This window comes from Lolium perenne, chromosome 1, assembly GCF_019359855.2.
Source record: "Lolium perenne isolate Kyuss_39 chromosome 1, Kyuss_2.0, whole genome shotgun sequence".
Taxonomy (NCBI): Eukaryota; Viridiplantae; Streptophyta; class Magnoliopsida; order Poales; family Poaceae; genus Lolium; species Lolium perenne.
In genome coordinates, this window is record NC_067244.2 from 4868661 (window position 1) to 4940151 (window position 71491).

General features: G+C 45.5%; 3 protein-coding genes and 1 long non-coding RNA gene across 5 annotated transcripts in view; 3 read left to right on the plus strand and 1 right to left on the minus strand.

Moving 5' to 3' along the window:
• Positions 1-17555: 17555 nt before the first annotated feature.
• Positions 17556-22492, plus strand: LOC139831146 (uncharacterized). The gene is made up of 5 exons (XM_071820508.1): positions 17556-17647; positions 21575-21808; positions 21898-22008; positions 22092-22263; positions 22355-22492. Exons 1-5 carry the CDS (start codon positions 17556-17558, stop codon positions 22490-22492), a joined length of 747 nt encoding a protein of 248 aa, XP_071676609.1.
• Positions 22493-34467: 11975 nt separating this feature from the next.
• Positions 34468-37534, plus strand: LOC127341683 (WAT1-related protein At1g44800). 2 transcript variants are annotated; one of them, XM_051367592.2, is made up of 5 exons: positions 34468-34915; positions 35240-35302; positions 35388-35742; positions 35825-36141; positions 37040-37534. In XM_051367592.2, the coding sequence occupies exons 1-5, from the start codon at positions 34716-34718 to the stop codon at positions 37218-37220; spliced, it is 1116 nt and encodes a 371-aa protein (XP_051223552.1). In that variant the 5' UTR covers positions 34468-34715; the 3' UTR covers positions 37221-37534. The 2 variants fall into 2 exon arrangements, with proteins under 2 accessions (XP_051223552.1, XP_051223564.1); XM_051367604.2 differs by lacking the exon at positions 35240-35302.
• A 4368-nt stretch (positions 37535-41902) lies between these two features.
• On the plus strand, positions 41903-46310 carry LOC139831147 (uncharacterized). The gene is made up of 5 exons (XM_071820509.1): positions 41903-43199; positions 44261-44319; positions 44439-45188; positions 45321-45444; positions 45865-46310. Exons 1-5 carry the CDS (start codon positions 41903-41905, stop codon positions 46308-46310), a joined length of 2676 nt encoding a protein of 891 aa, XP_071676610.1.
• A 25104-nt stretch (positions 46311-71414) lies between these two features.
• LOC127341689 (uncharacterized) overlaps positions 71415-71491 on the minus strand; it is a 4867-nt gene continuing 4790 nt past the window's right edge. Inside the window, exon 4 of the long non-coding RNA XR_007875755.1 lies at positions 71415-71491. This exon is cut by the window's right edge and continues 156 nt beyond it. This is a non-coding gene — a long non-coding RNA (uncharacterized lncRNA).

A 71491-nucleotide genomic window follows, 5' to 3' on the forward strand; every position in this document is an offset into this window, starting at 1 on the left:
TCCACCGAGGCCGCCGCCAACAGCGCCTTGTCCCCTTCCCTCGGCCGTCCCGCTGCCATTGCAGACGACACCCTGTCCCCTCCGCCTCCTACCCAATCTGCCACCATCAACCTCGGCTCCTACACCAGATAAAGCACGGAGCTCTGCCTGGCAGGGCTTCCATCTAGGTCTGACCGGCTGTAGCTGCAGCATCACCTTCCACACTCGAGTCTATCACCCAACTAAGCAGCAGATAGACGTATGGCTCTCCCCTCATCTGATTCCCCCTCACTTTTGTTTTTGCGGGAAGATTCCCCCTCACTTTGATGCGCCATCTCCATATTGTGCTTCTTTGTTTTTCTTGAGTAGTAGACATATGCAATCAATTTTCTTGAATTGGATTTTTTATGGAGTTACTTTTTCTGGATCGGCAGATGCACTTACACTTATATTGCGTAACAATTAGAATTGGGTCGGGAGATATTGAGCTAGACTCTAGGCTTTAGTAATCTAAATTATAGTTGTTTCATATTTTTGTGACTGGAGTTCAGATTCAGGCGAAAGCTGCTAGCGGCATCGGCGACACCATCGCCATCGGTCGCGTCATGTACTACGGGAACATCCCCTTCATGCCGGCTGTCAAAACATGGGTTCTGGCTGCCGTCAACCCTACCGCCTACACGGTCATCCCGTTTGGTGAGTTCCACATCTTCATCGGGTGGACCGGCCAGGAGGCCGGCTTCGACTCCAACAACAACCTCCCCGCCCCATCGGCGGAGATCAAGACGCAAGCCGGATCTGGTTCTACCCTTTCTGCAGAGGCGGCAGAGTTCCGGATCAGGCTATCAGCTAAGGCGGATGCCGAGAAGTTTGTCAAGACCTGTGTTGGTTGTCAGTTGTATTCGAGTCAACCGCATGTTCTAGCTACAGAGCTGAAGACAATGCCTATTACCTGGCCTTTTGCCATTTGGGGGCTTGGCATGGTTGGCCCTTTCGTGACAGCTTCGAGTGGATACACATGTCTACTCGTTGCGGTGGATAAATTCATCAAGTGGGTTGAAGCAAAACCCGACGGCGCTATAACTACAAAGTTCGTCAAGGATATAGTTGTCAGGTATGGTATTCCACATAGTATTATAACTGACAATGGCAGCAACTTGTTCCAAGGCAAGCTGAACAATACTGTGGAGAGATGGGTATCCACCTAGACCTAGCCTCTATATCTCACCCGCGGTCTAATGGACAGTGTAAGCGCACCAATGGCCTAATCCTACAAGGTATCAAGCTCCGTCTTGAGACGCCTTTGCAGTGAGCATCTAGGGCTTGGGCACAAGAACCGCCATCTGTACTCTGAAGCTTACGAACCGCTCCTAAGATATCAACCGGCTATACCCCTTTCTTCATGGTGTATGGAGCAGAAGCTATCCTGCCCAGTGATATTCTCCACAATGTCTTGCATACTACCGCCTATGACGAGGAAGATGCAGAGTTAGCCAGACAAGGTGTTGTTGACCTCCTTGAAGAAGAAAATTTGCTAGCCGCCCAAAGAAGGTGACCTAGTCCTTCACTTAAAGAAGAAGAAGAAGAAGAAGAAGAAGAAGAAGAAGAAGAAGCAACAGCAGAAGCTTTCCCCGCCTTGGGAAGGACCGTTTGTAGTCAGCAAAGTGCTGCATAATGGATCATACTACTTCGTCGATATTCGCGAGAAGGAAGAACAGGAAGTCAAGGAGAAGAAGGGCACGTTAGACGAAGAATCCTCATCCTCATACGATGAATTTTCCGAGTCAAATCATCCATGCAATATAGCACAGCTACATCCCTTTTATTTTAAGATTATTCCTGCAATATATGATCATATAATGAAATAAAGTTGTGTTTCGCTCATATTTTCTGAGATCATGCCGTCTTACACTTTCTTTCTGTTTGATCATATTCTATGCTATCAATGAATACATGAAAGTACACCTGCTCGTGTTTATTTCATATGATACGCCACCTTGAATAAAAACGCCGCCTAAGGGCATAAGCCTAAACTTTTTCCGGATTGGGTCACGTCTGGCTGTTTATGTGTAGGCTATTTAGTAGTATGCTTCGGTACTGTAAGGGTCAGCATTGTCTCTTGGTTCAAACGGTCTAGCGATAGTTCGCTCTATTGCCCGGCAAGTATGCTGCTCCATGGAGGTCGGCCATCTTACGAAAACTCTGAAACGCATAGACCAGATGTCAAAAGAAGGAAAATGCTTAAGTTTTTCTAAACAAAATCCTTAACTTGTTCGTGTACCACTAGCGGTAAAACTTACGCTAAGTTACTTAAGTATTACTACAGACCAAAAGTTCAAATAACGTAGCACAGAACATTATTTTTGTTGCAGGAACAGTTCATTCGGTCGCAACTGGCTTGGGTGAAGACGAAGTTTCATCTGCCTTGGACGTCGCTTGCTCTTCAGCTTCATCACCTTTTTCCGCCGCCTTCGACAAAGACGGACCAGCCAAGCGGTTCTTGGAGCCGGAGATGGAGCTGCCTTCGCTCTCTTCGTCTTCGTCCTTGGCATCATCATCGGCCTTGTTCTCTTCATCGGGAGCAGCAGCATTTGGAAGTGGCTTGAATTCGAAAACGCCCTTTAGGCCTGCAAATCCAGCCACTCGCGAGCCGAAAGATTCCACTTCTTGGAAGAGGGCATCTTGGTCAATCTCATTTCCGGCTAAGTCACGACGGGGAATTGCACCGGTCACAACCGACAAGTAGATGTTTGGATGATGCGCCTTCACCATTGTCAAGGCAGTAATTGTGTGGCCTCTGGCTGAGGACCTCTTCCAATGCCTTATGGCGGTGGGGGGCATTCTTGAGCTTCTCCAAGGTTTCCGCTGCTTCATTTCCACTAGCGCTACTCGGGAAAAGCATGTTATTGACAAATCGCATGGAATCCAAGAAGCCCCTAAACAATTCGGCTACTTGATGAATGCGCACAAGGTGGGAATCTGGGTCATTTTTGCTCGTATCATCTTGATGACCTGCGAGCTCTGGGAATGGAAAACGCAAAGCATCAGTACAAGCAACTGAGTAAAGGTAGAAAGGACAAGCCAAGACGGTAGATGGCTTACTGAGGATAAGATCATCCACTGTGTCATGCTCGTCAAAGGATGCCTTGATCACACCGCGCTGCTCGAAGATTTCATTGTCTTTGATTTCTAGGGTTGCGCGCAACTTTTTCATCTCTTTGACGTCTTGCTCCTTCTCCTTCAGTGCTGCTTCGCGGCAAACTTGGAATCCCTTTTCGTCTTCCGCACTTTGTTCCTTCAGAGAAATCTGGTATGCACCTTCCAATTCTCCAAGTTTCAGCTTTATGGCAGAATTCTTATCTTTGAGTTGCACAAAGTCTTGGGAGGCATCCATAATTTCCACTGCCCTTTCCTATTTCTCTGGGAAAGCAAAGAGTGATTTAATCTGGGTTAGTTGGCGAAGAGACAAACGCAAAAGCAATAAAAGCAGTAGACTAATGCATACCATTGTCTTTGTCATGCTCACCCTTCAGCAGTTTGTTGGCTTGGAGTTGCTAGTTGTAAGCTTGTTTCAGCTGCACAATCTCACCAGCCTGCGATTCCATTTTCTTGGCATCCTTCTGCAGAGGTGAAGTCATCAGAGTTAGTAAAGCTTCGGTGGCTAAGACAAGCCTCATGCCGCCTAAAATGGTAAGGCAACATAAGCCTCGTGGGCTACAACACTTTGATCAAAAAATTCCAAGCATCCAAGCCGGTCTTCGGTTTAGAAGAAAATTCTTTGTTCGGCTCTGCTGCCTTGGGCACTTCCTTCTGCTTGGCTACCACCTTGGCTTTCTCGGATTTAGCCTTTTCAACGGCATCATTAGCCGTAGCTTCAGCCGACTTCTCTTTGGTCAGTATTTCAACCTCACGGGACTTGGTAGTTTCAGTAGTCTTGGATGCTTCAGGAGCACTGGCAGTAGCTATGGTTTTGTCGGCTTCAGTGTACTTGATTACCCCTTCAGTAAATGGTACAGGGATTATCTCCGGCTGAGATTGTGGAGCAACATGGATGATCACATCCGCCTCTGAAACCAAATACTTTGCCATCTCTGAGCTTGGCCTGCAAAAGGTCGGGGTAGAAGGTGCAGGGGCAGGAGAAGATTTGCTAGTCAGAAATGAACTAAGATTCGTCTGTTCACCCTGCACAAATGAAAGAAGTAATCAGTAAGCTAGATGTCTATTGTAAACAACTCAAACCTGGAAGAGATAAGGTCTTACTTGTCAGATGTGGATGGCTTTTTCACTCCCACCTTTTTTCTCTTCTGTGATTTAAGGTTCGAAGTCTTCTTCGAATCAAGAACAGCTGCTGATGCGGACGAAGTTGTATCCGCCTTGGTCATCTTCGATCTGCCAAGGTCATTCCGAAAAGCTTTCGTTTCTTAGGACCCTCAGCCCGCTGCACCACTACCTCCTCGTCTCCAGAGCCGGCTTCATCCAAGTCAGGTACACCATTGTACGCTTTTAGGTCAGCCTCTGTGAGCTCTTCAATCTGCAAGCCGGAAAGTGATTCGAGTGAGCAAAATATAGGCAAGTAATGAGTGGTAAAAGCTGAAGAACAAGTTATTTCCGGCTTACCTTGGGACACTGGCCCATCTCATACATGTCCTTGGTGATACCAGGAAGATCCCTTGTTTCAGGGTCCTAGTTCTTCACCAAGTTCTTCATACTCAAATGGAAAGTTGCTTCTTGCAGGTCAACTTCCGAAACCCAGAGTTTGTCCTTGTCCCACGTATACTCATGCATTAGATTATCGCGATGTTGCAGAGGCTGGATCCGTCTTCGCGTCAAGCAAGCCACCAAGTCGAAACAAGTGAGGCCTTCATCCACCAGTTTTCCGATCTGCCGCGTAAGACGGTCCAAATCCTCAAGCAGTGGGTTAGCCGGCTTCCTTTTCCAGATATTTTTTCGATCTGTAGCCAAACCATCGTGAAGGCGGGCAACTTTAAGGCTGTGCCCCCAACAGAAAAATCCTTTCCATACAAGAATGCCCTTGTCCAGCCTTTGACTCAGTCATTGGTGGAAATCACAGGGTACTTCGAGGATATGAGGAGCCGGATCATGATACTGATACTACCACAGTCAGCCAGAGCCCCTTTTGCTTCCATAGTTTGTTTCTTGACTTGGAAATAGTAGTTGAATAGATCAAACCTTGGTCTAATACCAAGGAAACCCTCACAGAGTGCTGTGAATTCGGCAATGGCTAGTATGCTATTAGGCGGCAAGTGATGCGGCTGCAGCTTGTAGTAAGACAGTACCTCGAGGAAGAAATCCGAAGGTAGACACGAGAGGCCCTGGTCAATGTGGGAGGTGAGTAGTACCATCTCCCCCACCTCCGGCACCGGTCGTGGTTGCTTCGGCACCACCCGCCATTGAAATACCTCGCGCGGAGGTAACAAACCTTCTTCTTGCATCCCCTGCAATGTCTTCTCCAAGATGGATGTAACAATCCGGAAAAACCCTAAATTAGATTTTTCACCGCTGCCTGTTTTTCCGTGTCATTCCGAAGTCATCAGCATCATGCATACATCATAATCATGGCTTTGACAAGATAAAGATATTATCAAATAAAATATTTTGTTGTTTTCCCTCTCTCATATGGTTTATTTATTAAACCTCCTTTGTCTATTCTTCTACCAAACCCCAAAAATCCAAATCTACTAAACAAAATAAAATTATTTGCAAATGTTTTCTTTCTCAAAACAAAGTTTGGTTTTGGTTTGATTTGAAAAAGGGTTTCAAAACAGAATTCAAATAAAAAGGGGTTTTGTTTTTGTTTTAGAAAATAGAGAGAAGAGAAGGCCGACCTTTTCTTCCCCTAGCAAAATCTTTTCTTTGGCCTCATTATTTTCATCACCGAAGTGGCCCACTTACATGTTCGTGAGAAGATGCTCTTGTCGTCTTCTTCTCCCCAGCCACGCAAGGCGCGTTCCCTCCTCCCTCGACGTCATCCTCGACCACCACCACCATGCTTTCCCCCTCTTTCTTTTTGCTAGCCCCTATCCCTTTCCGTCGCCGCCACTTCCCACTTCCTTCCCCTTCACCATCTTCCTCTTCACGCCAAGAAAAGCAGAGAAGAACCAGGGAACCTAGCCGCCTCGCCACGGCCCACTCCGCCGCCGCCAAGCAGGCCCAGCGCCGCCGCCAGCCTTCCTCGTCCTCGACCCGACCTCGCCGGCATCGACCTCTTCATCCACCGCGCCGTCATTCTCCTCTCGCCGCCTTCCCCGACCCCGCGAGCAACCTCCTCTGGCTGCCGCCACCCCACATTGCCTTCCTCCCGTGTTCGCGCGCGTCTGCGTTGAGCACCGCCGCCGTAGAGAGCTCCGCACAAACCCTCCGTGCTCATCCTCCATCATCCGCCGGGGCCTCCCCAATTCACCGCCACGATCTCAGCCTCCGTGCAGGCGACCTCGCCTCCGTCCCCGTCGGCCGAGCGCCCGGCCTCTTCGTCTCAAGCTCCTCCGCCAACAAGCGCTCGACGCTGCACGCCTCTGCCGCCTTCTCGCGTCCCCGCGCGTGCACACCGCCGACGTCTTTAGCCGCCGGCCTACGCTGCCCCCTCTCCGCGTGTGCCGCCGCCTGCGTGCGTGAGCGCCGTATGCCACCGGTGACCGGTGCCTCCACCCTGTCGCCGCGACGCCCTCCAACGCGCAGGCTCCGCCACCACGCCGTCGCTTCTGGCCCGCTCGTCTGCCTCCTAGCGTGCGACCACTCTACTCCGACCCGCCCTTCGCTGCAGTTCCGTTCGACAGAAGATTCAGTGAAGCTTCACCACGTGGCCCGCTGGCCCACTCGTCAGTGGCGCGGGCTCGCTTCCATCCCGATGAGAAAAACTCGGCCCAGATCTGGATATGAAATTTTGCAATCTGGCCCCTCACATTTTGTCTCCTAAACCTACGGCCCCAGTCCCTGACCCTTTTCAAGAAAACCCCTTCAAGTTTTGAAAACTAACCCGCAGTCCTTCTCCCTGGCTGAATTTTCATTCGGGTCCTTTTTCCAATTAAAATAATTTCTGTTATTCTATTTTAAATAATAAAAATCAATCTGTTAATAACTTTTAATCGGTAATTCAAAATAAAAAGTGTTATATATGAAAGTTGTTCAGAAAAATGCAAGGAATTCAAATATGCCATCCATACCCATGTTTGTGTCTCGCATCATGTCGTGCCTATGTAGTTGTGCATATCACCTAATACCGAACCCCGGAGTATTTTGGACACCGACTAGGATTTTCCCCGCTCCGATTAAAATTGAAGTAGCTCACCCTTGCCATGCTACTGCCATGCTAATCAACATTTAATCTTGCCGGTAGAAAAGCAACTTCAACCCTAATTGTGTGTCTGGATTCCTATTCCGTTTAAATTGGATAAGTTGCATCGCATCATCGTTTCCATGCCATGCATATCATCTCGAGTATGCTGGTTCTTCTTCTGTAGTAGTAAGACTTGCATCCGTTGTGTGTTCTAGCACTTGCTTCTTCCCGGATAGGACCACGAAGTGGTGTTGTGAGATACGACAAGTTTTCCGCCAGTTCTTCTGCAGCTTTTCACAGGCGAGCCCTCTCTCTTCACCTATTTTACATTTTGCTCTCGCTCTTATTGCTACCCTTATATTACGATTCTTTATTGAGTCACGTATCCCATTACACTTGTTACCCCAATGAGCCTATATGTATCCCTTCCTCACCTATTGCAGTTGTTTTTGTTTGGCAAGCCTTGCGAGTCGTAGCGCATGCTAGGTTGCTGTTGTTATCTTGATATCTGTTCAGGATATGTTGGGAGGTTGACACATGTTTCATCTATGGATAATGTTAGTGAAGTTAATCATGATAATTTGATGCAACTAAAATTTGATGTGGGATAATACTTAATGCAGTGGCATCGGCGGGCCCCTTTGCGCAAGCATCGGATCTTGGTCTTGCTTGTGTCACCTAGGACCCGAGTTCTTGTTATCAGTTCTGAGCTAGGAGCTCTGCCATACGTGGGGATTATTAATGACCCCCTCACCCATTACCTTTTCTCAAGTCTGTTGAAAAGGGGGACACAACTTTGGTTTTATTTGGCTATGCCATGTATGCCATGTTTACTTACTGTTGCCTTCGGGTGCTTTACTTCCTGTTGCCTTCGGGTGTTTACATTTCTGTACTGTATCTTGCGGGACGTTTAGCGAAAGCAGGTGGTTTGCCTAGCCTAGCCACCGGTGCAAACCCTGAGTCCGCTTCGGAGTACGGCCGAACTTCTTTATGGGTAGCTTAGTGTGGTGCCCCCCTAGATTTTCTTGCAGAACTAGGAACGGTCTTGTTGTGAGATTTCATTGTCGCTCGGTGTGGTTAATAACGTGTATGCGTATATTTTTCAGCCCCCCTGCAGGGTAAATCTTTTCGAAAAGCCGTGTCCGTGGTTATGGACGACTTGGAATGTATGTGTTACCACCAGAATTTGACCGAGTCAGAGGTGGGCCGCGATCAAGATGGATTTGAAGAATATACATGGAAGAAATACGTGAATCGGCCTGTTATGCAAAGTTTGGGCTAGTTGGCCCGTGTATCTGTAATATAGTAGGATACGTGTCGGTTAGTTAGAGTTTGTCTCGTGCACGGTGGGGATTATTCCCACGTTAGAAAGTCCCCTGGACTATAAATATGTATCTAGGGTTTATGAAATAAACAACAACCATCGTTCAACACAAATCAATCTAGGCGCATCGCCAACTCCTTCGTCTCGAGGGTTTCTTCCGGGTAAGCATCATGCTGCCTCTTGCGATCTAGGCAGTACAAGTTTATTCGTTACCATGCGTTGCTCGTACTGAAGCCTTTTTGATGGCGAGCAACGTAATTATCTTAGATGTGTTAGGGTTAGCATTGTTCTTCGTATCATATGCTGTCGTAGTGCAACCCTTGTACATCTAGCCGCCCTTACACCTATCTTAGGTGTAGGGGCGGCACCCCGCTTGATCATTATTTAGTAGATCCGATCCGTTACGGTTGCTCCTTGTTCTTCAAGGATTAGTTTAATATCTGCAATAGTTAGGCCTTACAAAGGGTTGGAGGATCCAGCGACGCGTAGGGTGTAGTTTGCTAGCCCTAGACAGGATGTTCCGGGGATCAACCTCGTGTTGGTTTTTAGGCCTTGTCTAGGACCGGCTTACGATCACCGTACGTGACCGCGAGGCCCAATCGTGAGTAGGATGATCCGATTATGCGGTGAAAACCCTAAATCGTCGTAGATCGCTTTAGCTTTATCTTGATCAAGCAGGACCACCATATATTCGTACACCTCGTACGAATCATGGGTGCATCGGCTCCTTGAGCCGATTCACAGGATAACCTGAGAGCCGATCGAGGCTCGTATTTAATGTTTACGTGTATGCCATGCAGGAAACTAAGCGAGGCATCTCCATCACCTTCCTGACCAGGTATAGGTCAGGTGGCACGCCCTTGCACTAGCATCGGACGTGCGTGCCGGAGGCTTTGCGGGCCGTCGCTCGGAGGGACCAGGGCCAGCCGTAGCCCTAAGTTGTTCCCGACTCTACTGTGTTGCCCGTCGCTGCTCGCCAGTGGGTTTCTGACCGCAACACATTCTGGCACGCCTGGTGGGACTATCTTCGATATCAACCACATCGCCATCTACATCTGAGATGGCGGACGGCACCCCAGTCACGTACGAGGATCTGACCGACGAGCTCAAGAAGAAGTATGACGAGGTCAAAGCGATCCTCGAGGCCGACCTCATCGGCTCTTTTCACAGAACCCGTTCACATGGCATCAGGTGGAAGGGGTTCTCGCCTGATGGTGCGCTTGATGGAATAGACCTGTCTGCCCTGTCAGAAGAGCGCACCAGGTCCCTGCGTCAGGAGATTAACTACATGGTGGCTCACTCGCTGCACCGCCACTCTGAGAACCTGGTGAACACTTTGGAGCGTGTCGCTCTTCGGGTAATCCAGGAGATCATGAGGCACCAGTACTCTCCGTCAGGACCAGCTCTCGGGACACATCAAGGAGAGATGCCACTCCAGTCCCGTCCACCGCTGCCATTTGCGTTGGCAGCACCAGAAGTGCCGAATTCACCGGCATTCGTCGTCTACAAGATCGGTGGTGACCCTAGTGACTGCCAGTTCTTGCATGAGGCGCCTAAGGAGATCCCTCACGGGTACATGTGCACATACGTGCCAGACTGCGGTAACTGGGCGCTCACAAACCAGGCCGCGACAGCAGGGACTTCTGGGAAAGCAGGAGGAACGTCAGCGACAGATCTTGAGAAGCAGACGTGGCTAGCTAAATATGCCACCCCGACGAACCTCCAGAGCTCAGCTCCTGCAGTTGGCTCAGAGCTGGAAAAGCAAGCATGGCTGGCTAAGTACGCCACCCCGGCGAATCTTCAGAGTTCGACTCCTGCAGCCAGCACCGTGGATCAGATTAGTATGATCCTGAGGGACCAGTTCGGCATGGTGCCGAAAAGGAGGACAATCGGCTATTCCAAGCCGTACCCCGATGAATACGAGTTGGTCCCGCTACCACCCAAGTATCGGCTCCCTGACTTCTCCAAGTTCAGTGGATCAGATGGTTCCAGCTCCATCGAGCATGTGAGCCGATATTTGGCACAGCTAGGAACGGCCTCAGCGTCGGATCCACTACGCGTGAGGTTCTTCGCACAGTCCCTCACGGGATCGGCTTTCGGGTGGTACACTTCGTTGCCACCGGACTCGATCCGGACTTGGAAGCAGTTGGAAGAACAGTTCCACATGCAGTTTCACTCAGAAGCTTCCGAGGCCGGCATTGCCGATCTAGCTCAAATACGTCAGAAGCGTGGAGAAACCGTGGCAGAATACATCCAGCGCTTCAGAAATCTGAGGAACCGATGTTATTCGGCTCGTGTGACTGAAAAAGAAGCAGTCGAGTTGGCAGTGGTGGGCCTCGCCTCACAAATCAAGGATATGGCCTCCCAAGCAGACTACCCTTCACTGGCGCACATGGTTCAGAAACTGTCAGCATATGAACAACGCCACCCGGACTTGTACCAGGACAAATTCAAGCGTGCGGTAGTCCTGGTTGAGGCGGATGAAGACGAAGGCTCTGCGGGAGATCAAGAGGTAGCAGTGGCTGAATGGACTCGGGGGGCAACCCCCGTGTCCTGCAAATGGGTTAAGCCACCAGGTCCGCCCAGAGGGTTTGATTTTGACGTGACCAAAACTGAGCAAATCTTCGACCTCTTACTCAAGGAGAAGCAGTTGAAGATACCCGAAGGCCTCAAATTCCCCACGGTACAGGAGCTGAACGGAAAGCCATACTGCAAATGGCATAACTCGCTCTCCCATGCCACCAACGACTGCAGGGTGTGGCGTCAGCAGATCCAAATGGCGATAGAACAAGGACGTCTGATTTTTCACCAGTACGCCATGAAGGTCGACACCCACCCCTTCCCCGCCGTTAACATGGTGGAGTACACTTACCCTGAAGGTTGCCAGCCAGGATCCTCGTTCAGCGTCAACATGGTAGGACCTGGGCACCACTCTGGCAAGGATGGAGACGAGGGCAGCTGCTCTCGTAGCAAGGACACAGAGGAAGCCGCTCCACGCGATCGGCTCCGTCACGATGGCAAGCGCTACGTCACAGAGGGAGAAGTAAAGAACATAAGATATCAGCGACCTCTCTCTGATCACCTCCTCAATAAGTATGTCAGTCAATATAGCCAACACCGACGATCCAGCGATGATGATGATAGAGACCGTCTGGCTAGGGACGCCAGGAGACATCGTCGGCATGATCGCGATGAGGAGGAGTACGAGCGCCGTGCCAAAGAAAAATCAAGGGAGCAAGACGACGAAGATAGGCACTGGGACTGTCCCTTCTTCAGACACTGCTGGGATTCAGGAATGAGCCGATTGCCTACAATCGGCAATTGCCCAGAATGTAACCAGAAGAAGAAGGAGGCAGCTAACATGTCCGTGTTCCAACGCTTAGGACCGCTCCCGCCTCGAAGCAAACGCGCTGAGTCCCCTCGGATGGAAGATCTTGAGGATTTGGAAGACGAGGGAGAAGAAGAAGAAGACAGGTACCACCGGCCAAGGTGGTGCCCTGATGGACTCAGCCGTTCCCAAAAGCGTAGGGTTCAGCGATTGCGCGGCTTGGAGGAAGCCGAAAATTTATACCTGCACACGCTAAGGAAGGCGCGGCCTGATCTGGCCGCGAAAACTCAGCGAACCCTGGACGAAGAGGGTCGACCATGGAAAATGGAGTGGCGCCCCAAGCAAAAGAAAGCCGATGATGAGACATCGGCTGGCACAAACATGGTGCTCGTCCTTCCGACGGAGTTTAGTGCTTCAGGATTACACGAGGCACCCAATTTTGACGACTGCGAGCACATCAACGTGACGAAGGGCAGGGTTAGGCTGGTCTTATCCACTGGCCTGACCGTGTAGCAAGAGCAATCCGATGAGCAAACGTGGCGAGGCCGATCCTTGGGATCGGTCCCAAAGATATATGAAGGAAAATTACAAAACCTTCATTGAACGCTTCGATCAATATGGAGGCCGATTCCAGCAATCGGCCAAAATTATCTTCACCACATGTTCTGCTTGTGTTCAACATTGATCTACTGGGCAGCGGTTTTACGTCGGCTGATGAGTTAGGAAAAATCAACATTGGTCCTACCAGAGCCGACGTGCAAATACAGTGCCTTGGCTAAACTACGGAGCCGATATCTGCAGTTACCTGTCAGATTCGGCTCGGGGGGCACCTAATCAGATGAACATGTGCAGATGAACATGTGTGCAGTGAAACATTGGGGGCCGATAGAAAAAATCGGCCAGTAAAAAAATCAATAAATATACTCATAGTGGGTATACAGCCGATGCACAGACATCGACTTTAGAATAGAAAGCCGATGCATGGCCATCGACTCAAGAGGTACAGCTGATATAAGCAGAAGCCCGATGGAGCAGTTGTTGAGTTACAGGGAGAGGCTCTACTGGATGAATTCCTTCTCAAGACCTCCAACTCCTTCTGCAAGTCTTCAAGTTCAGCAGTGCCAGTGTAAGCATGCAGATCAGGTTAAGGGTGAGTCCAACAAAGGGAGCATACCTATCCTAGGAGCATGAGCACAGCCGATAACGCATCAAGCGGCTATGGCGTTTTTTATCTGGCGTGGATTAAGGTGGCGGCTTGGTCGATGTCACTTTCAGAGGTTGTTACGTCCAGAGTCTTGGAGGGCATCAGAAATTCAAAACATCCTCACCGGAAGTTGCATCAGTCTACCAAAGATGAGGAGCCGAGCTGATCAGCAAGGCGCAAAGGATTGAACTAGGAGGAGTCGGAAAGCCATTATGTTTGAGGTTTCTTAGTTCAAGGAACGGATTTGCTGATCTTTCCGAACCCTTTCAGTGCGTCGGTTCTTTGGGCGTAGGCTTCCCTGCCACGTTTTGATGGGAGCTGAAGAGGCTCGGGGTGCAGCTCGCCCTGAAAAATCTTTGCTCTAGAGAGCCGATTTTGTTGGAATCGGCTGGTTCTGCATTATAACTTGGAAGCCGATGGTGACACATTTGGCTGATTCATTACTGTTCTCGCCTTGGATGAGGCTTGGGGGGCAACTCGCCCGAAAGGTTCTTGGCTCTGGAGAGCCAATTTGGTTGGAATCGGCTGACCCTGCATCATAACCTTCTCTAAAAGCGGTGAGTTGTTCCAGAAGAAGACTGCTAAAGCTACGGAGAGGAGCCGAAAAGGGGAGCCGTCGTCTTTTATAGGGTTTAGACCGTCCTGTTGCTGCAAGAAAAGGAAAGAGACTGGATTCTCAAAATAGCCGATGAACAGTCATCGGCTATAGGATTGCGAAATATTATGGTCAGGTATCAAATCACAGTCTGAATTTGAGAAGTGCTTGACTAACGGTCTAATCGATATCTAAGTCCGGCTTCATGGGCGTCTAAGGGGAGAAAATCCGATACGTTGCTATCGTTCTTGGTGTGGCAAGAGGAAGGATTGAAATTGGATTAATTGAAAGATAAATTGGAAGAACAATTCTCATTAATTCAAAGGAGCGGCTTTACAAGAAAGAGCCGATGGCTCTCAAAAGGGGGATCTGGTGCCTAGTGCACTGCTACTACTAGTCCTACTCTACTAGTCGTCGCTGTCCTCATCGTCGCCGTTGTCGATGCCGTCGGCGCTGCTCCCAGGAAGTTCCTCGTCGCTGCTGCCCCAGCCCTCGGCCGGAGCTTCTTCTTCCTCGTCATCATCATCATCATCCTCGCTGTCCGCCCAAGAGCGGAAGCGCTTTGTCGGCGGGTATCCGATGGAGGAGGAGGATTCATCCTCCTCCTCGTCCTCCTCGTCATCATCATCGTCTTCGCTGTCCGCCCAAGCGCGGAATCGCTTTGCCGGCGGATGCTTAGCGGGGGAGGAGGAATCATCCTCCTCCTTTTCCTTTTTTTCCTCTACTTCTTCTTCTTCCTCCTTCCCGTCGGAGGAGGTGGGTTTCACCCAGGGATGGAGGTCATCCTCGCTTTCACTTATCAGCTCCCCTTCGATGAGGAACTTGAGGTCGTCTTCCCCGTCGGTCAGAGGCAGGTCGCCATCTGACCCGACGAATGCTTCGGGTGGACCGTCTGGCACATGGTCGAAGTTCCACTCCGGCTCGCTTGAGGAGAAAGACTGGAGGGAGAGGCCGGAGGAGACGGAGGAAGAGGAAGACATTGCTACAGGGAAAGAGGGTTTTTTTGGTGCCGATAGCTAGAACAGAGGAAGGGGATGAAGAGGGCTAATCAATCGGCACGGTTAAATAATGAGGAGCCTAGTGGAGATTTAATGCCATTGCAGTTTCCGAGGAAGTGATGCTAAAGCTATCAAATTTTGCAGAGGAGTTGAGAAGACAAGGCATCATGATGAAGGATACTGCGACGGTTCTGCTCTGCCACGACATGACCCGACGAAGGAAAAGCAGAGTGATTTTGGAATTATCAATTCCAAAACCAGGGGGGCATGTGTTATCACCAGAATTTGACCGAGTCAGAGGTGGGCCGCGATCAAGATGGATTTGAAGAATATACATGGAAGAAATACGTGAATCGGCCTGTTATGCAAAGTTTGGGCTAGTTGGCCCGTGTATCTGTAATATAGTAGGATACGTGTCGGTTAGTTAGAGTTTGTCTCGTGCACGGTGGGGATTATTCCCACGTTAGAAAGTCCCCTGGACTATAAATATGTATCTAGGGTTTATGAAATAAACAACAACCATCGTTCAACACAAATCAATCTAGGCGCATCGCCAACTCCTTCGTCTCGAGGGTTTCTTCCGGGTAAGCATCATGCTACCTAGATCGCATCTTGCGATCTAGGCAATACAAGTTTATTCGTTACCATGCGTTGCTCGTACTGAAGCCTTTTTGATGGCGAGCAACGTAATTATCTTAGATGTGTTAGGGTTAGCATTGTTCTTCATATCATATGCTGTCGTAGTGCAACCCTTGTACATCTAGCCGCCCTTACACCTATCTTAGGTGTAGGGGCGGCACCCCGCTTGATCATTATTTAGTAGATCCGATCCGTTACGGTTGCTCCTTGTTCTTCAAGGATTAGTTTAATATCTGCAATAGTTAGGCCTTACAAAGGGTTGGAGGATCCAGCGACGCGTAGGGTGTAATTTGCTAGCCCTAGACAGGATGTTCCGGGGATCAACCTCGTGTTGGTTTTTAGGCCTTGTCTAGGACCGGCTTACGATCACCGTACGTGACCGCGAGGCCCAATCGTGAGTAGGATGATCCGATTATGCGGTGAAAACCCTAAATCGTCGTAGATCGCTTTAGCTTTATCTTGATCAAGCAGGACCACCATATATTCGTACACCTCGTACGAATCATGGGTGGATCGGCTCCTTGAGCCGATTCATAGGATAACCTGAGAGCCGATCGAGGCTCGTATTTAATGTTTACGTGTATGCCATGCAGGAAACTAAGCGAGGCATCTCCATCACCTTCCTGACCAGGTATAGGTCAGGTGGCACGCCCTTGCACCAGCATCGGACGTGCGTGCCGGAGGCTTTGCGGGCCGTCGCTCGGAGGGACCAGGGCCAGCCGCAGCCCTAAGTTGTTCCCGGCTCTACTGTGTTGCCCGTCGCTGCTCGCCAGTGGGTTTCTGACCGCAACAGTATGACTCGATCATAGAACAATTTGCACCTTATACTTGTTGCTAAATAACTTGCTAATAATCTTGCATAGTAAGTTAGCATTACTACAACTAATATCTAATAAAACTTGTCAACCGTGTGAGTGCCTATATATTGCTTCTTCGCTTTGATTGAAGGGGATATGTGTATTTAGCTGGGTTATGTTTATGTAGTATCTAGTTGGTTCCTTATGCGCTTTCTTACCTCCTCTGAGTAGACGGATGTTGTAGCGTGTCTCTATAGTGCAAGTCTTTGCTGCCGCTTACCCCACCATATAGCCCCGGCAATATATAGCCCAGCGAGCACAGCCTAGTTCTAGTCTCACTAAGTACGTGCCGGTGTTTGTTCCTTGGTACTTACGCTCTGCTTTCTTTCTCTTTTGTCTTCTCCCCACTTTTGTCGCCAATCGTTGGCCCGATTCTTTTGGACAGGTTTGAGATGGCAACGTTAGCAAGGTTACCCTTCCGGCTTGGCCTGGGCAGGGTTATGGACGCCACTGGTTATCTTCAGGACTCTTAGTCCAATTTGTACTCTTGTCCATACTCAGATATATTCGACTTTCTGTATGATTCGGATTTCTGTATTGTATTTGTATTCTTGACTCGTTGGAGTCGCTGTTGTAATATATATGTTCTTTTGTGGGTTCCATCGTGAACTTGGTGTAATGATTACTACGATGTGTTAATTCCTCTTGCATCACGTGTGTGATTCATCGTGCACGTCGTGTAGGAGGACGTCTCAGAATCGATATCGTGCGGATTTTGGTGGGATCGCTGGAATCCACAGGGTACCGATTTTGGGGCGTCACAATGGAGCTCAGCGCCTAGATTCCCTTCAGCTCCTAGATCTTTTGATCAGAGGAAAGGGCAGGCGGAGGTTGAAGATGAAGTGAGGAGAGGGAGAGGCAAATGGCGAGATGAGAATAAGAAGTTACGGCAGTCACTTTATATAGAGGTGCTTCGAGATTCGTGCAACCGAAGATGGAAACCGTGGGATTTCTGCCACTTCGCAATGATTTTATCCGGATTTCCTGTTGTTTGTTGTTTTTACCCACGCACGCGTCGTGTAGAGCAACAGTCAGAAAAGCCATCATTGCGCCGGCTTGCTCTTTGCGCAGTCCTATGACTAGGTGGACCAAGGTTTTTGAAAGGTCACGTCCATCACTGACACAACAGCGCATTGTTGCGAAACACGATAGAAAGTTTCGTCAATGAATTCTACGCACCTTTCTCGGCTAACATCTGGGACACCGAAGCGTTGAATATTTCTAGCTAACGTTAACCCAGATTTGTTTTTGTTTATTTGTTTCAGGAACGCTTCGAGATGTCGTGGCCGCCTAAACGAATTCACATAAGGCGGACACACCTCAAGTGCATCGCCAAGATGGCCAAGAATTTCAGAGTGTTCCGGGAGCTAATGTTGGGGATATACTTTATGGGTATAGCCATGATATGGCCTTATACTGGTGGACCAGGGTAGCCCACATGTGGTATGGCCATAAGACGTACCGGGATGCCAATCAACCAAGATCTAAGATGGAGGCCCAGCCGGCTTGGAGTTATACAAGACGGCGTCCGGCTAAGGCCCAACCTGTTTGGAGTTATACAAGATGGCGTGGGTATTGTATGTTTAAGATAGGTGTGTGTGTGTGTGTGCATGTGTGTGCGCGCGTGTGTGTATGCGTGTGTGCGCGTGTATGTGTGTGTGTGGGTGTGTGGGTGTGGGTGTGCGTGTGCATGCGTGCGCGTGCATGTGGGCGTGTGGGCGTGCGTGGGTGCGTGTGTGCATATGTGTGTGTGAAATGTTTTAGGCCGGTTTCTGGTGGCCTTGAGCTGGCATAAACTATATACAAGCCCGGACGTGGATCGACAACGTCGACATGCACGCACCTACGTCCACATTCTCCCCCGATCGAATGCTAAAACTCATGGTGTACGACCAGCCACGCGCAACATCTTATATCTTATATCTTTTATATATACTAGCTAAGTACCCGTGCATTGCTACGGATTAAGAAACAGTAAAACTGAACCACCTAGGATCCTCCACAGTAATTTGAGCATGTCAGCCGTCGGATAGCGCTTCTGAACGGGTAGGATCATTTCATCATCCTGCGGATTTACTTACGCCTGGTTCGCTGCTTCAGTTTCCCGTAATAGCCGGCCAACGTAACTGGGCCTCTTCTCTGAAGATTGATTTGGGCGATCAGACATTAATCGGGCTCACAGTCCACCGAATGGGCCGACCAGAGGTGTGTACGGGGGGCCCTTCCACTTCTTCTATTCTCTCTCTCATTGCAGTGTACGGCTCAGCCCGGACACGCATACTACTGTGGTTTTCTGGACGTGCACACGAGCCTCAATATTCTCACCTTGTCTCCATACGACTTTTTTTTTTACAATCAATACCACATATATTCATAATAACAAATAGTACATGGTAGAGATACACGAGCTGTCTCCAGCGATTACAAAATAAAGTCTAAAAGATACTAGCAAATCTTCGAGGTCTTCAAACTCTTTCTTTTTCCAAGACATAATCTTGTATTTTTCTGAAGGCAGCCAAAGATAGATAACAAACCATAGATCTGTAAATACCAACGAAGGTTCTCCCATAATTTTAATTTGAGCCGCAATGCTAAGGCTGCGTGCATGTGCGCAACCATTAAAGTAGTCAATCAACATCGGCAAGAATACCAACACCAGTATGTCAGGGAATAAAAACCGATCTGCCTTGTCGATGTTGATGGAGAGCCGAGAGTACGAATCACCATTGTCGAGGACGTTGTAACCGGGACAAAAACTGCGAGGATAGTCCTCCTCGCGGCAACAATAAGAAAAGATCCAAGATCGATCTGGCGAAGCAAGATCTGAACACCCATACCTAGATAATTGTAATCTTTCAACACCACCATTGACGTCGGGAAGGAGATCTCGTCGTCGAACGAAAGGCCGAAGATCACTTATTGCAGACGATGCCATTCAACAGCTGTAATTACATTCGTGATGATAATAAATCCCGATGGTTTCCCTTCTATGATTATTAAATTAATAAAGGTGATTGTGCTCTGTCTAGCGCCTGTGCTGCCTCATGTTTTCTCCATATATATATTTTTTTTTGCCCACATCCTTCGTCTTGCGGATACACCTGGCTGTCTTCTTCACCCGTCAAAACACAGACCTAGCCGTGGTTGTAGCTCGTGCCTGGTGAGTCCCTTTGCAGCTCCCGGACCAACTCCTTTCAGCACTGGTTTTTTTTAATATTGACTCGCTAATATTTCGTAGGTCCCCTTCACTAGTGGAAAACAGGGCTTCCGTGGGAGCCTTTTGTCGCGGGCGCGCCTGCACCCGCGACAAATGGCCTGGCCACGTCGCCCCGAAACCATGTGGAGCGCGCGGAGGCTTTTGTCGCGGCCTTTTGTCGCGGGCCGTATTACGACCCGCGACAAAAGGGGTAGGAGCGACGTGGCCACCCCTTTTGTCGCGGGTCGTAATACGGCCCGCGACAAAATGTCCCCGCCCTATATATAGAAGCAGCCAGCCACCCCCCCACCTCATTTTTTCCTTGGTGGTGAAGGTGGAGGTGTATGCTAGCTCATTTTTTCTACATGTGCACAAGAGGTGTTTGATGGAATGCTTGTGAGAGGGATGCCACTTGGTTTATTTGATAAGATTTCTCCTCTTTTTGATCCAAAAAGGTTAGCAACTATTTTCTCGACTATATATATATGCATAGTCCGTACAATACTAATTTTAGCAAGGTGATTGCATCTGATACATATATAATTGTACTTATGATGCAGATGAGTCATCCATGGATGTACGGTAACCGATGTGCTCCCACTTTCGAGAGGGCGTGAATTCTTTCCTGCTTGTGGCCGAGGCCAACAAGTCGAAGCAAGGTTTTATGTGCTGTCCATGTCTAAAATGTAAGAACGAGAAGGATTACTCTTGCTCAAGAGATATTAAGAGCCACCTGCTTCGGTTTGGGTTCATGTCCAGTTATAATGTTTGGACCAAGCACGGAGAAGAAGGGGTTATGATGGAAGACGGCGATGAGGAAGAAGATAATGATGAGAAGTATTATCGATCTATGTTCTCTGAATGCTTTGATACCGCAATGGACGACAATGAAGAAGAAGGAGGTGAAGAACAGGCATCGATGATCCTGTTGATGATGATCTTCGTCGGGCCATTTACGATGCAAGAAGAGGCGTGACACGGATAAGGAGAGGTTGCAGTTCGACAAGATGTTAGAGGACCACCACAAATTGTTGTACCCAGGTTGTGAAGATGGGCATAGAAAGCTGGGTAGCATATTGGAATTGCTGAAATGGAAGGCAGAGGTCGGTGTGACTGACTCGGGATTTGAGAAATTGATGATAATATTAAAGAAGCTGTTTCCAAGAAATAATGAATTGCCCGTCAGTACATATGAAGCAAAGAAGCTTGTCTGCCCTCTAGGATTAGATGTGCAGAAGATACATGCATGCATTAATGACTGTATCCTCTACCGCGGTGAGAAGTACGAGAATTTGAATAAATGCCCGATATGTGGTGCATTGCGGTATAAGATCAGAAAAGATGACCCTGGTGATGTTGAGGGCGAGCCACCCAGGAAGAGGGTTCCTGCGAAGGTGATGTGGTATGCTCCAATAATACCACGGTTGAAACGTTTGTTCAGAAACAAAGAGCATGCCAAGTTGTTGCGATGGCACATGGAAGAACGTAAGAAAGACGCGATGTTGAGGCACCCCGCTGATGGTCGGCAGTGGAGAAACATCGGGAGAGAGTTCCCGGATTTTGCAGGTGAGGCAAGGAACTTATACTTTGGTCTAAGTACAGATGGCATGAATCCTTTTGGGGAGCAGAGCTGCAGTCACAGCACCTGGCCCGTGACTCTATGTATCTACAACCTTCCTCCTTGGTTGTGCATGAAGCGGAAGTTCATTATGATGCCAGTGCTTATCCAAGGCCCAAAGCAACCGGGCAACGACATTGATGTGTACCTAAGGCCATTAGTCAATATGGAAGAAGCTGCAACTCTAGCGGCTCAATGTGGAGTTACCGTGGAGGAATTGTTTGGTGCCGCAGATGCTGCACTACCCACTGCTGATATAGCTCCTAAATTTGTCTACGGGGCCGACTTGGTCAGCAGAGAGCAGCTGCATAAACTGCCAACACATATGCGGAATTTGCATCAGTGGTACCTTGATGCATGCAAGGAGAAAAAAATGTACATCGTGGCGAGTATACCATGGGAATATTACTACCGAAACGAGGAGATCCATATTGAGATGAATGAACTCTGGCAGTTATTCAATCTAGAAGCCCTCAACAAATCTCTCATGAGTTGCTATTGCTTGTAAGTTGTTAACTACATATAAGTTCATTTTCATTCAGTTCATGTTCGTTTTCATTGCATATATATACTCATTATATCTTATGGGTTCTCTTTTGCAGACTGAAGATCAGTGAGTGCAAAAGTAATAATATTATCAATGTTGGGTTTGTTGACCCAGATAAAATACATGTTGAAACGGTGAAGCATAAACGCGAAGAAACGGGGGGAAACCTACTAAGGTTTTTGGGGCAGCAATATTTCTGTGATTCAATATTGTTTCCTTACAACTACGAGTGAGAGTCTTAATGATCTTTTATGCACATTCAATTTTTCTTACTCGATGTTAAGTGTAATTCCTGACGTATATGCATAACATGTGCAGCTTCCACTGGATTCTACTAGACATTCAACCTGATAAGGGAATAGTTGAAGTAAGAGACCCACTGAGTAGAGGCCTGGACGGGTTCCAGGACTTGCAGAAGTTGCTCCAAGTGTAATTTCCTTCATCGCCGCGCTTTATCTTTCGTGAGATATCAATTAATTATCCACTCATTCAATCATTCTTTTGCCTGGCAGGGCTTGGCAAGCTTTGAAGAATGTTCATAAGGACATTACCTTTACAAAGAAGCTAACATTTACTCCTGTAGCGTGCCCCCAGCAGCCACAAGGGACGAATCTATGTGGATACTACGTTTGCGAGTCCATTCGCATGTTAACCACTGAGAAGCAGAACAGAAATAAATTCGACGTAAGCAATAACATTCACAACTTTATTTATTATCATCAATATTTCGTTATCAAGACTGATATAGTCATACTCATCTCATTTTCGTATATAGGTCGACTTCATGCGGGACAGACTCCAACCAAAGGAACACGCACTAGGAATCGCGGAGGAAGTGGCGGGACTTTTGGTTAGAGAAGTAATAAACAACAAAGGCTTGTTTAGTCCAGATAGTTGTTCTACCTCCAAATAGACGGTCGTTAGTACCGTTTGTCGATCGTGAGCTCCATGTATATATGTAGGGAACCTACGAATATGTGTAAGGGGAATCGACTTCTGCTTCCAATATTTGTTTGATCGATCTATATATATATATATAATGAATGAATGTGTACAACTTCTAGTAGCGTACAAATATATGCAACTTTCATTTTCGAACGAAAAAAATGAAATAACAGGCGGTCGGTGGCGGGGGGGGAGGGGTGCTGCACCCCTCAAACCCTAAAGCAGAAGCGTTGTGCGCGCGCCACGTAGAAGGCCTTTTATCGCGGGTGGTAATACCGCCCGCGACAAAAGGGCCTGTGCCCTGCGCGCCCCGCGGCTGCCACGTGGTGGACCTTATGTCGCGGGTCGTAAGTGACCCGGGATAAAAGGCCACCCTTTTATCGCGCCTTGCTTGTCGCGGCTGGCCGCCCGCGACAAAAGGCCCTAACCACCCGGATCAAAAGGCCTGTTTTCCACTAGTGCTTGGAGAGAAAAGACTAGCAGAAATTGATTCCTGCAATAAGTTTGCAATCACAACCACCGATTTTTTATTTCTTTGTTCAGATCTCTTCTTTGTTCGTGATTACAATTTCTCAAGAGTTAAATCTTGTAGTTTATCATGTGAACTTCTTTCCACACAGATTGGAAAAAGTAAAAAATCTGATCAACCCGTTCACGGCTCTGCCATAATTTCCATCTTTGATTGTTCCAAAGAAGAAATGAAAAACTGTCGTCACATCTGTGCATTTTCTATAAAGTATATAAGAACACACATTTCTTGTTTCCAAAAAATTATTATTCTTGTGTAGAAGGATTCAGATTTTTTGTTGAATCCGATTTGCCACAAATGATGCGGCAAAAATAACTACCAAAACATGGTGATGGATTATTATGTTATATAAGTCAAATACGAAAAGGAGAAGATTATACTTGCCATCATCCACCATCCCTCTTACCTTTTCCCGAATTGAGTAGCTGATCGCCATTGATTTCATTGAAACTGATAAACACCGACTTGTGTGCCAAAGCAGGTGTAGGAAACAGTTCGCCAGAACGAAAAACAAAACTGAGACAATCATCACCGGCTGACCACAAAACCCAAGAGCTAGAGCTACATGCTATTATAACAATAGGGAACTTCAAGACACTACATCAACCATGCTTCTTCTTGTTGAATTGGAGTGGCATCATAGTTGTGGCCACTCGTGATAGGGCATTTGGGATGGTGGTATGTGGCAAGGATGGCAGTGGTGGCGGACGGACGCTTGGCAGATGCAGGTATGATTTGCCCCCTCTATCCCTCGATGGATACTCAATCGAATGCTATATATTGATCTCTTAAATGCACAAGATGGCGGGCTGGCAGCAATGAGGTCGTGCTGACTTCTGTAATTGGCATGCGATCAAGCTGTTTGACTAAAGCTCGAGTATGCACATGAATAAATAGGGTAAATTTCTGCTCCAATCAATTATGTTGACTTCAAGTTTGATTCTTCCCACAGTAGTAAATAGAAACTCACAAAGCGTAGATCAGTTTTTTTTCAAGTAAATGTATAACTTTGCCCCAGTTATATTGTAGTACCTGTTTAATCTTGCTAGATTGAGACAAGTTGCTGTCATTGCATACATATCAAGGATGTGCAGCAAACAAGTCAATCGGAAGATAGATTTGTCCATGCGGTGGTGCCAGGGTTCTCAGCTGCATGTTTACTGGAACCAAGTCAATATGAAGATGATACATACCACGGTTCACTACTTATCTCTTGATTGTACAAAACATCACCAACTGTAGCCCCTTACTCTATCAAACATGTACTATTGTAGTCTATCTGGTTTTATTTTTTAGATGATGAAGTTAATTGGACATTATTTATGATCAAGTAGCTTCCTTCTCCTGTCTTTACAGATAAGGTTTGTTTTCAAGCAGCCCGAGGTATTTTATGACAGTACATCCAACAGATGCAGGCACAAGAGCTTTCACTGATCTTTAGGTCTTAACTGTTTGCCATAATTACTATAGTTTCCTCTCGAATGTACCTGCAGTGTGATTAACGGATTCAGGAATCAGAAAAAACCTTAAGCAATTAATCATCACTTGAAACTTCCCACATTGTTGTAGAGAGTTACTACTGAGCTAAGAATGGAGAGACAAAGTAACTAAGGAAGTATAGTTTTCCAGTGAGACGTATATCAGACAAAGTATGTGTGGGGTGGATTTTATTTATTTCTTTGTGCCTTTCTAGAAAAACCAACCAGTACAAAAGTTACAGAATTTGCACAAGAAATCATAATTAGGCATGGACGCATGGTAAAGACACTGCGCTTATTTTGACATCTACCAATGTATAATTTGCTATATGAGGTGATGTTGAAGTGGAAGAACAAGTTGATAAAATGAAGAAAATCTTCCCCTTTCACACACAAGTTGACAAAAAACAGAGTTTTTAACAATTTTAATAATGTTGATCTTTTCAAGTCATTTTTACCACAAAATAAATCTCCATATGTCAGTAATAAGATGCATTGTAGTTTTGGACTTCATGAGTTTTATTTGCACTTTTGCTTTGTGCTGATAGCGAGTCTCTTAAACAAATATATGCTCCATCTATGTCAAGGCAATGTAATTAATTTTTTTAAATTATATAGTATGTTTGTTCTGCTCCACTTTTTCATGTATTTCATTCACATTTTTCTCATAAAAGGCGGGCGAGGCAAAGCGCGCCTTAATGGTCAAGTTAATAGTAAAACTTGATAAGATATAAATTTTGTCCAAATGAATTAATTGTGTTTGACAAAAGAAAATACTACAAATAGTCATGCATAGAAATTTACTTGCTACACACAATAATTCCCCCAAAATATCGACTACTGACATGTGCGCACACATGTTATTCCCAAATCTCTCCGGTATTCCCAAATCTCTCTAGTAATCCCTAAATAAATCACTGCATGCGCCAGAAGAGGCTGCCGTGGCCCTAGTACAACGCCAGGCAAAGCGGAGCTTATGCTCCTAGATCACCTAATGGTTGGCCACTGGTGCAACGGCTGCTGCTAGACCTCCCTCTGCTCCCTCTCTCTCCCCCCAGCCCTCTGGCTGACCAACCACCGCCACCCTACCTCCCTCCGACGCACCACCACCCAACCTCCATCCAACGCGCGCCACCCTACCTACTGTCGACATGCTGCAACCCCTCCTCCCGCCGATGCGCCACCATCACCATATCATTTTTTCGAAAGTTTGCCTATGGAATTTCTTGGAATGAAAATACGGTATGTTTTGTTTTGGTAGGACATTGATTCAGAATATTTTACTCAGCATCTGGATCAAAAATCTAGACACAGCGATGAACTTTACCATGTAGTTATCTTTGAATGCTAGCTTCTACTAACAAATATTTGGAGGAGATCGAAGCTGCATTGTTTCGTGCAAAATCAGCTGAACATATCTATGTTCTTTGTTTCATGACGGTTAACACATGATCCAAACAATTTTCCATGTTATATTAATTCATAAATAATTGTTTTACAACGAATTTGAACTAACGAAAAGTCTATTTGACAACCGGCTATAGCTACAGCCGGTTCGTCTCGCATCACTCGCTTTTTGCCTCCCTTGCTCGGATCCAGCCGCCGCACGCGCTCGCCACTGCTAGCCGGCCACCACCGCTGCATGGTCCCTCTGGCGGTAGCCAGCCGCCGCAGTCGTGTGTTTTCGTGGCCCTTAGCGGGCGCTGATACGTCTCAAACGTATCTATAATTTCTTATGTTCCATGCTAGTTTTATGACAATACTCACATGTTTTATATACACTTTATATCATTTTTATGCATTTTTCGGCACTAACCTATTAACAAGATGCCGAAGCGCCAGTTCCTGTTTTCTGCTGTTTTTGGTTTCAGAAATCCTACACAGGAAATATTCTCGGAATTGGACGAAACAAAAGCCCACGGTCTTATTTTCCACGGAGGGTTCCAGAACATCGAAGAAGAGTCGGAGACGGCCAGCAGGGGGGCCACCCCATAGGGCGGCACGGCCCCACCTCCTGGCGCGCCGAGGTGTGGGGAGCCCACCCCTGGCTCCCCCGACTCTGCCTCTTCGCCTATATAATCCTTCCGTCGCGAAAACCCTAGTACCGAGAGCCACGATACGAGAAAAGTTACGGAGACGCCGTCGCCGTCAATCCCATCTCGGGGGATTCTGAAGATCGCCTCCGGCACCCTGCCGGAGAGGGAAATCATCACCGGAGGGCTCTACATCACCATGCCCGCCTCCGGACTGATGCGTGAGTAGTTCATCCTTGGAATATGGGTCCATAGCAGTAGCTAGATGGTTGTCTTCTCCTCTTGTGCTATCATGTTTAGATCTTGTGAGCTACCTATCATGATCAAGATCATCTATTTGTAATGCTACATGTTGTGTTTGTTGGGATCCGATGAATATGGAATACTATGTCAAGTTGATTATCGATCTATCATATATGTGTTGTTTATGATCTTGCATGCTCTCCGTTGCTAGTAGAGGCTCTGGCCAAGTTGATACTTGTAACTCCAAGAGAGAGTATTTATGCTAGATAGTGGGTTGATGCCTCCATTGAATCTGGGACAGTGACAGAAAGTTCTAAGGTTGTGGATGTGCTGTTGCCACTAGGGATAAAACATCAATGCTTTGTCTCAGGATATTTGTATTGTTTACATTACGCACAGTACTTAATGCAATTGTCTGTTGTTTGCAACTCAATACTGGAAGGGGTGCGGATGCTAACCCGAAGGTGGACTTTTTAGGCATAGATGCATGCTGGATAGCGGTCTATGTTCTTTGTGGTAATGCCCTAAGTAAATCTCATAGTAATCATCATGATATGTATGTGCATTGTTATGCCCTCTATATTTGTTAATTGCCCAACTGTAATTTGTTCACCCAACATGTTATTTGTCTTATTGGAGAGACACCACTAGTGAACTATGGATCCCGGTCCATTCTTTTACATCTGAAATACAACCTACTGCAATCATTGTTCTCTGTTGTTCTTTGCAAGCAAACATCATTCTCCACACCATACGTTTAATCCTTTGTTTACAGCAAGCCGGTGAGATTGACAACCTCACTGTTAAGTTGGGGCAAATTATCTTGATTGTGTTGTGCAGGTTCCAAGTTGGCGCCGGAATCCCTGGTGTTGCGCCGCACTACACTCCTTCACCAACAACCTTCACGTGGCCTTCATCTCCTACTGGTTCGATAAACCTTGGTTTCTTACTGAGGGAAAACTTGCTGCTGTACGCATCACACCTTCCTCTTGGGATTCCCAACGGACGAGTGCTTTACCGTCACAGGGAAGCTACTTTCTGGCGCCGTTGCAATCTCTGTCGCACGTCAGCAGCTATATTTTCTGGCGCCGTTGCCGGGGAGATCAAGACACGCTGCAAGGGGAGTCTCTCACACCCAATCTCTTTACTTTGTTTATTGTCTTGCTTTATTTTATTTTCTGTCTTGTTTGCTTTTGTTTATATCAAAAACACACAAAAAATTAGTTACTTGCATTTACTTTATTTATTAGTTTACCTTAGCTTATTTCATCATGCTTCTCCCTAAGTTCACTTTGAAAGATATATCAGTAGGGCGTGGGTCTATGATACGTCTCCGACGTATCGATAATTTCTTATGTTCCATACCACATTATTGATGTTATCTACATGTTTTATGCACACTTTATGTCATATTCGTGCATTTTCTGGAACTAACCTATTAACAAGATGCCGAAGTGCCAGTTGCTGTTTTCTGCTGTTTTTGGTTTCAGAAATCCTAGTAAGGAAATATTCTCGGAATTGGACGAAATTAAAGCCCAGGGGCCTATTTTTCCACGAAGCTTCCAGAAGTCCGAAGGAGAGACGAAGAGGGGCGACGAGGGGGCCACACCCTAGGGCGGCGCGGCCCCCCCGCTTGGCCGCGCGGCCCTGTGGTGTGGGGCCCCCGTGCCGCCTCTTGACCTGCCCTTCCACCTACAAATAGCCTCCGTGACGAAACCCCCAGTACCGAGAGCCATGATACGGAAAACCTTCCAGAGACGCCGCCAACGCCGATCCCATCTCGGGGGATCCAGGAGATCGCCTCCGGCACCCTGCCGGAGAGGGGAATCATCTCCCGGAGGACTCTACGCCGCCATGGTCGCCTCCGGTGTGATGTGTGAGTAGTCTACCCCTGGACTATGGGTCCATAGCAGTAGCTAGATGGTTGTCTTCTCCCCATTGTGCTATCATTGTCGGATCTTGTGAGCTGCCTAACATGATCAAGATCATCTATCTGTAATTCTATATGTTGCGTTTGTTGGGATCCGATGAATAGAGAATACTTGTTATGTTGATTATCAAAGTTATATCTATGTGTTGTTTATGATCTTGCATGCTCTCCGTTATTAGTAGATGCTCTGGCCAAGTTGATACTAGTAACTCCAAGAGGGAGTATTTATGCTCGATAGTGGGTTCATGTCTCCGTGAATCTGGAGGGGTGACAAGAACCTCTAAGGTTATGGATGTGCTGTTGCCACTAGGGATAAAACATTAGTGCTACGTTCAAGGATGTAGTCACTAGTTACATTACGCGCAATACTTAATGCAATTGTCTGTTGTTAGCAACTTAATACTGGAGGGGGTTCGGATGATAACCTGAAGGTGGACTTTTTAGGCATAGATGCAGTTGGATGACAGTCTATGTACTTTGTCGTAATGCCCAATTAAATCTCACTATACTCATCATGATATGTATGTGCATTGTTATGCTCTCTTTATTTGTCAATTGCCCAACTGTAATTTGTTCACCCAACATGCTATTCGTCTTATGGGAGAGACACCTCTAGTGAACTGTGGACCCCGGTCCAATTCTCTTTACTGAAATACAATCTACTGCAATACTGTTCTACTGTTTTCTGCAAACAATCATCTTCCACACAATACGGTTAATCCTTTGTTACAGCAAGCCGGTGAGATTGACAACCTCACTGTTTCGTTGGGGCAAAGTACTTTGGTTGTGTTGTGCAGGGTCCACGTTGGCGCCGGAATCCCTGGTGTTGCGCCGCACTACATCTCGCCGCCATCAACCTTCAACGTGCTTCTTGACTCCTACTGGTCCGATTAAACCTTGGTTTCTTACTGAGGGAAACTTGCCGCTGTGCGCATCACACCTTCCTCTTGGGGTTCCCAACGGACGTGCCAACCACACGCATCAAGCAAATTTCTGGCGCCGTTGCCGGGGAGATCAAGACACGCTGCAAGGGGAGTCTCCACTTCTCAATCTCTTTACTTTGTTTTTGTCTTGCTTAGTTTTATTTACTACTTTGTTTGCTGCACTAAATCAAAATACAAAAAAATTAGTTGCTAGTTTTACTTTATTTGCTATCTTGTTTGCTATATCAAAAACACAAAAAAAATTAGTTACTTGCATTTACTTTATCTAGTTTGCTTTATTTACTACTACTAAAATGAGTAATCCTGAAGTTGAAGTTCGTACGTTTAAGCAACGAGGGGGAGAATGTTTGAGAGATGCTTGGTATAGAATTAGTGATGCCCATAATAGATGCACTAAGAAACACTCCACCATTATTTTACTCAGGAATTTTTATGTTGGTATCTCTAGCTGGAATAGATATGTTCTTGATAGTCTCGCAAAAGGTGACTTCTTAAGTACCCCTGCATTAGAAGCTAGTTGCATTATTGAGAGTTTATTTGGAATACCCCCTGTTGATAAAGTTAAAACTGAAATCTCTCTTGAAGATGTTATGAAAAAATTGGAAACCATAGAGAAAATTTTTCCAAGTATTGAAGCTAAATTGGAAATATTACTTGATAAAACTGATGAACTTGATAAATCCTTAGGAGGAATTGATGAAAGAATTAGTGTCCTAGGAACTAATGCTGTCCATGATGATCAAATCAATAGGATTGACGAACTTGAAAAAGCTATGGGAACCTTGGGTTCAACATTTTCTTCTCTTAAATATAAGGAGAAAGCTTATGTGGGTAAGGAGCAAAAGTTTATGTATGTCTCTAAAGTGCCTAGACCAAAGAAGTATTATTATAGGCCTAAAATTGACAAAGCCCTTAGTACCACTATGGATGGGGGAGCTCATGATAACGATGCATCACCCTTCGATAATACTTGATACACACTTTCTGCGCCTAGCTGAAAGGCGTTAAAGAAAAGCGCTTATGGGAGACAACCCATGTTTTTACCTACAGTACTTTGTTTTTATTTTGTGTCTTGGAAGTTGTTTACTACTGTAGCAACCTCTCCTTATCTTAGTTTTGTGTTTTGTTGTGCCAAGTTAAGCCGTTGATAGAAAAGTAAGTACTAGATTTTGATTACTGCACAGTTCCAGATTTCTTTGCTGTCACGAATCTGGGTCCACCTCCCTGTAGGTAGCTCAGAAAATTAAGCCAATTTACGTGCATGATCCTCAGATATGTACGCAACTTTCATTCAATTTGAGCATTTTCATTTGAGCAAGTCTGCTGCCATTTTAAAATTCGTCAATACGAACTGTTCTGTTTTGACAGATTCTGCCTTTTATTTCGCGTTGCCTCTTTTGCTATGTTGGATGAATTTCTTTGATCCACTAATGTCCAGTAGCATTATGCAATGTCCAGAAGTGTTAAGAATGATTGTGTCACCTCTGAATATGTCAATTTATATTATGCACTAACCCTCTAATGAGTTGTTTCGAGTTTGGTGTGGAGGAAGTTTTCAAGGATCAAGAGAGGAGTATGATGCAACATGATCAAGGAGAGTGAAAGCTCTAAGCTTGGGGATGCCCCGGTGGTTCACCCCTCCATATATCAAGAAGACTCAAGCGTCTAAGCTTGGGGATGCCCAAGGCATCCCCTTCTTCATCGACAACATTATCAGGTTCCTCCCCTGAAACTATATTTTTATTCCATCACATCTTATGTGCTTTTTCTTGGAGCGTCGGTTTGTTTTTGTTTTTTGTTTGAATAAAATGGATCCTAGCATTCACTTTATGGGAGAGAGACACGCTCCGCTGTAGCATATGGACAAGTATGTCCTTGGTTTCTACTCATAGTATTCATGGCGAAGTTTCTCCTTCGTTAAATTGTTATATGGTTGGAATTGGAAAATGATACATGTAGTAATTGCTATAAATGTCTTGGGTAATGTGATACTTGGCAATTGTTGTGCTCATGTTTAAGCTCTTGCATCATATGCTTTGCACCCATTAATGAAGAAATACATAGAGCATGCTAAAATTTGGTTTGCATATTTGGTTTCTCTAAGGTCTAGATAATTTCTAGTATTGAGTTTGAACAACAAGGAAGACGGTGTAGAGTCTTATAATGTTTTCAATATGTCTTTTATGTGAGTTTTGCTGCACCGGTTCATCCTCGTGTTTGTTTCAAATAAGCCTTGCTAGCCTAAACCTTGTATCGAGAGGGAATACTTCTCATGCATCCAAAATACTTGAGCCAACCACTATGCCATTTGTGTCCACCATACCTACCTACTACATGGTATTTTCCGCCATTCCAAAGTAAATTGCTTGAGTGCTACCTTTAAAATTCCATCATTCACCTTTGCAATATATAGCTCATGGGACAAATAGCTTAAAAACTATTGTGGTATTGAATATGTAATTATGCACTTTATCTCTTATTAAGTTGCTTGTTGTGCGATAACCATGTTTACTGGGGACGCCATCAACTTTTCATTGTTGAATTTCATGTGAGTTGCTATGCATGTTCGTCTTGTCTGAAGTAAGGGCGGTCTACACTGAGTTGAATGGTTTGAGCATGCATATTGTGAGAGAAGAACATTGGGCCGCTAACTAAAGCCATGATCCATGGTGGAAGTTTCAGTTTTGGACAAACATCCTCAAATCTCTAATGAGAAAAGAATTAATTGTTGTTGAATGCTTAAAGCATTAAAAGAGGAGTCCATTATCTGTTGTCTATGTTGTCCCGGTATGGATGTCTAAGTTGAGAATAATCAAAAGCGAGAAATCCAAATGCGAGCTTTCTCCTTAGACCTTTGTACAGGCGGCATAGAGGTACCCCTTTGTGAAACTTGGTTAAAGCATATGTATTGCGGTGATAATCCAGGTAGTCCAAGCTAATTAGGACAAGGTGCGGGCACTATTGGTACACTATGCATGAGGCTTGCAACTTATAAGATATAATTTACATGATGCATATGCTTTATTACTACCGTTGACAAAATTGTTTCATGTTTTCAAAATCAAAGCTCTAGCACAAATATAGCAATCGATGCTTTTCCTCTATGGAGGACCATTCTTTTACTTTCAATGTTGAGTCAGTTCACCTATTTCTCTCCACCTCAAGAAGCAAAAACTTGTGTGAACTGTGCATTGATTTCTACATATATACTTGCTTATTGCACTTATTATATTACTCTATGTTGACAATATCCATGAGATATACATGTTACAAGTTGAAAGCAACCGCTGAAACTTAATCTTCTTTTGTGTTGCTTCAATGCCTTTACTTTGAATTATTGCTTTATGAGTTAACTCTTATGCAAGACTTATTGATGCTTGTCTTGAAGTGCTATTCATGAAAAGTCTTTGCTTTATGATTCACTTGTTTACTCATGTCATATACATTGTTTTGATCGCTGCATTCACTACATATGCTTTACAAATAGTATGATCAAGATTATGATGGCATGTCACTCCAGAAATTATCTGTGTTATCGTTTTACCTGCTCGGGATGAGCAGAACTAAGCTTGGGGATGCTGATACGTCTCCGACGTATCGATAATTTATTGTTTATTTATTTATTCAATATTATTTTTACATCTTTACTTTTGTTTATTAAAATAATCATGTGGAATTCAAACAATAAAGAAGTGTGATATCGTGACCAACATGTTAATAGGATTGATATGATACTACTAGCAATAACATGCGCGCGAAGTACTTGGAAGTGAGATGGGAAGGAACTCGGAAGTTAAGTGTGCTAGTGCTGGAGTAGTGGGAGGATGGGTGACCGAGCGGGAAGTTTGACCACGAGTAAGTAATTTGACTAGAGATGAGTGTAGTTAGAGATTAAACTTGTCAAATAACTAAAATATTAGAAATTCAGAAAAAATAGATAAAAAGAGGGAGTGGAAAATAATTCGAAAAAATAGATAAAAAGAGGGAGCGAAAAAATAGATAAAAAAATTTGATATAAAAAAATGGCACCGGTACCCTTTAGTACCGGTTCGTAAGAAACCGGTACCAAAGGGGAGGAGGCTTTAGTCCCGAATCTTTAGTACCGGTTACAAAATCGGTACTAAAGGCACTCTGAAACCGGTACTAAAGAGGGGTTTTTCTACTAGATCCACCATGAAATATATTTTCATATTGTATTTATATATTTGGTATCGTGGATGTTGATATTATTTACCCATAAGCTTGGTCAAACTTCCTATCCTAGTATAAAACTAATCGTATAAGATAAAACATTGGCAGGAGACAATGTAGCTTCGACTGAATAGTAGTGGCACATATTTCCATCATAAATTTTGCTTTATTATATACAGACGACCCGACATGGTCGATCCATATGCATACAACGGGGTCCAGAACATATGTATCATACATAACAATACTACTGCTTAAAAATAACAAACTGATCAGATAAAGAGTGTATAATAAATACGCTCGTCCGCTAGCTCACTTCAGCGCCGCAGACTGGAGTTTTGGAGAAGCAACCCAAGCTAGAGCGTGTGACCTTGGCCGCGCCACAGCCTCACATGTTGGGATTCTCACATGGATCGATCACATCAAATCAGACGCACACAAGGTCGCAAAACTTTTGCAAAAGTCACGTGTCATGCCCGTCTATTTTTTCTCTATATTTCTGTCAAATCCCACGGTTACAACTTGTACAAATCACACGTATATGTGTGTATATATAGGACCAAAGCCTACTAGCTGGCCGACCCAAACTCAAACCGATCCAAACTCAGCTAAACCTACTCGTACAAAGACTCAACTAGTACCCTAGTACTACTCGGACCAGCTAGCACTGACTACATGGCATGCAAAGCCAAGCCGACTAGGAAACTTGCCTAATTAACCTGACTAGACTTAAACGCTAACTCTTTTATTAGAGGCTAGATTATTGCTAACACGGCCGGTGCGTGTGAGCAGTGTGCCTCGATCATCTCTGTCCGTCCGTGTGTGTTGAGTACGTGCTGCCTCATGGGCGTGGGGAAGAAGGTGCTGGACGACGTGAAGCCGTACATGATGATGGTGCTGCTGCAGATTGGGTACGCCGGCATGTACATCGTCTCCGTCGCCTCGCTCAAACAGGGCATGAGCCACTTGGTGCTCGTCACCTACCGCAACATCGTCGCAACCGCCGTCATGACGCCCTTCGCCCTCATCTTCGAGAGGTTCAGGTACCTAGCTAGCTGCGCTAGCTGTTTTCTCTCCGGCGATTCATAGATACAAAGTGTTCGAGTACTGCTTTGCATGATATGACACTTGTTTTTATTTTCTTATTACTCGAGTAGTAAGTACGTACACCCGGCCGGTAAGTAGTGGCTATATATTGACTTCTAATTCCTTCTTTATTACTCCCTCCATTTCATAATTCTTTATTACTCCCTCCATTTCTAAGTACTAGTAAGTAGCTAGGTACACCCGGTAAGAATTATGGAACGAAGGGAGTGCTAGTAGTTAGTCGAAACTAATTAATTTCAATTTTGCTATATTAATTGTAGGGGACTGAGACCGAAGATGACAATGCCCATCTTCGTCAAGGTCTGCAGCCTCACGTTACTCGAGTACGTGAACAAAGTTTAGAGCTAGATGTCCACTTATTCGAGGACGGAGGGAGTAAGTACTAGTACTAACATGGACGACCTGCAGGCCTGTGATTGACCAGAACCTGTACTACCTCGGCAACAAGTTCACCTCCGCGAGCTTCTCCTCTGCGCTGGTCAACATCCTAACCACCGTCACCTTCATCATGGCCATCATCCTCCGGATGGAGAAGCTCCGATTCCGGAGCCTCCACAGCCAGGCCAAGGTCGCCGGCACCATCTGCACCGTCACCGGCACGGTGCTGATGATCATGTACCACGGCCCCGTGGTGCAGTTCCCGTGGGCTCACCACGCCGACCCGTCCGCGGCCGCTGCCGCCCAGAGCAGCGCCACCTGGCTCACCGGCACGGTCATGATCATCGCGTGTTGCGTCGCTTGGGCCGGCTTCTTCGTCCTCCAGGTAAAGTTGACGGACGGACCCTTGAATTAGTTAGTCTCCGGCCCTGCCGAGCGATGAACCGACGTGACCATGACATGCGCAGTCAAACACGCTGAATAGCTACCCGGCGCCGCTGACGCTGACGTCGATAATCTGCGCGATGGGTGCCGTGGTAAACGCCGCAGTTACGCTGGTGGCGGAGCGCCGGAACATGGGCGCCTGCTGGGTCATCGGCCTCGATACCCGCCTCTTCACCGTCGTCTACTCCGGCATCGTGTGCTCCGGCGTGGCGTTCTACTTGCAGGGGCTGGTGACCAAGACGCGCGGCCCGGTGTTCGTGACGGCGTTCCAGCCACTCTGTATGCTCATCACCGCCATCATGGGCTCCATTCTCCTCAAAGAAGAGACCACGCTAGGAAGGTACGTATCAAAACCAAATTAATAATTTACTTGCTCGTCCCCTTGATTAAGCTCCACCATGTTTTAACGAGTAGTTTTTTTTAGGGTTAATTGGTTCTATACCACTCCCCAATTCACAAGTTGTGTTTATGCCATTACGAAAACTGAAGTTGTGTCTATGCCACTCTCAATTCTCAATACCCCTTTCTATGCCATTTTCAGCAATACAACATCATATAATGTCTATGTATCTAGTATTTGTACCCTATACTATAGTTTGTACATACTCTCACAGATAATCTGGACCGTACTTTGCACCTATGTTTAATGGATCATATGTGCCCAGAAATGGCTCATATTAGAATACTAGACTCATATTAGTGTTCTTGACATTCTATAAAATTTTCAGATTTTTCGAAGAAGTTTGAATTTTTGGACAAAATTTTACCAATTTCTAGATAGAACAGAAAATGTCAGTTTTTTGATGCAAATCTACATATAAATGGCTCAAATTAAAACAGTATACTCGTTTCAGTGTTTTTGATTTCCTGTAATTTTTAGATTTTTCTGAGAAGTTCTAATTTTGGCAGAAATTGAAAATTTTGGATTTTTTTGTGCCCGAAACACCCAAAACACGCTCCAAATCTGAACACAGGATTATTTTGGTCGATACGAAAGTATAAACTGAAATATGACTATTTACTGAACCGTTTTCATGTTGTATTGTTGAAAATGGCATAGAAGGGGGTATTGAGAATTGAGAGTGGCATAAACATAACTTCAGTTTTTGTAATGGCATAAACACAACTTGTGAATTGAGGAGTGGCATAGAACTAATTAACCCTTTTTTTTAAGCACACAACTATCTGATTATATTAATTAATAACCAATTTAATTACTCCAGTTTCTGTGGTCACAGTGTGATTGGCGCAGCGATCATAGTGCTCGGCCTCTACTCCCTCATCTGGGGCAAGAGCAACGACATCCTCGACAGCAAGACGGCCGCCGAGAATCTGGCCCTGCCGCTCACTTCGGTCGTCGCCAACGGCAACAGCAGTAACGGCGGCGCCAATGGTGGCAGGCATGTCGCCGATCGATGACGTGGAGACACCGGAGCTGGTGAAGGCTGTGATCTGCTACTAGCTAGCTGTGGCCATCCGTTGTATATGGCGCGCATGCATTTCGTCGATCTCGTGTATGATCAAGCTAGAGTAACTTGTAATGCAGAAAAGAAGTTGCATGTGTCCTACGTTGGTCTAGTTTCTTATTTCACATTTTGACTTTGAGATCTATGTAACTGGGTAATAGACCAGCCTATGTCGTGCGTGCATGTAGTGCTGCTTCCCTCTGCTATTGTAGAGAGGGAATTAATTTAGTACTACTTTTGATTGAACTGATCGTGATCGCTTATTTCTGGTCCACGTACTGCGATTAATAGCTTTAATTTATGTGCAATAATATATCCCAATTTCTATTTCCTGGCTGACCACTATTTGGCAATCGGCGCTCTCACTCGTCGCGACCGCTCGATCGAAGTCATGTGGCCCCCGATGGAAATAGTGCGGATCCCTATCTCCCAACGGACGAGGTAACCACAAATTTCCCACCTCCACTTTCTTTTGCCTGTTGGCCGTTGCTAACCACTTTCCGCTCGTCTCCACCAGAGGCCGCCGCCAACAGCGCCTTGTCCCCTTCCCTCGGCCGTCCCGCTGCCATTGCAGACGACACCCTGTCCCCTCCGCCTCCTACCCAATCTGCCACCATCAACCTCGGCTCCTACACCAGATAAAGCACGGAGCTCTGCCTGGCAGGGCTTCCATCCAGGTCTGACCGGCTGTAGCTGCAGCATCACCTTCCACACTCGAGTCTATCACCCAACTAAGCAGCAGATAGACGTATGGCTCTCCCCTCCTCTGATTCCCCCTCACTTTTTTTTTGCGGGAAGATTCCCCCTCACTTTGATGCGCCATCTCCATATTGTGCTTCTTTGTTTTTCTTGAGTAGTAGATATATGCAATCAATTTTCTTGAATTGTATTTTTTATGGAGTTACTTTTTCTGGATCTGCAGATGCACTTACACTTATATTGCATAACAATTAGAATTGGGACGGGAGATATATATTGAGCTAGACTCTAGGCTTTAGTAATCTAAATTATAGTTGTTTCATATTTTTGTGACTGGAGTTCAGATTCGGGCGAAAGCTGCTAGCGGCATCGGCGACACCATCACCATCGGTCGCGTCATGTACTACGGGAACATCCCCTTCATGCCGGCTATCAAAACATGGGTTCCGGCTGCCGTCAACCCTACCGCCTACACGGTCATCCCGTTCGGTGAGTTCCACATCTTCATCGGGTGGACCGGCCAGGAGGCCGGCTTCGACTCCAACAACAACCTCCCTGCCCCATCGGCGGAGATCAAGATGCAAGCCGGATCTGGTTCTACCCTTTCTGCGGAGGCGGCAGAGTTCTAGATCAGGCTATCAGCTAAGGCGGATGCCGAGAAGTTTGTCAAGACCTGTGTCGGTTGTCAGATGTATTCGAGTCAACCGCATGTTCTAGCTACAGAGCTGAAGACAATGCCTATTACCTAGCCTTTTGCCATTTGGGGGCTTGGCATGGTTGGCCCTTTCGTGACAGCTTCGAGTGGATACACACGTCTACTCGTTGCGGTGGATAAATTCATCAAGTGGGTTGAAGCAAAACCCGACGGCGCTATAACTACAAAGTTCGTCAAGGATATAGTTGTCAGGTATGGTATTCCACATAGTATTATAACTGACAATGGCAACAACTTGTTCCAAGGCAAGCTGAAGAATACTGTGGAGAGATGGGTATCCACCTAGACCTAGCCTCTATATCTCACCCGCGGTCTAATGGACAGTGTGAGCGCACCAATGGCCTAATCCTACAAGGTATGAAGCTCCGTCTTGAGACGCCTTTGCAGTGAGCATCTAGGGTTTGGGCACAAGAACTGCCATCTGTACTCTGAAGCTTACGAACCGCTCCTAAGATATCAACCGGCTATACCCCTTTCTTCATGGTGTATGGAGCAGAAGCTATCCTGCCCAGTGATATTCTCCACAATGTCTTGCATATTACCGCCTATGACGAGGAAGATGCAGAGTTAGCCAGACAAGGTGTTGTTGACCTCCTTGAAGAAGAAAATTTGCTAGCCGCCCAAAGAAGGTGACCTAGTCCTTCACTTAAAGAAGAAGAAGAAGAAGAAGAAGAATAAGAAGAAGAAGCAACAGCAGAAGCTTTCCCCGCCTTGGGAAGGACCGTTTGTAGTCAGCAAAGTTCTGCATAATGGATCATACTACTTCATCGATATTCGCGAGAAGGAAGAACAGGAAGTCAAGGAGAAGAAGGGCACGTTAGACGAAGAATCCTCATCCTCATACGATGAATTTTCCGAGTCAAATCATCCATGCAATATAGCACAGCTACATCCCTTTTATTTTAAGATTATTCCTGCAATATATGATCATATAATGAAATAAAGTTGTGTTTCGCTCATATTTTCTGAGATCATGCCGTCTTACACTTTCTTTCTGTTTGATCATATTCTATGCTATCAATGAATACATGAAAGTACACCTGCTCGTGTTTATTTCATATGATACGCCACCTTGAATAAAAACGCCGCCTAAGGGCATAAGCCTAAACTTTTTCCGGATTGGGTCACGTCTGGCTGTTTATGTGTAGGCTATTTAGTAGTATGCTTCGGTACTGTAAGGGTCAGCATTGTCTCTTGGTTCAAACGGTCTAGCGATAGTTCGCTCTATTGCCCGGCAAGTATGCTGCTCCATGGAGGTCGGCCATCTTACGAAAACTCTGAAACGCATAGACCAGATGTCAAAAGAAGGAAAATGCTTAAGTTTTTCTAAACAAAATCCCTAACTTGTTCGTGTACCACTAGCGGTAAAACTTACGCTAAGTTACTTAAGTATTACTACAGACCAAAAGTTCAAATAACGTAGCACAGAACATTATTTTTGTTGCAGGAACAGTTCATTCGGTCGCAACTGGCTTGGGTGAAGACGAAGTTTCATCTGCCTTGGACGTCGCTTGCTCTTCAGCTTCATCACCTTTTTCCGCCGCCTTCGACAAAGACGGACCAGCCGAGCGGTTCTTGGAGCCGGAGATGGAGCTGCCTTCGCTCTCTTCGTCTTCGTCCTTGGCATCATCATCGGCCTTGTTCTCTTCATCGGGAGCAGCAGCATTTGGAAGTGGCTTGAATTCGAAAACGCCCTTTAGGCCTACAAATCCAGCCACTCGCGAGCCGAAAGATTCCACTTCTTGGAAGAGGGCATCTTGGTCAATCTCATTTCCGGCTAAGTCACGACGGGGAATTGCACCGGTCATAACCGACAAGTAGATGTTTGGATGATGCGCCTTCACCATTGTCAAGGCAGTAATTGTGTGGCCTCTGGCTGAGGACCTCTTCCAATGCCTTATGGCGGTGGGGGGCATTCTTGAGCTTCTTCAAGGTTTCCGCTGCTTCATTTCCACTAGCGCTACTCGGGAAAAGCATGTTATTGACAAATCGCATGGAATCCAAGAAGCCCCTAAACAATTCGGCTACTTGATGAATGCGCACAAGGTGGGAATCTGGGTCATTTTTGCTCGTATCATCTTGATGACCTGCGAGCTCTGGGAATGGAAAACGCAAAGCATCAGTACAAGCAACTGAGTAAAGGTAGAAAGGACAAGCCAAGACGGTAGATGGCTTACTGAGGATAAGATCATCCACTGTGTCATGCTCGTCAAAGGATGCCTTGATCACACCGCGCTGCTCGAAGATTTCATTGTCTTTGATTTCTAGGGTTGCGCGCAACTTTTTCATCTCTTTGACGTCTTGCTCCTTCTCCTTCAGTGCTGCTTCGCGGCAAACTTGGAATCCCTTTTCGTCTTCCGCACTTTGTTCCTTCAGAGAAATCTGGTATGCACCTTCCAATTCTCCAAGTTTCAGCTTTATGGCAGAATTCTTATCTTTGAGTTGCACAAAGTCTTGGGAGGCATCCATAATTTCCACTGCCCTTTCCTATTTCTCTGGGAAAGCAAAGAGGGATTTAATCTGGGTTAGTTGGCGAAGAGACAAACGCAAAAGCAATAAAAGCAGTAGACTAATGCATACCATTGTCTTTGTCATGCTCACCCTTCAGCAGTTTGTTGGCTTGGAGTTGCTAGTTGTAAGCTTGTTTCAGCTGCACAATCTCACCAGCCTGCGATTCCATTTTCTTGGCATCCTTCTGCAGAGGTGAAGTCATCAGAGTTAGTAAAGCTTCGGTGGCTAAGACAAGCCTCATGCCGCCTAAAATGGTAAGGCAACATAAGCCTCGTGGGCTACAACACTTTGATCAAAAAATTCCAAGCATCCAAGCCGGTCTTCGGTTTAGAAGAAAATTCTTTGTTCGGCTCTGCTGCCTTGGGCACTTCCTTCTGCTTGGCTACCACCTTGGCTTTCTCGGATTTAGCCTTTTCAAAGGCATCATTAGCCGTAGCTTCAGCCGACTTCTCTTTGGTCAGTATTTCAACCTCACGGGACTTGGTAGTTGTTAATGTAGTATGTCTTATGTATATTGTACGTATTCTATACGTATATTACCTGTAATCCCTTGAGTATATAAAGGAAGAGGAGGCCGGCACAATTGTGTACGAGCCGTCATTGTGTTTCTCTAAACCCTAGTTATATTAACATGGTATCAGAGCTTGTTGTCTAGGATCCGATCTACCACCATCGCCGCCGTCCCAACCTAGTCTTTGCTCCCAATCACCATGTCGTCGTCTGCTGGATCCTCTGCTATGGTCGCCTCCTCTTCATCTTCCATGTCTGGCTCGATTATGGCTGGACCCTTCGTCTCAACGGCACCTGCGTTCACCGCCGTGCCCAATCTGGCACAGATCGTTACCACAAAACTGAACCGTGAGAACTATGTTCTGTGGAAGACACAGATCGTTCCGATTCTTCGCGGTGCCCTACTCATGGGATTTCTGGATGGCACCACACCATGCCCGGAGAAGCTGATCATGGAAACCATCGAAGGCGCTGCTGTACAAAAGCCCAACCCGGAGTATCTCCGGTGGGTGCAGATTGACCAGTCCCTGTTGTCTGGCCTGTTGTCAACGCTCACTCCTGACGTGCTCAGCTCGGTGACCATGCTCGACACGTCCCGTGGAGTTTGGACCACGCTGGAGAGGCTCTTCTCCGCTGCAACAACCTCCAAGGTGATTCAGATTCGTATGCAGCTGACTCGTTTGTCCAAGGAAGAATCATCTGCTGCAGCCTACTTCCAAAAGGTGAAGAACCTTACAGACAGTATGTCAGCAATCGGCAAACCACTTGGCGATGAGGAGATCATTGCCTACCTGCTGTCCGGACTTGGTGAGGAGTACGACTCACTTGTCGACTCCATCGCAGCGCGCACTATACCTCCGTCGCTCAGTGAGGTCTACGAGCTCCTAGTCAGCAAGGATACGCGTGTGCAGATGCGCAATAGTTCAGCTCATCTCAACTTGGAACCCTCTGCCAATTTCTCATCTCGAGGTGGTCGTGGCGGTGGCCGCGGAAATCGAGGCGGAAGAGGTGGTCGAGGTGGTGGTAACCACGGCTACAACAACTCAGGCGGAAACCATGGCTATAACAATAATAACTCCGGCGGAGGAGGTGGTCGTGGTGGTGGTAATGGATATAATGGTGGCAATGGTGGACACCGTGGTGGCGGTGGCAACGGCGCCCATGGAGGCGGCGGTAATCGCGGTCACAATAACAACAATGGTGGCGGTAGGCAGAATTACAACAACTATAATAACCACGGTGGTGGTAGGCAGAACTCGGTTTGCCAAATCTGTGATCGCCCGGGCCACACTGCCCTTCGGTGCTATGATCGTTTTGATCATTCATATCAAGCTGAGGATCCGAGAGTGGCCAACTACATCAACAACAGCCATGGCTACAATGTCGACAATCAATGGTATCCTGACTCCGGGGCGACTGATCACATTACCAATGATCTGGACAGGTTAAGCTTCAGGGAGAGGTACCCTGGAAGGGAGCAAATTCAGACTGCAAACGGTACGTGTATGCCCATTCTTCATATTGGAAATTCTCAATTGGCTACTCCTCATAGAAATCTGTATCTGTCTAATATTCTTCATGCACCTCAAGCATCTAAACACCTTCTTTCTGTACATCGTTTTACTCGTGATAACAATGTCTTCTTTGAGTTTCACCCATATTATTTTTTCATTAAGGATCGTGCCACGAGGAAGGTTCTTCTTCACGGCACATGTAGAGGAGGACTCTACCCAATAAATCCAACCCGGTGTGCATTGTCGTCCGAAGCTCTTCAAATAGCTAAATTGTCTTCAGCTCATTGGCACCGGCGTCTTGGTCACCCTTCATCTACAGTAGTTCATCGAGTCGTCCATGATTATGGCTTATCGTTTGTTTCTGGTCAGGATAATACCGTGTGTGATGCTTGTCAAATGGGAAAAACTCATCAATTTCCTTTTTATTCGTCAAATAATGTAGCTTCGGCACCTCTTGATATTATTCATTCTGATGTGTGGGGGCCCGCAATTCCTTCTGCTGGTGGCTACAAATATTATGTCTCTTTTATTGATGCTTTTAGCAAATTCACTTGGATTTTCTTGTTGAAACACAAATCTGAAGTTACTCGTGCCTTTGTTCAGTTTCAGTCCAAGGTTGAACGTGCATGTGGTCGCAAAATTATTAATTTTCATAGTGACTGGGGGGGGTGAGTTCCAAGGCCTTAATTCTCACCTTCTTAGTTGTGGTATTCATCATCGCGTATCATGTCCTCACACACACCAGCAAAATGGGCTCGCCGAGAGAAAACATAGACATATTGTAGACATGGGTCTTTCCCTTCTTGCACATTCTTCCCTGCCGCTAAAACTTTGGGATGAGGCGTTTTTAACGGCTTGTTATCTTATCAATCGTCTACCTTCTCCCAGTCTCCATAACCAAACACCTCTTGAGTTACTCTTTCATCGCAAACCTGATTATAATTTTTTGCGTGTTTTCGGCTGTGCGTGTTGGCCTAATTTGCGACCCTACAACAAAACCAAACTCTCATTTCGGTCTGAACGTTGTGTATTTCTTGGTTACAGTGACATGCATCACGGGTATAAGTGTCTTCTTGTGTCCACTGGTCGGGTTTTTATCTCCCGTGATGTCACTTTTGATGAACATCAATTTCCTTTTGCCACTGATCTGTCATCTCGATCTCCCCGCATTCTCTCTGAAATTGACCTTGTACCATCGAGTCTTTCGCTTGTTCCCTTGCAGATTGTTCCCAGCCCTGGCACTCAATCCATTCCTACACCCGTTGTGCATGTGCAGCCGCAAACTGATAATCCATTATCCACGTCTGTCAGTTCACCTACACTGCCAGTTGAGAATTGCCAATTAGAAGAAAGGGCTGCTACTATTCCTAATGCATCTGACCGTGCTCCTGAGGGTGTTGATGTGCAGGGAACAGGTTCACAACCTTTTGGTGATAGCGACAGGGCGGTGACTCGCCTTCAGCGTAATATTCGAGTTCCTCGGAAGACACATGATGATACTCTTTTTTATGATCCTCGTAAGCGTTCTTTTGCGGCTGTTGTGGACACAGACGAACCTGCTACTTATGGCGAAGCTCTCCTACGACCAGAATGGTGCCACGCGATGGAGGATGAGATTGCTGCACTTCGCCAGAATCAAACGTGGCACTTGGTTCCTCGTTCTCCTGGTATTAATGTGGTTGATTGTCGTTGGGTGTTCAAACTGAAACGACATGCTGATGGTACTGTTGAGCGTCACAAAGCGCGACTTGTAGCCAAAGGGTATCGACAACGTCATGGCATTGATTACGATGACACCTTTTCTCCCGTGGTCAAGCCAGCAACTGTTCGTCTCGTTCTTTCGGTGGCGGTATCCAGGGGTTGGCATCTTCGTCAGGCTGATGTCAAGAATGCATTTCTTCATGGATTGTTACATGAGACCGTCTATATGACTCAGCCCCCTGGTTTTGAGGATCCTCACCGTTCTGACATGGTATGCAAGTTGGATAAGGCGATTTATGGTCTTAAGCAGGCTCCCCGAGCATGGTTTGCTCGCCTCAGTTCAAAGCTCCATGACTTTGGCTTTCGGTCTTCTTCTGCGGATACCTCTCTTTTTGTTCTGCAGAATTCTGAGCTTACATTGTATGTGCTTGTTTATGTGGATGATCTCGTTATTACAGGATCCTCAGTCTCGGCTATTGACAATCTACTCAGCCAACTTCACCGCGCTTTCACCATCAAGGATCTAGGTCCCCTAAATTATTTTTTGGGCATTGAGGTTACCGCAGATCCAGGGGGGATTACTCTGTCTCAGCGCAAGTATGTGCGGGATCTTCTTCGTCGCACAAACATGGAAAAGTGCAGACCGGTTACTACTCCTATGTCCAATACCGAGAAGTTGACCAAGCACACAGGTACACCATTGTCACCTGAAGATGTCACCAAGTATCGTAGCACGGTTGGTGCCTTGCAGTATTTGTGCATTACTCGACCAGATATCTCTTACTCAGTAAATCGAGTTTGTCAGTATATGCAACAACCTACAGATTTTCATTGGGGAGCTGTCAAGAGAATTCTCAGATTTCTAAAATTTAGTTCAGCAGATGGCCTTCGGATTCATCATTCACGATCTCTTTTGTTGAGTGCTTTTTCTGATGCTGACTGGGCAGGTTGTGCTGATGATCGACGATCAACTGGTGGCTTTGCTGTTTTTCTTGGTGCAAATCTTATATCTTGGAGTGCTCGTAAGCAGCCAACAGTGTCAAGGTCCAGTACAGAGTCCGAGTACAAGGCTCTTGCAAATGCCACAGCCGAATTGATATGGGTGCAGTCGATATTGCGAGAATTGGGAGTTTCGCAACCAAGAGCACCATCTTTATGGTGTGACAATCTTGGTGCAACTTATCTCTCAGCAAATCCTGTTTTTCACGCCCGTACTAAATACATTGAAGTTGATTTTCACTTTGTTAGAGAAAGAGTGGCTCAAAAGGCACTGGACATACGGTTTATTCAGTCAAGAGATCAACTAGCTGATATTTTCACCAAGCCTCTTCCAGTTCATGTGTTCACACGACTACGTTCCAATCTCAACATGGTGACCCGCAGTTGTGATTGAGGGGGGATGCTATACGTATATTACCTGTAATCCCTTGAGTATATAAAGGAAGAGGAGGCCGGCACAATTGTGTACGAGCCGTCATTGTGTTTCTCTAAACCCTAGTTATATTAACAGTAGTTTCAGTAGTCTTGGATGCTTCAGGAGCACTGGCAGTAGCTATGGTTTTGTCGGCTTCAGTGTACTTGATTACCCCTTCAGTAAATGGTACAGGGATTATCTCCGGCTGAGATTGTGGAGCAACATGGATGATCACATCCGCCTCTGAAACCAAATACTTTGCCATCTCTGAGCTTGGCCTGCTAAAGGTCGGGGTAGAAGGTGCAGGGGCAGGAGAAGATTTGCTAGTCAGAAATGAACTAAGATTCGTCTGTTCACCCTGCACAAATGAAAGAAGTAATCAGTAAGCTAGATGTCTATTGTAAACAACTCAAACCTGGAAGAGATAAGGTCTTACTTGTCAGATGTGGATAACTTTTTCACTCCCACCTTTTTTCTCTTCTGTGATTTAAGGTTCGAAGTCTTCTTCGAATCAAGAACAGCTGCTGATGCGGACGAAGTTGTATCCGCCTTGGTCATCTTCGATCTGCCAAGGTCATTCCGAAAAGCTTTCGTTTCTTAGGACCCTCAGCCCGCTGCACGACTACCTCCTCGTCTCCAGAGCCGGCTTCATCCAAGTCAGGTACACCATTGTACGCTTTTAGGTCAGCCTCTGTGAGCTCTTCAATCTGCAAGCCGGAAAGTGATTCGAGTGAGCAAAATATAGGCAAGTAATGAGTGGTAAAAGCTGAAGAACAAGTTATTTCCGGCTTACCTTGGGACACTGGCCCATCTCATACATGTCCTTGATGATACCAGGAACATCCCTTGTTTCAGGGTCCTAGTTCTTCACCAAGTTCTTCATACTCAAATGGAAAGTTGCTTCTTGCAGGTCAACCTCCGAAACCCAGAGTTTGTCCTTGTCCCACGTATACTCATGCATTAGATTATCGCGATGTTGCAGAGGCTGGATCCGTCTTCGCGTCAAGCAAGCCACCAAGTCGAAACAAGTGAGGCCTTCATCCACCAGTTTTCCGATCTGCCGCGTAGGACGGTCCAAATCCTCAAGCAGTGGGTTAGCCGGCTTCCTTTTCCAGATATTTTTTCGATCTGTAGCCAAACCATCGTGAAGGCGGGCAACTTTAAGGCTGTGCCCCCAACAGAAAAATCCTTTCCATACAAGAATGCCCTTGTCCAGCCTTTGACTCAGTCATTGGTGGAAATCACAGGGTACTTCGAGGATATGAGGAGCCGGATCATGATACTGATACTACCACAGTCAGCCAGAGCCCCTTTTGCTTCCATAGTTTGTTTCTTGACTTGGAAATAGTAGTTGAATAGATCTAACCTTGGTCTAATACCAAGGAAACCCTCGCAGAGTGCTGTGAATTCGGCAATGGCTAGTATCAAAAACACAAAAAAAATTAGTTGCTAGTTTTACTTTATTTGCTATCTTGTTTGCTATATCAAAAACACAAAAAAAATTAGTTACTTGCATTTACTTTATCTAGTTTGCTTTATTTACTACTACTAAAATGAGTAATCCTGAAGTTGAAGTTCGTACGTTTAAGCAACGAGGGGGAGAATGTTTGAGAGATGCTTGGTATAGAATTAGTGATGCCCATAATAGATGCACTAAGAAACACTCCACCATTATTTTACTCAGGAATTTTTATGTTGGTATCTCTAGCTGGAATAGATATGTTCTTGATAGTCTCGCAAAAGGTGACTTCTTAAGTACCCCTGCGTTAGAAGCTAGTTGCATTATTGAGAGTTTATTTGGAATACCCCCTGTTGATAAAGTTAAAACTGAAATCTCTCTTGAAGATGTTATGAAAAAATTGGAAACCATAGAGAAAATTTTTCCAAGTATTGAAGCTAAATTGGAAATATTACTTGATAAAACTGATGAACTTGATAAATCCTTAGGAGGAATTGATGAAAGAATTAGTGTCCTAGGAACTAATGCTGTCCATGATGATCAAATCAATAGGATTGACGAACTTGAAAAAGCTATGGGAACCTTGGGTTCAACATTTTCTTCTCTTAAATATAAGGAGAAAGCTTATGTGGGTAAGGAGCAAAAGTTTATGTATGTCTCTAAAGTGCCTAGACCAAAGAAGTATTATTATAGGCCTAAAATTGACAAAGCCCTTAGTACCACTATGGATGGGGGAGCTCATGATAAGGATGCATCACCCTTCGATAATACTTGATACACACTTTCTGCGCCTAGCTGAAAGGCGTTAAAGAAAAGCGCTTATGGGAGACAACCCATGTTTTTACCTACAGTACTTTGTTTTTATTTTGTGTCTTGGAAGTTGTTTACTACTGTAGCAACCTCTCCTTATCTTAGTTTTGTGTTTTGTTGTGCCAAGTTAAGCCGTTGATAGAAAAGTAAGTACTAGATTTGGATTACTGCACAGTTCCAGATTTCTTTGCTGTCACGAATCTGGGTCCACCTCCTGTAGGTAGCTCAGAAAATTAAGCCAATTTACGTGCATGATCCTCAGATATGTACGCAACTTTCATTCAATTTGAGCATTTTCATTTGAGCAAGTCTGGTGCCATTTTAAAATTCGTCAATACGAACTGTTCTGTTTTGACAGATTCTGCCTTTTATTTCGCGTTGCCTCTTTTGCTATGTTGGATGAATTTCTTTGATCCACTAATGTCCAGTAGCATTATGCAATGTCCAGAAGTGTTAAGAATGATTGTGTCACCTCTGAATATGTCAATTTATATTGTGCACTAACCCTCTAATGAGTTGTTTCGAGTTTGGTGTGGAGGAAGTTTTCAAGGATCAAGAGAGGAGTATGATGCAACATGATCAAGGAGAGTGAAAGCTCTAAGCTTGGGGATGCCCCGGTGGTTCACCCCTCCATATATCAAGAAGACTCAAGCGTCTAAGCTTGGGGATGCCCAAGGCATCCCCTTCTTCATCGACAACATTATCAGGTTCCTCCCCTGAAACTATATTTTTATTCCATCACATCTTATGTGCTTTTTCTTGGAGCGTCGGTTTGTTTTTGTTTTTTGTTTGAATAAAATGGATCCTAGCATTCACTTTATGGGAGAGAGACACGCTCCGCTGTAGCATATGGACAAGTATGTCCTTGGTTTCTACTCATAGTATTCATGGCGAAGTTTCTCCTTCGTTAAATTGTTATATGGTTGGAATTGGAAAATGATACATGTAGTAATTGCTATAAATGTCTTGGGTAATGTGATACTTGGCAATTGTTGTGCTCATGTTTAAGCTCTTGCATCATATGCTTTGCACCCATTAATGAAGAAATACATAGAGCATGCTAAAATTTGGTTTGCATATTTGGTTTCTCTAAGGTCTAGATAATTTCTAGTATTGAGTTTGAACAACAAGGAAGACGGTGTAGAGTCTTATAATGTTTTCAATATGTCTTTTATGTGAGTTTTGCTGCACCGGTTCATCCTCGTGTTTGTTTCAAATAAGCCTTGCTAGCCTAAACCTTGTATCGAGAGGGAATACTTCTCATGCATCCAAAATACTTGAGCCAACCACTATGCCATTTGTGTCCACCATACCTACCTACTACATGGTATTTTCCGCCATTCCAAAGTAAATTGCTTGAGTGCTACCTTTAAAATTCCATCATTCACCTTTGCAATATATAGCTCATGGGACAAATAGCTTAAAAACTATTGTGGTATTGAATATGTAATTATGCACTTTATCTCTTATTAAGTTGCTTGTTGTGCGATAACCATGTTTACTGGGGACGCCATCAACTTTTCATTATTGAATTTCATGTGAGTTGCTATGCATGTTCGTCTTGTCTGAAGTAAGGGCGATCTACACTGAGTTGAATGGTTTGAGCATGCATATTGTGAGAGAAGAACATTGGGCCGCTAACTAAAGCCATGATCCATGGTGGAAGTTTCAGTTTTGGACAAACATCCTCAAATCTCTAATGAGAAAAGAATTAATTGTTGTTGAATGCTTAAAGCATTAAAAGAGGAGTCCATTATCTGTTGTCTATGTTGTCCCGGTATGGATGTCTAAGTTGAGAATAATCAAAAGCGAGAAATCCAAATGCGAGCTTTCTCCTTAGACCTTTGTACAGGCGGCATAGAGGTACCTTTGTGAAACTTGGTTAAAGCATATGTATTGCGGTGATAATCCAGGTAGTCCAAGCTAATTAGGACAAGGTGCGGGCACTATTGGTACACTATGCATGAGGCTTGCAACTTATAAGATATAATTTACATGATGCATATGCTTTATTACTACCGTTGACAAAATTGTTTCATGTTTTCAAAATCAAAGCTCTAGCACAAATATAGCAATCGATGCTTTTCCTCTATGGAGGACCATTCTTTTACTTTCAATGTTGAGTCAGTTCACCTATTTCTCTCCACCTCAAGAAGCAAAAACTTGTGTGAACTGTGCATTGATTCCTACATACTTGCTTATTACACTTATTATATTACTCTATGTTGACAATATCCATGAGATATACATGTTACAAGTTGAAAGCAACCGCTGAAACTTAATCTTCTTTTGTGTTGCTTCAATGCCTTTACTTTGAATTATTGCTTTATGAGTTAACTCTTACGCAAGACTTATTGATGCTTGTCTTGAAGTGCTATTCATGAAAAGTCTTTGCTTTATGATTCACTTGTTTACTCATGTCATATACATTGTTTTGATCGCTGCATTCACTACATATGCTTTACAAATAGTATGATCAAGATTACGATGGCATGTCACTCCAGAAATTATACGTGTTATCGTTTTACCTCGCCGGGACGAGCAGAACTAAGCTTGGGGATGCTGATACGTCTCCGACGTATCGATAATTTCTTATGTTCCATACCACATTATTGATGTTATCTACATGTTTTATGCACACTTTATGTCATATTCGTGCATTTTCTGGAACTAACCTATTAACAAGATGCCGAAGTGCCGATTCTTTTTCTGCTGTTTTTGGTTTCAGAAATCCTAGTAAGGAAATATTCTCGGAATTGGACGAAATCAAAGCCCAGGGGGCCTATTTTTCCACGAAGCTTCCAGAAGTCCGAAGGAGAGACGAAGAGGGGCGACGAGGGGCCACACCCTAGGCGGCGCGGCCCCCCTTGGCCGCGCGGCCCTGTGGTGTGGGGCCCCCGTGCCGCCTCTTGACCTGCCCTTCCGCCTACAAATAGCCTCCGTGACGAAACCCCCAGTACCGAGAGCCACGATACGGAAAACCTTCCAGAGACGCCGCCAACGCCGATCCCATCTCGGGGGATCCAGGAGATCGCCTCCGGCACCCTGCCGGAGAGGGGAATCATCTCTCGGAGGACTCTACGCCGCCATGGTCGCCTCCGGTGTGATGTGTGAGTAGTCTACCCCTGGACTATGGGTCCATAGCAGTATCTAGATGGTTGTCTTCTCCCCATTGTGCTATCATTGTCGGATCTTGTGAGCTGCCTAACATGATCAAGATCATCTATCTGTAATTCTATATGTTGCATTTGTTGGGATCCGATGAATAGAGAATACTTGTTATGTTGATTATCAAAGTTATATCTATGTGTTGTTTATGATCTTGCATGCTCTCCGTTATTAGTAGATGCTCTGGCCAAGTTGATACTAGTAACTCCAAGAGGGAGTATTTATGCTCGATAGTGGGTTCATGTCTCCGTGAATCTGGAGGGGTGACAAGAACCTCTAAGGTTATGGATGTGCTGTTGCCACTAGGGATAAAACATTAGTGCTACGTTCAAGGATGTAGTCACTAGTTACATTACGCGCAATACTTAATGCAATTGTCTGTTGTTAGCAACTTAATACTGGAGGGGGTTCGGATGATAACTTGAAGGTGGACTTTTTAGGCATAGATGCAGTTGGATGACGGTCTATGTACTTTGTCGTAATGCCCAATTAAATCTCACTATACTCATCATGATATGTATGTGCATTATTATGCTCTCTTTATTTGTCAATTGCCCAACTGTAATTTGTTCACCCAACATGCTGTTCGTCTTATGGGAGAGACACCTCTAGTGAACTGTGGACCCCGGTCCAATTCTCTTTACTGAAATACAATCTACTGCAATACTGTTCTACTGTTTTCTGCAAACAATCATCTTCCACACAATACGGTTAATCCTTTGTTACAGCAAGCCGGTGAGATTGACAACCTCACTGTTTCGTTGGGGCAAAGTACTTTGGTTGTGTTGTGCAGGGTCCACGTTGGCGCCGGAATCTCTGGTGTTGCGCCGCACTACATCTCGCCGCCATCAACCTTCAACGTGCTTCTTGACTCCTACTGGTCCGATTAAACCTTGGTTTCTTACTGAGGGAAACTTGCCGCTGTGCGCATCACACCTTCCTCTTGGGGTTCCCAACGGACGTGCCAACCACACGCATCAGTCTATCATTGGAAGAGATAATATAGAAGAATTTTTCACTCTTGTTAGTAAGGTTAAATATTTTGAAGATAGATCCTTGGTGGAACTTGCTCCTAATTATGAAATTGCTACTGCCTCTTTAGTGCCCATGTTGGAAGCTAGATTTGTTAATCTTAATCCTATAATGCAGCATATGTTTCTTACACTCTGTGATATGGAAGAAGGAGAGAAGAAAGATTTTGTTTTAGAAACCCTTCTTAAAGAATTTGGTGATGTAGCTAGAGAAGCTAGAAAAGTCTTTATTCAACATAAGATGCTTGGCTTTTATACCAATTTTGCAAGTACCCATGAAAAGATGGAAAAAGATAGGCTAAAGTACACTAATGAACCAATTGTGAGGGGGGGACTAAAGTACCAATACCTTACAAGCTCATAGGAATGCATGAGGCACTAGAAAAGAATTTTGATTGGATTGTTCCTGAAAATTTATTTGAGGAGGATAGTAAGCCTAAAAGTAATGAAAGAGGAGCTTCTGAAACTTACATAGATAAGATACAATGCATTGTTGAGAAAACCCCCAACTCCTCTGTTGATGCTTTTTCTCTTGATGTTACTTGATCTACATTTTCTGCGCCTAGCTGAAAGGCGTTAAAGAAAAGCGCTTATGGGAGACAACCCATTATTTTATTTCTGCAATTTTTGTTTTATATTTGAGTCAAGGTGCTTGTTACTACTGTAGCAATACCTTTGTATCTTTACTTTATTGCATTGTTGTGCCAAGTAAAGTCTTTGATAGAGAGTTGATACTAGATTTGGATTTCTGCGCAGAAACAGATTTTTAGCTGTCACGAATTTGAGCTGTTCTCTCTGTAGGAGAATCTAAAAATTCTGTAAAAATTCATGCGTAATACTCAGATATGTACGCAACTTTCATTCAATTTGAGCTTCTTCATCTGAGCATGTTAAGTTCCTAGAAAAAAATTGTCTTTACGGACTGTTCTGTTTTGACAGATTCTGCCTTTTATTTCACATTGCCTCCTTTACTGTGTTTGAGTGGATTTCTTTGCTCCATTAAATTTCAGTAGCCTTGGGTAATGTCCAGAAGTGTTGGGAATGATTGTGTCCTCGCTGAACATGTGAATTTTTGATTATGCACTAACCCTCTAATGAGATTGTTTTGAGTTTGGTGTAAAGGAAGTTTTCAAGGATCAAGAGAGGAGGATGATATAATAGGATCAAGAAGAGTGAAAAGTCTAAGCTTGGGGATGCCCCCGTGGTTCATCATTGCATATTTCAAGAAGACTCAAGCATCTAAGCTTGGGGATACCCAAGGCATCCCCTTCTTCATCAACCACTTATCAGGTCACCTCTAGTGAAACTATATTTTTATTCCGTCACATCTTATGCACTTTATTTGGAGCGTCTGTGTGCTTTTATTTTTGTTTTTGTTTGAATAAATTCAGATCCTAGCATTCCTTGTGTGGGAGAGAGACACGCTCCGCTTTTTCATATTGAACACTGGTGTTCTTAGTTTTACTTTTAATGTTCATGGCGAAAGTTGAAAGCTTCATTTATTACTATTTGGTTGGAAACAGAAAATGCTTCATGTCGTAATTGGTATGTTGTCTTGAATAATTTGACACTTGGCAATTGTTTTGAGCTCTCAAGTAGATCATGTTTAAGCTCTTGCATCATGTGGTTTAAACCTATTAGTGGAGAACTACCGTAGAGCTTGTTGAAATTTAGTTTGCATGATTGGTCTCTCTAAAGTCTAGATATTTTCTGGTAAAAGTGTTTGAGCAACAAGGAAGACAGTGTAGAGTCTTATAATGCTTGCAATATGTTCTTATGTAAGTTTTGCTGTACCGATTCATACTTGTGTTTGCTTCAAACAACCTTGCTAGCCAGAGCCTTGTACTGAGAGGGAATACTTCTCGTGCATCCAAAACCTTGAGCCAAAACCTATGCCATTTGTGTCCACCATACCTACCTACTATGTGGTATTTTTCTGCCATTCCAAAGTAAATTGCTTGAGTGCTACCTTTAAAACTTCATTCCTTGCCTTTGCAATATATAGCTCATGGGAAAGTAGCTTAAAAACTATTGTGGTAAAGAATATGTCGCTTATGTATCTTATTTCTTATAAGTTGCTTGTTGAGCGGTAACCATGTTTCTTCGGATGCTAACCCGAAGGTAGACTTTTTAGGCATAGATGCATGCTGGATAGCGGTCTATGTTCTTTGTCGTAATGCCCTAAGTAAATCTCATAGTAGTCATCATGATATGTATGTGCATTGTTATGCCCTCTCTATTTGTCAATTGCCCAACTGTAATTTGTTCACCCAACATGCTATTTATTTTATTGGAGAGACACCACTAGTGAACTGTGGACCCCGGTCCATTCTTTTACATCTGAAATACAACCTACTGCAATCATTGTTCTCTGCTGTTCTTTTCAAACAAACATCATTCTCCACACCATACGTTTAATCCTTTGTTTTCAGCATGCCGGTGAGATTGACAACCTCACTGTTAAGTTGGGGAAAAGTATTTTGATTGTGTTGTGCAGGTTCCACGTTGGCGCCGGAATCCCTGGTGTTGCGCCGCACTACACTCCTCCACCAACAACCTTCACGTGGCATTCATCTCCTACTGGTTCGATAAACCTTGGTTTCTTACTGAGGGAAAACTTGCTGCTATACGCATCACACCTTCCTCTTGGGGTTCCCAACGGACGAGTGCTTTACCGTCACAAGGAAGCTACTGTCGCACGTCAGCAGCTATATTTTCTGGCGCCGTTGCCGGGGAGATCAAGACACGCTGCAAGGGGAGTCTCTCACATCCAATCTCTTTACTTTGTTTATTATCTTGCTTTACTTTATTTTATTTTCTATTTTATTTGCTTTCTCTATATCAAAAACACAAAAAAAATTAGTTACTTGCTTTACTTTATTTTATTTTCTGTCTTGTTTGCTTTCTTTATATCAAAAACACAAAAAAAATTAGTTACTTGCATTTACTTTATTTAATTCAGTTTGCTTTAGTTATTTTTATTGCTGTTAAAATGAATACTCCTGAGAACACTAAGTTGTGTGATTTCACTAGCACCAATAATAATGATTTTATATGCACTCCTATTGCTCCACCTGCTACTACAGCAGAATTTTATGAAATTAAACCTGCTTTACTAAATCTTGTTATGAGAGAGCAATTTTCTGGTGTTAGTACTGATGATGCTGCTGCCCATCTTAATAATTTTGTTGAACTTTGTGAAATGCAAAAGTATAAGGATGTAGATGGGGATATTATAAAACTAAAATTGTTTCCTTTCTCCTTAAGAGGAAGAGCTAAAGATTGGTTGCTATCTTTGCCTAAGAATAGTATTGATTCATGGACTAAATGTAAAGATGCTTTCATTGGTAGATACTATCCTCCTGCTAAAATTATATCTTTGAGAAGTAGCATAATGAATTTTAAGCAATTGGATATTGAACATGTTGCCCAAGCATGGGAAAGAATGAAATCTTTGGTAAAGAATTGCCCTACCCATGGACTGACTACTTGGATGATCATCCAAACCTTTTATGCAGGATTGAATTTTTCTTCAAGGAACCTATCGGATTCAGCTGCTGGAGGTACTTTTATGTCCATCACTTTGGGTGCCGCAACAAAACTTCTTGATGATATGATGATCAACTACTCTGAATGGCACACTGAAAGGACTCCACAAGGTAAGAAGGTAAATTCTGTTGAAGAAACCTCCTCCTTGAGTGATAAGATCGATGTTATTATGACTATGCTTGTTAATGGTAGATCTAATGTTGATCCTAATAATGTTCCTTTAGCTTCATTGGTTGCTCAAGAAGAACATGTTGACGTGAACTTCATTAAAAGTAATAATTTCAACAACAATGCTTATAGGAATAATTTTGGTAACAACTATAGGCCATATCCTTCTAATAATGGTAATGGTTATATTAATTCTTATGGTAATTCTTACAACAATAATAGGAGTGTACCCTCTGGTCTTGAAGCCATGCTTAAAGAATTTATTAGTACACAAACTGCTTTTAACAAATCTGTTGAGGAAAAGCTTGGTAAAATTGATGTTCTTGCTTCTAAGGTTGATAGTCTTGCTGCTGATGTTGATCTTTAAAATTGAAAGTTATGCCTAATGAAGATAAAGATATTAAGTCATTTGCTACAGCAAACGCTATTCAAGTTCGAATTAATGACAATATTAGAATGATGGCTGAATTGCATGCTAGGTGGGAAAGAGAAGAAAAACTAGCTAAAGAGAATAATGTAGCTAAAGTTTGGACTATTACCACCACTAGTAATGTTAATGCTTCACATGTTGCTAAACCTCCTACTATCAATGGTAAAATAATTGGTGTTAGCAATGTTTCTACTCCTAATGCAAAGCGTGCAAAACTGCACAGAAAGCTGCTAAAACTGCTGAAACTGTTTGTGATAAAACTGCTGAAATTTTTCAGAATATTGGGGACAATGATCCCATTGCTTTAGATCATAATGGTTTAGATTTTGATGATTGTCACATCTCTGAAGTTATAAAGTTCTTGCAAAAACTTGCTAGAAGTCCTAATGCTAGTGCTATAAATTTGGCCTTTACAAAACATATTACAAATGCTCTCATTAAAGCTAGAGAAGAGAAATTAAAACTTGAAACTTCTATTCCTAGGAAGTTAGAAGATGGTTGGGAGCCCATCATTAAGATGAAGGTCAATGATTTTGATTGTAATGCTTTATGTGATCTTCACTACTAGGGAAAGGCTTATAGCCGCACTCCTTACCGCCGGCAAATACGAGCTGAAGATGCCGGCGGTAATACCTTCCAGGGGGGGCTAACACTACCGCCGGCGAATAGGGAGGACGGCGCCGGGGGTAGCTCGATTACCGCCGGCGAAACAGAAACAGAGGCCCCGGGGGTACAATGGGCCGCGGGGTCCCAAGTGGGCCTGGCGTTACCGCCGGCGAGTTGGGCCTAAAGCGCCGGGGATACTGGGCCATTACCGCCGGCGAAACAGAAACAGAGGCGCCGGGGGTACAATGGGCTGCGGGGTCCCAAGTGGGCCTGGCGTTACCGCCGGCGAGTTGGGCCTAAAGCGCCGGGGATACTGGGCCATTACCGCCGGCGAAACGGGGACGTAGACGCCGGGGGTGTCGCCGAGCCAGGGTGGGCCACCAGCCTTCACTTACCGCCGGCGTTTGCGTGCCGTAGATGCCGGCGGTAACTAGCCCTACCGCTGGCATTCTTCATTGTAGGCGCCGGCGGTAACCTGGGCATGTCCATTTAGGACGACCAGCCACCTACCACCACCCACACACACTCATATGTGATGGCAAATCAACCCAAGCACTAGTTAGCTCATTCCCCCACCCATTTTAGCTATTTCAACCAATAAAATATGATGTATTTGAGCAAATCATGCACTACCTAGCCCCTCTAGCATGATTTGCATAATATAGATCTAGATCTATCTCCTCCCACCACCTTTTCCACTAGATCTAGCTAGATCTCTCCATTTCTTAGATCTCTAGATCTCTCAAGCATTAAAGTCGATGTGTGGCGTCTCTCGGGTGCTTTTGGACATCGCGTCAACTAGTAGGTACATAAACTAAATGAGTGGAATGTTCATGTGTTGGCAAAAATTCGCGGTTATATCACTAGTACTAGTGGTGGCAAAAGGCGTGGTTCCATATATGTAAATGCATTGTTTTGCATTTGTTTACGCGTGCAGGAACATTGAGTTGCCAATGTTTTGCCGGAATGTTGATTAACTTCCGTTCTGGCGAATTTTGGAACTCCAGCATGACAATATTTAGCAAAGGTCATGCCGAATTTTTTCCGTGAAAACCGAGACGGCGGTGTAATCAATTATCTTGTCTTGTAGGCGGCGATGGTCATCGCGATGAGGGAAAGCATCGTGGATAGATACGTGGAACGCGCGATGGCCGACATGTATCGAAAAAAGCGAAAGGATATAATGTGTCCTTGTTGAAGATGCAAGCTAGGATCGTTGTTTGACCCCTTCTCAGGCATAGTGAATCAACACCTGCTCAGGTATAGTTTCATGGAGGGGCATACTCAGTGGATGATTGATGATGGAGATGATGATATCGATGGTGATGGAGATGATGATGGTGGAGATGATGATAACGAAGGTGATGGAGAGGATGCCCCACACGACAATGGAGACGAGGTTGAAGAGGATGGCGCACACGTTGATGGTGATCAAGAAGGCCAGGAAGAACATGCGGCCGACGAGGACATGAGTAGAAATACCCCGCTAACCGCGGCCGTGCAGGACCGTCATGTTCAAGAACTTCTTCTCAGCAACACATCGACCGACCCCAAAATCGCTGGTAGACGGAAGGCTAAGCTAGATCAACTCGAGGTAGACTCGAGAACTCCGTTGTACGATGCAGCTCGTGGGACGGAGGAGAGCCGTCTGAGATACGCTCTCGATATTATGGAGATGAAGGCAAAGCACAAATGGACGGACACAAGCGTGGACGAACTCTTCGGATACTTGAAGATCCACTTTCCTAAAGATAACACGTGTGCCGGTAGCCTACAGGAGGCCAAGAAAATCGTGTGCCCTCTCGATTTACCGCACCAGAAATACCACGCATGCATCAGTGACTGCGTAATATATCGGAACGAGCATGCCAATCTCGATACATGCCCACAGTGTGGCGAATCTCGATACAAGAGAGGGACAAGAAAATCTCCTCGAAAAGTTGTGTGGTACTTCCCGCTCACGCCCCGTCTGCAGCGGTACTTCGTGGACCCCAATGAAGCAAAGCTCATGCACTGGCATGCGGAAAGAAAGGAGGCGGTGATGCGTGATGTAGAACGGGTTGAAAACCCAGTGCTAACACACCCTTCGGATGCAAGCCAGTGGAAAACATTAGATGATGAGTATTACGAAGAATTCGGGAAAGAACCAAGGAACATCAGGTTGGGTGCGAGCACCGACGGACTCAATACGTTTGGGAACCAAAGCAGCAAGCACAGCACCTGGCCCGTGTTTGTATGGATGTACAACCTCCCTCCATGGTTATGCCTGAAGAAGAAGTACATACACATGAGTATGCTAATCCAAGGGCCGACGCAGCCAGGGAGCGATATCAACCTGTATCTGGAGCTATTGAAGGAGGAGCTAGTCACTCTGTGGGAGGAAGGGACAGAAACTTGGGACGCCTACGGACAAGAAACTTTCCATATGAAAGCCGCACTGTTGACGACGGTGCATGACTATCTTGGATACGGATATATCGCGTGCCAGGTGTGCCACGGACACAAGGCATGTGTGAGGTGCATGGAAAAGACGCCATTTTTACAGCTGGGTAAGGATCCCGGGTCTTCAAAAACCGTCTACATGAGGCATCGAATGTGGCTTCCCAAGAATGACCCGTGGAGGAAGCGTGGAGACCTGTTCAATGGGAAGGATGAGGTCGAGGGACCTCCACCTAGGCGAAGCGGCGAAGAGATAGATACTCTGTTGAAAAACTGGAAAGACTGCCCTCCGGCGGGTAAGATAAAGATCCAGAAGCGGAAGAAAGGAGACAAGAGAAAGAAAAAGGAACCCGGGCCGCTCTTGGGGGTATGGAAAAGGAGGTCCGTGTTTTGGGACTTGCCGCATCGGAAGGTCCTCAGACGCCTCATAGCCTTGATGTCATGCATATCACGAAGAACGTGTGCGAGAGCTTGCTTGGCACTGTGCTCAACATGCCGGAGAGGACCAAAGACGGGTCGAAAGCAAGACACGACCTGATGGCCCTTGATATCAGAAAAGCGCTTCATTTCGCCCAGGTTGACCAGGAAACCGAGGAGGAGGAGACGGATGGTCGCAAACGCAAAAGGGTGGCCAAGCAGCGCGAAACTCCTCGCCCCTCCTGCTTCGCTCTAAATCCCGATGAGCTCGAACAATTCTTCAAGTGCCTACTAGAAGTCAAATTTCCCCTAGGCTACGCGGGGCTGGTACGCAGATGGCTGGACCCGACGAAAAAAATCTTCAGCGGGATGAAGTCTCATGACTGTCATGTCATGATGACGCAGATACTTCCGGTTGCTATCCGAGGGATAATGGAACCGCACGTTCGTGCGACGCTGACTGACCTGTGTAACGTCTTCGACGTCATCACTCGAAAGTCGATAACCGTCAAGAAACTCGGGAGGCTGCAGGAAGAGATCGTCACCATCCTATGCGAGATGGAGATGTACTTCCCGCCCGCATTCTTTGACATCATGGTCCATCTGCTGGTGCATATAGTGGACGATATTGAGGATCTCGGGCCCGCGTTCCTTCACAACATGATGGCGTTAGAAAGAATGAACGGCTTCATCAAAGGATACGTTCGTAACAGGGCACATCCGGATGGAAGCATCGTCCAGGGCTTTCTCACCGAGGAGTGCATCTCTTTCTGCAAGAATTATTTAAACGAGGACGACCCACGTCCGGTTGGATTGCCCGCCAACAAGCACCTCGGCAGATTCGAGGGAGTAGGCCACAACGCTGGCAGGAGGGAACTCGACGCCGATGAAGATGATAGGAGAACAGACTTTAACAGGGCCCACTTAGTAGCACTACAGCACATGAACGAGGTAGAGCCTTGGGTGGATCAGCACATAAACATGATCAAGAGCAGGGCTGACAAGCCGATGACGGAACAAGAGGTATTTAGAGCGCACAACTCCTCTTTCGCGAGCTGGTTCAAAGACCAGATTGATGCCAATCCCCCACCAATGGCGAGCGACGTAGACAAAATGATATTGGCCTTGTCTTATGGGCCCGCCCCCAACCTCATGACTTATCAGAAATATGACATCAACGGTTACACATTCTCCACAGAGGAGAGAGACAAAAAAAGCGACTATCAGAACTCGGGCGTGACGATGGAATCGTACACGGGTGAAGAGAAGAAAAGGTACTACGGAAGGATCGAGGAAATCTGGGAGCTCGACTACGTCGGGGAGAAGCTACCGATGTTTCGTGTCAGATGGGCTACGGACGTCACAAAAGAAGATGCGTATGTCACCACCATGCGACTGCCCCCCAAATCCAAGACCAAGAACCCCACCGCGCAAAATGAGCCTTGGGTATTGGCTAAGCACGTCGAGCAATGCTTCTTCATAACTGACCCGTCAAGGCCCAGCCGTGTTGTCGTAAGGAGAGGAAAAAGGGCCCTCGTCGGAATGGATGGAGTTGCCGACGAGCAAGACTTCAACGGCCTCGTCGGAGACCCAATGATGGAAGAACCCGATGAAGACGATAGAACCTACACACTAAGAAGAAGAAGGACGACGCTACCTAGGTCAAGTGTTCCTCCGTACACAAGGAGTCGCGACGATACCGATGGGGTCACAAGGACCAAGCGGAAGGGACTTTGAAGTCATTTGTGTATTTATAATAATTATCTCTCGAACAACCATTTGTCCTTCTCAAGTGTATCCTAAATTTATGTCTTGGTTTTTTATCGGATATCCTCGAAAGGACTTTGAAGTCATTCAAGAATTAAAATCATCAATTTATGTCTCGCAATTTATCCTTCATTGCTTTATTTTATCGGATGTTGCCAAAGGACTTTACAATTTATCTAAATAACTAGAAACAATAAAAAAAGGTCTTAAGAAAAGAAAAAAAAGTTGCCAAAGGACTTTACAATTTATCTAAATAACTAGAAACAATAAAAAAAGGTCTTAAGAAAAGAAAAAAAAGGGTGCCTTTTTTGCACCCACAGGGATTCGAACCCTGGGTGCCTCGGCTGTGCAGAAGAGTGGCACCGCTGGGCTAATGAGTTGGTTTTGATTAAAGTGCATGGTTTACACAACTAATGCTGTATCACCAGCTGGGAAGGGAAAAAATTATACCGCCGGCGAATTGGACGTTTCCGCCGGTGGAAACCACACATGGGCCCACCTGTTAGTGGCTTAAACTTACCGCCGGCGTTTACGCCAAAACGCCGGGGGTAGGCATTCCACGACTTAGTCGTGTGTGGCCGTCGTTCCCCACACGGCCAAAAATCGCGAGCTAGCTCTTCCCTGCCGCCGTCGTCGACCTCTCCCCTGCCGCCGTCGATCCGCCGTCCCTGCCGCCGCCGATCCGCCTTCGTTGTCGTCGTCGAGCCGCCGTCGCCCTCCACCGCAGGTGCGCCCCTCCCCTGCCTCCCTCTCTCCCTTGCCCCGTTCCTCGATCCGCCGTCGTTCCTCACCTCGACCCGTCGCCCTCCGTCGCAGCAGCGCCTCGCCCCGTCGCCCTCCGTCGCAGCAGCGCCTCGCCCCGTCGCCCTCCGTCGCAGCAGCGCCTCGCCCCTTCGCACCACCTCGCCCCGTCGCCCTCCTCTCCAGCAACCCCCTCTTCAGCTTCTCCCTGTCGCAAGGTTCGATTTTCTGCCTGGACTAGTTCATGCGAAATCATCAGTGCTGATGATTGTAAAATTTCAAAGCTCGAATAACTGAAACGCATACAGAGTTGCACAATTAACTGGATTTTTCTGTTCATACATGTTTTTAGATGAGATTTTTCAGGTTTCTTTTAACTATAATTTGCAATAGAATCATCTCTTCTTACAGAAATTTTAGTGTACTTGCTAGTAATATTTATCATTTATGTTACCTAGCAATAAAATATATGCACTTATCACCAATAACAAATTGAAAAAAAAGGTCATGTGTGTCAAGGATACTTAAATTTTGGGAAGTACTGAGCCATGGTATGCAACAGAAGAGCAGCCTAACCCCAAGCAGCATTTATTTCATCCCACTCAACCTATGTTTTAGGCAATGACTCAAAGCATCAGGTGAAAATGTTGATAAACAGTTCAGATATAAAAAAGCATGCGCATACAGAAGGAAAGCAAAGTTACAATGTTCTTTTTGTTAAGTATGAAACATTGAAATGCAGATTCGGTGTATTACTTCATCATGGAGTAAGCAAGTGTTTTTGTGTTCTGTTTCCATACTGGACTTGCTTAGTTATTTTGTGCAACTTCTCTCTGTTGAACTCTAATGAATGGCAGAGCCCCTGCTTTTTGCATGAAAAAACCATGTAAACCGTTTGGGCTTTTTAAGAGAGAACCAAGTGTTGCTCGTTGGCTAGAGGTGCAGGTGCACGTCCCAGCTTGCCTAGGTGATAAAACACTAGGCAATTAAACAAGGAGTACAAAGTAAACCATACACCTGGTTCAGTGATCTGGAAAAGATACATGTCTGATTGTACATAAGTTGGAATTTGCTAGTAGTAACTTTCGTGTCAATGACAGTGCGGCGTTTAGTTTAAACAACCCCCTATGTTTGTTCTGAATTTTTGAAGAGTATTGATCTCCTGGTGCATGCACTATTTTGTCCACAGAATTTTCATACATATATTTGTTCTGTATACATGAAGTGAACATTTTACCCCCAATTGCAGCTACATGACTTGCTTCCTGAAACAGTATTGCATTGCATTCATACATTTGTTCTGAATTGTTTAGCACCTGAGTTGGCATTTCCTTGAGTGCAGTGGCTTATTTCCCTATATATGTTACTACTACTTGTGATTTTGTGAAGCATGATAATAATTCAATCGGCAGTGTGGTGTTTGGTGTGAATTGCACAGATAAAGTACATATTTGCTAGACCTGAGCATATGTCTGGAAGGAAAAGTTGTGTGAAATGTGTCTGCAGGTATATTGAGTGCCAATGTTTCGCCGGAATGTCGATTAACTTCCGTTCTGGCGAATTTCTGGCACTCCGGCATGACCATTTTTTAGCAAAGGTCATGCCGAATTTTTTGTTGGTATAGTTTAATAAGATACTGCTTCATCTGCATGTGTATGCTGCCTAATGCTGTCACATCTACCTTTGTTAGCATGTTCCTAAAACACTACCTGTTTTCTTTCTTTGACTAATAGTAGTTCCAAATACATGGCAGAAGCACGTAGCTAGCGATGTCGTCTTCTGCAGACCCCAACGAAGACGTTGACGGGTCTTCTCAGCGGAAGTTGGATGAGCACTACAGGCTCATGGTCTCGGATCAGCTGGAGGACCTTCCAGGCAGCGATGACGAGTCCTCAGAGGAGGGGGATGATGAGATGGACAACGATGGTGAGGATGAGAGGGGGGCTGCCGACGAGACCACCGACAGTGGCGTTGCCGGGGGTAGCTCGGATACTACTACCGAGGCCAAGAGGAAACGGAAGCAGCGGCGCCCAAATAGGGTCGGCACCACTCGTGACATAATCACCGCGGTGGACGCCAAGACCGGGATTCCTACTGAGCCCAAGCACGTGGCGAAGGGGTACGGCCTCCAACTGGGAGCAATCCTTCGGGACGTCGTCGACGTCAACGAGACGAAACTCCGAACCAAGAAGAAGCAGCATCTGCAGGCCCAACTCCTTGCGCGGCTGCACGCACGGTATGAGTTCCCTGTGGAATACAGGAACGAGGATACCAAGGATAACATCGTGAACAGACGAGCCCTCTCTAAGTTCTCCAAGAACCTCAGCGGTTATAAAACCATGCTGAGGGGGATGCTTGGTGACAATGAGACTTGGGAAGAGATCCAGCGCCACTTCCCGCGGATGACGCTGGAGCAGTATAATAAATTCTTGGAAAACGAGGAGCTCGAGTACACCAAAAGACAATCGACCTGGGGGAAGGAGCTGGCGGATAAGAACATCGGTCACCACAATCTCGGTTGCCGTGGCTTCGAAGGCAAGCAGCCGGTATGGGACAAGGAGGACCAGGCCTACATAAATGCTGGCCTCGAGCCCCCTTTTGCCAAGTACAAAGACCCACTCTTCAGGGCATATCTCAGGTCCCGATACCATCGAGAATTGGCTGGGAAACGTGTCACGAAACCTGATGTAGTGGTGGGAGTTGAGTTGGTCGCCGACGCGAAGGTGATGGCACTAGAGAAAGCAGTGGTAAGCAATTTACCAGCTTATTAATTTGATACTGCTCACCAAGTCCATTACATTCTAAAATTGTTCATGTTACTTCTGGCAGTTGACGGAACAAGCAGCCGCCGAATCAGCTGGCTCCTCGTCCCAGACGTCGACAGGCAAAGTCCCGTGGGACACGCCTTTTATCAGGGGTCTGAACACCGTGAAGGCACGGCCGCTTTTGGAGAAGCCCCACCGTGTCCCCGGCGCCGGAGGAGGTCGCAAGCTTGCCGACTATGGCTTGGACGTGCCCGCAAGCACTAAGGAGTCGCGGCAGGCGCAGAAGGACCGGGAGCACGAGGCTCTGCTGAAAAAGGTGGCCGACTTGGAAACAACCATGGAGCAACGCGTCAGTGCCGAGGTTCAGCAACGAGTCAGTGCCGAGGTTCAGCAACGCGTCAGTGCCGAGGTTGCTAGCAAGGTCGATGACGCGGTGGCCACCAGGGTCAATGAAATCATCCCTGATCTTGTGTTGTCGATGAAGAATTACTTCGCCGGCGGCCAAAAGGGACCGATGCCGGTTATCAGCCTAGGCGCCAGCAACTCGGACAACCGGCCTCCAACTAGACACGCTCAATGCACACCCAACTTGGTGACTCCACCCGCCGGCAATGTGGGCGCTAGAGAGCATTCGTCGGACCTGGGGGGCCACAGTACTAGCCCCTCAGTCACCTGCACGCCTGGCCTCGGTCCTTCAACGCGAGCCGAGCTCGACGCCCTCACGGTAATTAATTTAGTCTCTCAAGCTCTACAAATTAGTTACTTTGTCGTCGCCCCTCTCTGACCTACACATGTTTTCACAGGAGAACGCGACTCCTTGCACCTTGCTACTGAATGTGGACAACAAGTTGAAGGCTGTAGCGAGCGGCAGTGTCATCCTGCCAACACAAATGGATTTTCCACCGCGACAGGATGGATGATAGCGTGAGCCGGGTTCGCGTGAACCGGTCGTTACCGGGATGCCAAGACCTCCATCCTCCTTATCAACCCCCGGAAACGGAAACCCCGCTCACTCTCGGGGACCTCAAGAATCACATCCTTCTATGGCCGAAAGCCCTAATTCGGCTGAACACCGCCGCCTCAGGTTCGGAGGCAAGCTATGGCATGGTCACTCCTCAGGATGCGACGGCTGCCCCGAGTCCTCCACCGGCTGGTGGTCCTTTTGGGCCCGATAGCCAGCCCGACAGTCAGCCCGAGAGTTAGCACGGCAACGCGTTGGACATCGATCAAGCTCCAATCGATACGTTCATCGCTGAGATGGAGGGCGACGGGGTTTCTCCTTACAAGCCACCCGCCGATCGTACGCTAAAGAAGAAGTTGTTCCTTTCACAAGAAACTCCCGAGCAGGAAGACCCTACCGCCTTCACCGCTCCACCCGAGTTGGGCTTACCCGAGGACACTCCTTGGTGCGACCACGGAGGGTATGAAACAAAACGCCACTCCCAGTTGCAGTAAGAAGAAGGCCAGGAAGCGGAAAAAGTCCGGAGATGTTGCCGCAAGCAAGAAAGTGGTTAATGACAAGTTGCCGACCCCGTGGAGGAAGATGCATCACCTAGGCCAGCCTATGCTGCCGGCACACATTGTCCAGCAGGTGACGCCCGATATGAGGAGCTTGCATGATGCTGTTCTAATGAAGGAGGAACTACTTCTTCGAGATAGAAATCCCTCGTACCCGGTTTTGATGGCCAAGGTGCCCAGTGGCTTTGGCTTTGTCACCACATACCCTGCGGACTTGATGTTCATTCGATATGAAGACATCTTCAGGCTATTGAACATGCAACAGCTCGACCGAAACTTGGTCCGCCTCCTATCGCTCAGCATGGCGCACGATATCGCCATGGAGAACACAGCGGACATCGCTATCATGGACCCCTTCTACATGACTCCAACTGTCGTCCAGAACGAACAAGCGTTTCTGGCGAAGTACATCAAGGATTTCTTGGTGTTAAACAAGGATAAGAAATGCTTTGCCATACCATATTTCCGCGAGTAAGTATTTGGTTACTAGAGTACCCTCTATTACATTCATTCATGAATTTCCTTCATAGTCGATCGAGTATGATGGTTTATTTCCATTTTGCGCAGATTCAAGTACTGGACCCTCCTCCTCTTTCACCCGTATCATTCACATGTCAGTTACCTCGACTCCGGGCTTGATCCGGACAAGGACTTCACCGACCTTAAGTCTACACTTGATAAAGCCCTCAGCGGCTTCATAGCCGAGGTTGGCATCGACAAAATCAGGCATGAGAAGAAAGTGAAAGGTTGCTATGTGTGCAACCATATAACCAAGTTCCCCTGCCTCAAGCAATCGGCGCATGACAATGGGATGGAGGCCTGGTTTGCCATCCTACAGATGAGGTCGATTGTAAGGTCTCAGAACGATCTCTTGTTGCCATCCAGTCTTCAGCGGATGTTCGTGAACATGGCGGACACCACCGATGAAAACGTGAGAGCCGAGTTCCGTGCCATCCAGCGGACCATTTGCACAATACTCTGGAGGGATGTCTGCGGTAATGGTGGCTTGTTCCACTATGGTCCCGCACTTTCTAAGGCCGAGATAGAAGGCCGATTAGAAGATGGATATGACGACAGAACATTCAACACGCTTGAGGGCATCCGTCCCTTCCCGCCGAAGCCGACTTGACTCAAACACTTTTGTCCTTTGCAAATGTTAGTCATAAAATTACTTAAGTAATTTTCATGCTTTTTCTTTGCACTACTCTATGTTATATCTCTCTCTACTAATGTACTAACAACTTTCATTTCTTTTTTATGTGTTTGCATAGATGACGTACTATGTCGTCTACCACGGCAGGGTTCCTGGAGTCTACAAGGACTGGGAAGACTGTAGGAGGCATGTCCACCGTTTCAGCGGCAACAGCTACAAGGGGTACACCACTTTGGAGGAGGCGGAAACTCGATACGCCAACTTTCGAGCGGGACAGAGGAGGGAGATGTGGAGGACCCCTTTCATCGTGATGATGCTTGCCGCTACCGCCTCTCTAGTTTACTATGTCATTGTTGTTTAGCTAGGTCGTCGACTGGACTTATATGTATTTCTGTAACATGTGCTACTTCGAGTCGTGATGGTTGAACCATATGGTCGACACTTGTGTTATTGATGCATGCATGTTATCGACATTTCGGGACTTTCTAATGATGTGTATTGCCAATGATGTGTATCTTGCTAATGATGTATATCTTGCTGTCATTCTTGTACTTGCCTGTATATTCTGTGTATATGCTATGAATTCTGGTGTACATATTGTCTAATTCGAGTTTTATTTTTTGCTCCTGTTCATATTACTGCTGGCGAAATGGGAAGGCGCCGGCGGTAATGACCTGATGGTCCTATTAATATTACCGCAGGCGAAATGGGAAGCGCCGGCGGTAAGGACCTGATGCTCCTGTTAGTATTATCGCTGGCGAAATGGGGAGCGCCGGCGGTAACATCCAAGCCCCGGCGAGATGGAAAGGCGCCGGCGGAAACGCTTACCCCCGGCGAATTGGGCAAAACGCCGGAGGTAACGGCGACTTACCACCGGCGAATTGGAAGGCGCCGGCGATGAGGCATTACCACCGGCGAGGTGATCGCCGGCGAATGCGAAGGCGCCGGCGGTAAGCCATTACAGGACGCTCGCGGTAAGCCTTTCCCTAGTAGTGCTTGGTGCGAGTATTTCTGTTATGCCTAAGAAACTTTATGATATGCTTGACTTGCCACCATTGAAATATTGTTATTTGGATGTTAATCTTGCTGATAATTCTATAAAGAAACCTTTGGGGAGGATTGATAATGTTCACATTACGGTTAACAATAACCTTGTCCCCGTTGATTTTGTTGTTTTGGATATTGAATGCAATGCATCTTGTCCTATTATTTTGGGAAGACCCTTTCTTCGAACTGTTGGTGCTATTATTGATATGAAAGAAGGAAATATTAAATATCAATTCCCTCTTAAGAAAGGTATGGAATACTTCCCTAGAAAGAGAATGAAGTTACCTTTTGATTCTATTATTAGAACAAATTATGATGTTGATGCTTCTTCTCTTGATGTTACTTGATTTACACTTTCTGCGCCTAGCTGAAAGGCGTTAAAGAAAAGCGCTTATGGGAGATAACCCATTATTTTACTTCTGCAATTTTTGTTTTATATTTGTGTCTTGGAAGTTGTTACTACTGTAGCAACCTCTCCTTATCTTTACTTTATTGCATTGTTGTGCCAAGTAAAGTCTTTGATAGTAAGGTTGATACTAGATTTGGATTACTGCGCAGAAACAGATTTCTTGCTATCACGAATTTGAGTAGCCCCTTCTGTAGGTAACTCCGAAAAATCTGCCCATTTACGTGAATGATCCTCAGATATGTACGCAACTTTCATTCAATTTGAGCTTCTTCATCTGAGCCTGTTAAGTGCCGCTAAAAAATTCGTCTTTACGGACTGTTCTGTTTTGACAGATTCTGCCTTTTATTTCACATTGCCTGTTTTGCTATGTTGAATGGATTTCTTTGTTCCATTAACTTTCAGTAGCTTTGTGCAATGTCCAGAAGTGTTAGGAATGATTGTGTCTTCTCTGAACATGTGAATTTTTGATTATGCACTAACCCTCTAATGAGATTGTTTTGAGTTCGGTGTGGAGGAAGTTTTCAAGGGTCAAGAGAGGAGGATGATATAATACGATCAAGACGAGTGAAAAGTCTAAGCTTGGGGATGCCCCCGTTGTTCATCCCTGCATATTTCAAGAAGACTCAAGCATCTAAGCTTGGGGATGCCCAAGGCATCCCCTTCTTCATCAACAACTTATCAGGTCACCTCTAGTGAAACTATATTTTTATTCCGTCACATCTTATGTGCTTTACTTGGAGCGTCTGTGTGCTTTTATTTTTGTTTTTGTTTGAATAAAATCGGATCCTAGCATTCGTTGTGTGGGAGAAAGACACGCTCCGCTGTTGCATATGAACACAGGTGTTCTTAGCTTTACTTTTAATGTTCATGGCGAAGGTTGAAACTGCTTCGTTCATTGCTATTTGGTTGGAAACAGAAAATGCTTCATGTGGTAATTGGTATATTCTTGAATAATTTGATACTTAAGTGCCAACGTGGACGCTCGGGATTTGCTCACTTAAGTGCATCAGACGGCTCCGAAGACGGCTGATGGTATGCAATTTACAACCGGCTGATGCCTAGTGCTTGCAACTAATTAGAAGAAAGGCCATGAAAAATATGTGGAGAGGCACTATCATTTTTTTCAAGCAGAAATGCATAGATGATTGATGGCAAGCTACCCTTCATTAGAAAGGCAATTTATTAGACAAAATAATTCATTTGTTATACAAAAAATGTTTATGAATAAATATTTGACAATACCGTCTAATAATATTAGTCTGTTGGAATGTTTGGATTAGTTATTAAACTTTGTAATGGAGTTCAATTTACACAGAATGATGAGACTTTTGAATTATGTATTAAATAATTCACTTGATAACAAGTCAAACTAATTTATATAAGTTTAACATCTGAAATATTTAATCTTGAGTTATTTCAATAAGACTAATGTGACGCCCCAAAACTGGTACCCTACGGATTCCAGCGATCCTGCCAAAATCAGGACAATATCGATTCTGAGACACCCTCCTACACAACGTGCGCGATGAAGCACACACGCGATGCAAGAGGAATTAACACATCGTAGTAGTCATTACAACAAGTTTACGATGAAACCCACAAAAGAACATATATATATTACAACAACGACTCTAATGAGTCAAAAATACAAATATACAATACAAAGATCTAAGTCACAAATAA

Excerpts from the sequence above, each read along its gene's own strand:
- LOC127341683 (XM_051367592.2), top strand. The coding sequence starts at position 34,716 with ATGGGCGTGGGGAAGAAGGTGCTGGACGACGTGAAGCCGTACATGATG. Across the intron at positions 35,743-35,824 it reads CCGGCTTCTTCGTCCTCCAG|TCAAACACGCTGAATAGCTA; the intron begins GTAAAGTTGACG and ends TGACATGCGCAG. Across the intron at positions 36,142-37,039 it reads GAAGAGACCACGCTAGGAAG|TGTGATTGGCGCAGCGATCA; the intron begins GTACGTATCAAA and ends CTGTGGTCACAG.
- LOC139831146 (XM_071820508.1), top strand. The coding sequence starts at position 17,556 with ATGGCCAAGAATTTCAGAGTGTTCCGGGAGCTAATGTTGGGGATATAC. Across the intron at positions 17,648-21,574 it reads CCTTATACTGGTGGACCAGG|TTCATGTTCGTTTTCATTGC; the intron begins GTAGCCCACATG and ends ATTTTCATTCAG. Across the intron at positions 22,009-22,091 it reads TTGCAGAAGTTGCTCCAAGT|GGCTTGGCAAGCTTTGAAGA; the intron begins GTAATTTCCTTC and ends TTTGCCTGGCAG.
- LOC139831147 (XM_071820509.1), top strand. The coding sequence starts at position 41,903 with ATGTCGTCGTCTGCTGGATCCTCTGCTATGGTCGCCTCCTCTTCATCT. Across the intron at positions 44,320-44,438 it reads TGGTCGGGTTTTTATCTCCC|ATTGTTCCCAGCCCTGGCAC; the intron begins GTGATGTCACTT and ends GTTCCCTTGCAG. Across the intron at positions 45,189-45,320 it reads ATCCTCACCGTTCTGACATG|AATTCTGAGCTTACATTGTA; the intron begins GTATGCAAGTTG and ends TTTGTTCTGCAG.